This window comes from Microtus oregoni, unplaced genomic scaffold, assembly GCF_018167655.1.
Source record: "Microtus oregoni isolate MIOR12 unplaced genomic scaffold, Mior012 000010F_ref0000083, whole genome shotgun sequence".
NCBI lineage: Eukaryota > Metazoa > Chordata > Mammalia > Rodentia > Cricetidae > Microtus > Microtus oregoni.
In genome coordinates this window covers 20,070,935-20,143,023 of record NW_024543069.1, presented here as the reverse complement: position 1 = coordinate 20,143,023, position 72,089 = coordinate 20,070,935, and the positions used below count along the sequence as shown (strand labels likewise).

Here is a 72,089-nt window from a genome sequence, read left to right as displayed (position 1 = left end):
GGCTTCAATCAAGAGCTCTTCACGTAATTGATGCTGGTTATTACCCCATGGTGAGTGAAGAGTATTAAATGCACACTCCAGGCCCCAGAGTTCTTGCTTTTAAACACTCCTCATCAGCATTTGCTTTATATGTTCCATGTGTTCAATAAACGGCTTAAAGCAATCGCTGCCCTCTATGGGAATATTTTTCTAGCCTGGTTGTCACCCTCTTAATATGCGATTTCATAAATGTTACACTCAGCCGGAGGTGTGTGGCTTTGTTTCTCTAAGAATTTTTGGAGACTTATTATTATTATTATTATTATTATTATTATTACCATGATGTCAGGGGATGGATAAACTACCCTAGAAGGTGGAGGCCAAGGGTGCTGCTAAATGTCCCACAGGCACAGGGCATCCTCCACGGCTAAGAATTATCTGGCAAATTTCAAGAATGTCAGTACCCTACTTTGTACTAATTAATGTGTCCAGATTCTAATAAAAATCAATGCATTTAAGATCAGAGAGCCTTCTGGAACCCAGTTTGTGTGCCTGCTCCTGTTCAGTCTATAAACTTTCTTTCAGAAGACGCGCATCCACGGCGTTGCTCCTTCTTTCCGTGATAATGGGGGCAGAGAAAACACTCAAGCGCATGCGTGCTGGGGAGAAAGCTGATCCCCCCCCCCCCCCCCCCCCCCCCCCCGGTGAAGCCGTTGCCCAATGAAGCACCAACAAGATACTCTTTTTGTTTTCAGGGCAAAAAGATGATGTGAGACTTGCCTGTGTGTGACCATTGAATTTAATGACTTGACCTTTGCATTTCTGGCTTGAAGGAGGAATGTCCACTTTTGGGTGGGCCTCCAAAAGAACAAGCTTCACAGTGGAGACCAGGGAACGCACAATGAATGGAGCTAGCACAGAGTTGAGCACACTGTGGACTCCAACACAGGCCCACGTTAGCAGCTGGTCTGGAAGTAGCCTATCCCCTTGATTCTCCGAGGCAGTAAGAGGAGATGAGAGGCTTTCTCTGGGGAGCATTTTGAGAATGAATTTATTCTGCTGCTACAGGGGAGACAGAGAGACTTCCTGATCCATTTTCCTCTAAGAGATAATTAAAATTAATTCATAGACAGGGCCCACTGCTCGGAGGGAGCCTCTAGCTTTTCTTGACCTGTGGGTAGCAACCATAGGAAAACGCAGATTTCCAATGGTCTTAAGAACTAAGACACTGCTCAGTAGCAAAAAAAAAAAAAAAAAGAAAAAAGAAAAAAAAAGAAAAGAAAACATTATGTGTAGAAATAACCAGGCTAGTTAAGGATAAAACAATTATATTTTATTTATTATAAGGGGAAAACTCACCAAACAGGAAACGAGAAATCCAAGCACAGCAATGTCCCGCGGGAAAAGGAGCAGAGAGAGTGTGCACACAGAGGTGCACACGTTTTTCCCTATGTCCCCGCGACGCCACGCCTTAACTAAGACCCACCTCTTAAAGATGATTGGCTAACAAGGTTCCCCATCAATGGTGTTTGGGGTCTCCAAAGACTGCTGGAAATGTGTGTGTTCCGATGGTTGTGACCCACAGGTAGACAGCCGCTATTCTAGCTGGCAGTAGCTTTTATACTCTCTGCAAACACCCACAGGTTGCTGGGAGGGAGGGTTCCCAAAAGCAAGGCTGGGGTGCTTCCAGGACCAGGTACATACATCTGGCTCTTTGATAGGTCTTCAAGTGTGGGTGTGCCTTGGTAGTTTATTATGGAAATATACATGTTGGGGGACAATCTCTTTGTACACTGTGAAGATGTGTCTCTGCCAGGACAATTTCTGATTGGTTTAATGGAAATCTGAATGGCCAGTAGCTAAGAAGAAGAGACTAGGCAGGACTTCCAGAGAGAGGACTTCCAGGAAGACTCTGAGGCATGCAGGAGTAAGTCAGTGAGGCTCAGAATGAGTTGGACATACAGAATGGAGGAGAGGTAGAGAGCCACATGGTAGAAAATAGATTATTCGAAACATGTTATTTTAAATTATCAGAGCTAATGGGAACAAGCTTGATTGACCTAAGGCCAAGTATTCGTAACTAATAAGAAGTTTCCATGTCATTATTTGAGAACTGGAGATCCAAAGAAAGCCTGACTACATTTAAGTGCATCTGTATTTCTCTTTTTAGAAATTCCTTTCTTTTCCTTATTGTATACTTATGATAGTTTAATTAAGTATGTAAGTAGATTGCTTGTGAATTTTCTTTCAAAATGAAAAAGAGGGCATTAATTTTCTATTGGTTGGTGCATAAGAATTACCAAGAACCAAGAGATTTTAAAGCCATGCTGGTTACTTTCAGTTTCCTTGGGCAGGAGTCCAGCAGAGATTCATCAGGGTCCCCTGCTCAGGACCTCAGGAAAGTAGGATCAGGGTTGATTACGAAAAGGCCAACTTCCAATGATACTCAGGCTATTGGCCAGATTCGGTTCCCTACTCCTGTGGTGGCACAAAAGGCTGGGGATTTGCCATGTTGCTATTCCCATAGAACCTCTCACAGCCAAGCAACTTGCCTTGTCCCAGCCAGAAAAGTCTCCTAATGCATTATTATCTTCCAGAGGTCAAGTTCACACAGGATAGTCTCTTCTGCTGTGTCCTAGCTGAGTAGCCACCCAAATCACAGGACTGCTACATTACCACACTAACTTGGCTCCCTCACACTCCGCAGAGGGACTGTGAAGACTGGCCCTTGATAGTAGGGTGGCAAGAGTCTTAGGGGCAGCCAAACAACTATTGTAAAACAAGGAGCATTGAGTGTCAGGAGACTGGGGAGCATTGGATGCCATGTTGAATAAAGAGACTACCTTGGCCTTTTGATAGGGCATAAACTTACGTAGGAGGAAAAGACAGAACTGGATGCTGGGAAGAAGAGCAGATGCCATGAAGCTTCGCCCATGGTGGAGACAGACGTAGGTTAGAATCTTTCCCGATAAGCCACGACCTTGTGGTGCTACCCAGATTATTAGAGATGGGTTAGATCAAGATGTGAGAGTTAGCCAATAAGAGGCTAAAGCAAATGGGCCAGACAGTGTTTTAATTAATACAATTTTGGTGTGGTTATTTCAGGGATTAAGCTAGCTGGGTGGCGAGATGCAGCCTGCTCCTTCTCTTTCTACAATGAACAATTTCCAAACTTCAAAACAATCCTTAGCTGTAAATGTTTTTGTTGATTCTACCTTAGTGAATAACTGCTAACATCAGGAATGCACACATATACACACACATACACACACACACACACACACACACACACACACACCACTGGGAGGAGTCAGAAGAGAGTTGGGAGATATCTTAATTAGGTGATTTGATTGTTATACCAGTTTGGGAAGCTCTGAGTTGAGTCCCAAACACCCAGAGGACGGCTGCACTTGTAATCCCAGCTCTGTAAAGGTGGCATCAGACACCCTTGTGTCCAGATCCCTGGGGCTCCATAGCCAGTCAGTCTAGCCCAGCTAGCAAGCTAAAGGAGCAACAAAAGATTCTGTTCAAACTGTGAGGTAGACCGCATCTGAGGAGTGACACCACAGTTGACCTCTGGCCTCCACATGCACACAGCACGTGAACAGGCACACACACACAGAAAGGATAATGAAACCTATAAACCTCAATAAGTGCACCTGAAATTCACAAAATCTACCAATTTGGGGGCCAGAGAGCTGGCTCAGTGGTTTAGTGCTGTTGGGGAATATTATTTTCAGGTGTGTGACTTTTGTTTACGCTGCGTTTGCTTAACTCTGTGAAGCTGTGTTCCTGTGACTGTCTAAAACGCCTGATGGTCCTAGCAAAGAGATGAGCAGCCAATAGTGAGGCAGGAGCCAGGATAGGCGGGGTGTCATGATTTAGTGACAGCCCGGACCCTAAATTATTTCTCTGGACCAGCATGGAGGCACGGGAATAAAGACACAACTCACATGGCTTTATTGGGAGGGAAATCCTGAGTTCACATCCCGAAAAAAATTCCTCTCATTTATTCTCCAAACAGCCTTTATACCAACACATAAACTGAGGGGGGAAATACATTAGCATTCTGTTTCCTAGGTAACCAGGTGATTGGCTTTTAGTCACATCCACATCTACCTGTGCCTGCTCTGTCACGTCTTCCTGGTCTGTATGCTAGCTCTGTCACGAAGGCTGAATTAGCATCTCTATTTGGGCATCCTCCAAAGTACAAAGAAAGGAGCAAAACAACATCCTGATCTTTTGTTAGGGTAGCAATAGCCTGTCCGAAAGGGTACATGACCGCCTCAGGTACTAACTATGGCCTGAGAGCCTGGCTATCACACTATGTAGAAATACGGGCCCACAACAGGGCTGGCAGGCAGAGTATAAATATGAGGAGAAGTGAGAAGGAGAAAAAAAGCAACAACAGAACAAGGAGAGGAGGTCATCATGGACCAGCCACCCCGCTATACAGCAAACCATGGAGAAAGAAGTAAGGAAAGGTATAGAGAAAGAGAGAAAGAGAAAAGCCCAGAGTAAAAGGGCAGTCGGGATAATTTATGTTAAGGAAAGCTGGCAAGAAACAAGCCAAGCTAAGAATAAGCAAGCCTCTGTGTGTGATTTATGTGGGAGCTGGGAGGTGTGTACCCCAAAAAGTCCAAAGAGCTTAACATCATACAACAGGGTGTTCTTGCAGAGGACCCAAATTCAGTTCCCAGCACCCATATGGAAGCTAACAACCACCTGTAAGTCCAATTTGGAGGGGCCAGATCTGATGCTGTTTTCTGGCCTCTCCTAGCATTGCCCTCATGCAATACAATTATACATAAGCAAGACACTCATACACATAAAATTAAAATTAAAATAAAAAGGGTGGGAGAATAACGTCATTATAACAGCATGTGTGTGGTGTGTGTGTTGGTTAGCTCTTTGTCAACGTGACACCAGCCAGGATCACCCGGGAAGATGGAATTTTAATCTAGAAAATGTCTCCATCAGATTGGCTTGTAGGAAAGTCTGTAGAGCATTTTCTTGATTGGATGATTGATGTGGGAGGAGCCAGTTCACTGTGGGTGGTGCCATCTCTGGGCAGCTGGCCCTGGATCATACAAAGAAGCAGGCTGAGCAACCCTTGAGGAGTAAGCCAATAAGCAGCACCCGTCCAGGGCCTCTCCTTGACTTCTTGCCCTGACTTCCTTCCCTTAGTGATGGACCGTTGCCTGAAATTCTCAAATAAAATAAACCCTTCCCTCCCCAAGTTACTTTTGGTCACAGTGTTTCATCACAGCAATAGAAATGCTAAGGTAGTATGAAAATTGTTGTTTTAGTATTTCAGTGTTTTTCACTTGAATTTAAAAAGAAGCCCCTTTGTTGCTTACGTACTCTGAAGTGATTCCCCAGTGCCCCACCCTTCTTTTCATTAAAAAAGAAATGTTTTCTGAGCACTTACCATGTGCTCAGTAAAAGAAGGATCTACTTGGGAAGAACATCACACACAATAATTCAACCAATCATAACAAAATCCCAACAAGAGGAACAGCACTGTTTGCATTGGGTTGTTGAGAGCAAGGGACCCGAGTGCTCACCCAAAGTCAAACAGACAAGGTCAAACAGATGTTGGGCCCACCCAAGCAGCTCAGAGCCAGGACTCTTCAATACTTCACTGTACTGCCTCTTGAGCAAGAAAGACAGGACTGTGAACTTGTCTAAGGCATCAGGACTTGCCCACGGCTACCTTCTTAGGAAAGGCCCCACAGAGCTCAACTTCCCACTCCCTCTCTGCTGAGCCTGCACTCACAAAGTGGACCTTTGGAGTTAGCTCTTTGCCTTGGGGTGCTTCCCCAAAGGCCTACTAGAAATAATCCTGCAACAGGCAGAGGATCACCTGCCCAAGTTCCCGTTCTCTGTTTTCAAGAAGCATGGAACCAACAAGTCATGGAGTAATTTTCCTTAGCTCTGAAGAAATGCCAAAGTACTTCAGATTCCTCCCAACCACATTAAGGGCTTCTGATTCCCCTAATGCTCACTGATGCTTTTCTTGTTCTTTGTCTGGTTTTGTTATAATTGTTGAGGTCGATAGGAGATGGCATCTCATTGTAGTTTTTGTTGCTGTGGGAGTTTGAATAGGAATGGCCCCCATAGACTCCTGTGTTTGAATGCTTGTCTCATAGGGAGTGGCATTATAGGAGGTGTGGCCTTGTCGAAGGAAGTATGTCTCTGTGCAGGCTTTGAGGTCTCATATGCTCAAGCTACGCCCAGTGTGGTACACAGTCTTCTTCTGCTGCCTGCAGATCAAGATGTAATAACTCTCAGCTCTTTCTCCAGCATCATATCTGCCTGCACCCTGCCATTTCACACCATGAAGATAATGGACTAAACCTCTGAAAATTGTAAGGCAGTCCCAATAGTTTCCTTTATAAGAGTTGTGGTAGTTATGGTATCCCTTCACAACAATAGAAACCCTAACTAAGACAGTTGTATTTTCTTTTTTTTCTTTTTAAAGATTTATTTTTTCAACATAATATTTTATTAATTATTTGGGAATTTCACATAATGCACTCAGACCACACTCACTTTCCAGTCCTCCCAAGTCCACCCTGCCCCCCCGCTTATAACTTCCAGAAAAAAGAAGAAGAAAGAAAGGAAGAAAGAATAGAAGGAAGGAAGGAAGAAAGGAAGGAAGGAAGGAAGGAAGGAATAAAAGAAAACCAAATCCACTTTGTGTTGCCCATATACTCACTGGAGCATGGTAAAACTCCCAGTGGCCAACCTGTAGGCCCATATTTCTACATGGAATGGCAGCCAAGCTCTCAAACCATAGTTCTCTGCTGAGGTGCCCATGTAGCCTTCCAGACAGGCTGTCACTACCCTAACAAATGTTGTTCTGCTCCTTCTTTGTAATTTGGAGGATGCCTGAATAGAGGTGCTAATTCAGCCTACGTGACAGAGCTAGCATACACACCAGGAAGACGTGACAGAACAGGCACAGGTAGATGTGGACGTGACTAAAATCACCTGGTTACCTAGGAAACAGAATGCTAAGGTATTTCCCCCTCAGTTTATGTTTTTGGTATAAAGGCTGCTTGGAGAATAAACGAGGAGGAATTTTCAGGATGAGAACTCAGGATTTCATGAGGGATCACTGAGAATCTCCCTCCTGATAAAGCCATGTGAGTTGTGTCTTTATTCCCGTGCCTCCATGCCTGTCCAGAGAGATACTTTATGTTGAGGTGGGAGGCCAACACCAACCCCTTAAAGACAATTGAGTTCTTTCCTACCCATCACCCCACCAGAAGCCATCAACTGTGAAGAGATATGCTTCAGCAACCCTAGAACAATTTTTAAGAGTTCTCTTTGATGGCTTCCTGTCTAGACTGTTTTCTGTTTTTAGTCGGGGATGGGTTGAGGGCAGCTTGTCACAAAAGCCTTCTGGGTCTCTCATTCTCAACTGTGAGTCTGCCGCCACTGGAACCATGGCAGAAGAGGCTTTCTTGTCCTTTACAGTCACCAGTTGCATGGATCGTGGACTTCATCCACATGGCCTCTGAAGTCAGCACAGAACATGGAACTCAACTTGGTCTCCAGTGGCAGTACAGGCCATGAACATCAACATGGCCCCTGGCAGCAGCACCCCCAACAGACACCAACATGGTTTCAAGTGGCAGCAATAACCAAAGACATCCACATGGTCTTCAATGATAACATGGACCATAGACATCAAGATGGCCTCCTGCAAGGAGCATGGACGACAGACATCAACATGGCGCTGGGTCTCAGCATGGACCACACACACCATCATGGTCCTCATGGCAGCACAGTCAGGGCATCAACATGGCTTCCGGTGGTTGCATTTTCTTAATAACGAACAACATTTTCATGCACTTGTTGCCCATTTGAGTGCCTGTTTTGGAGAAATATCTATTAAGGTCCTCTCAATTTTTATTGTGTTCTTTGTCTTCTTGTAAGAGGTTGGTTATTTGGTTATTTATTTGAGATAGGGCCTCATTATTTAGTCCAGGCTGGCCTTAAACTAGGGATCTTCCTGTCTCAGCTTCCTGGAATTATGGGCATACACCACATACTAGTCAGGGTTCTCTAGTGTCGTAGACCTTATCGACTGGATCTATATTATATATAAATATAAGGGAATAAAAACATTTGATTGGGGCGGCTCACTTACAGTCACGGAGGTTTAGTGCAGTATCATCAAGGAGGAGAGCATGGCGGCATGTAGGCAGACATGGTGCCGGAGAAGTAGCTGAGCATCCTGCATCTTGCAGAGAACAGGAAGTCAACTGAGACACTGGGTGGTATCCTGAGACAGGACACCTCAAAGTTTGCCCCCACAATGGCACACTTCCTATAACAGGGCCATGCCCACTCCAACAAAGCTGCAGCTCCTAATAGTGCCACTCCCCACGAGATTATGGGGGCCAATTCCATTCAAACTACCTTAAGGAGATAGGCACAGATGTCACGGGATTATAGGAGAAATACCGGTGGAGGAAGGCCTTTGAATGTTGAGGGATGAAAGAAAGAGAAGAAAATCATGAAAAATCAAGGTGAGTATCGGAAAGAGGCAGACAGTGGGCCTACCAGGAGAAGAGAGTTCCTGCAGCCTACAGCCTACAATGCTGGAGACACCCTGAGGAACTCTGGAGAGAGCACCTGCCTTCACTCCAGGCTTCTCCTCAACCCCCCACCTCCCTCGCTGGTGATTAACAGTAGGCCTTCTGACTTCCTTAATTATTTCTTTATTGGCCACAGATAGGGGGCCAAAACGAGAATACAAACATTCATCGGAACCAGACGGAGTAAGCCAGGATGCCAGGGGACTCCAATTCTCATCACTGTTGTACACAGCCGCACAGCAGTGACAAGGGCAGGCCTGGGGTAGACACATCCCGGCAACGCCCGTTGTATGGAAAGGAAATGGCTGGAGAAGTGAGGCGCTGATCTAAGTTTAGTTGCTTGAAGGAATCCTGCTGAGAGTCAGCTGGGGTAGCTCAGAATCCTACTGGGACCTTACCTGTTAGTGGGAGGAGAATCCCAACTTCAGTGCGGTTGCTGGTGTATAATTTATCATACAGCGTTGGAGGCAGGCAGGCTGTGCTCTCGAGCTGGAAAAGGCAACCTTGTCCAAAGTGGCCTCCTGTGGCCCCTGTGGCCAACACATGCCACAGTAGCAGACAAAGGCTACAACCCTGTGGGCTGAAAGAGCTCGGGGTTGGGATCTGCGTTCCAAGTCCCACCGTCTCTCTTCCTCTTCTGAACAAGGAATCCAGTCAAACGCCAAGACAGTCCAGGCCCAGGGACCCAGTGTGACCACTGGGGAGTAGAAGGGCAGGAGGGCCTAGTGGGATTCCTAGCTCCTGTGGCTCCTTATTCTTTGTCTTCATTTTCCCGAGACACTCCCAGTTTATTGGAAGCTAGGTAAACTACATACTGACTTATGTATCATCAGAAGCCTACAGCCCTTTATTTTGATATGTCTGATCTCAGAGCATTTACCCTGGACTGAGAATCCACTCCTCCGTCCACAGGAAACGCCAGTGTGGTCTCTGTGGATGAACCAAAGGAAGAACAGCTGGCTTCTCTTTTATTATAATTTCAAAGGTTGCAAAGTTTTGAACGGTTGCAAAACTGGTCTTAAAAATTTTATTGTCTTCATATTCATAAAGTCAATGTCGGTAATGATAAAAACTTTAAATCTCTCATTACTATACTCCTGAGGAATCACTTTAAGGAGCTAGCTTATGTCCTGAATACAGTACAAAAGAATTATGGGCCTGCTGACAAACCTAATCTGCTTATTTAAAATGTCAAAAGATCTGGAAGTTTCATACAAGTCTAGAACTTACTAGACACATACAATAGATTTTTCATCAACCCCCATATAGATGTTTCCAAATCTCCCTCAGTTCTAATTTGTATCGTAGTTTTTCACACAGACATTGATCCTTTCTATGTACTTGTGGGGTATTCAAAAGCTTGGGCAGGGTTGAGACCACGCAAGCGGCATTTCCCGCAGGATGTAGATGCATTCAAAACAGCCTCATGAGAAGTACAGGGAGGAGCAGAGGCAGACCCAGGTTTCCCTCACAACTGCAGCTGACTGACAGCTAGATCGTCCTGCCCCTTCCCTCCTTAAACACGGAGCTCCACCCCTAGTTTGGGAGGGATGTTAGACAAATTTCCCGAAATGCTTTGTATTGCCCACGGCCAAATCCAACTGGGTAGAATACATTTTAACATGGCTAATAACATTTAGAGTCCCAAAGAGGCATGACATCAATTGACGTTGGTTTTGTATTTTTCTAAGTGGGCTCAGGCAATTTGTTAAACAAAATGCTTTGGGTATGCCTGCAATAATCACATTGGTTCCTGTGGTTTGCAGGGAAAGTGTCGATTAGATATGAAATTTAAGATGCTTAATTAAAATCATCCTCGTTGCTTTCTAGCTGCCTCGGAGACCTCTGAGAGGCAACGAAGATGGCCTTACTCTGTAATGAAGTTCTAACAATTAAATTTATAGCTCATTTAGGGGATTTATCTTCACGCAGGAGTAGACATGATATCTTAACGGCTTCAGTCAAGAATTATTGCAAAACACTGACAGTATCTGCTATTAATTAATTTCTCTGAAATTACAGGGTAGAGGTGGCGTGCTCAGCAAGGCAAGAGCCCAGCAGGTGTGCATGCAGATGTGCAGGCACCTGGACGGCACCTTCCTCAGGCAGAGACCAGGACCCACAATGGTCCAAGCCCAGAGTAGCTGCCATGCTCGCTCCTCATTGGCTCACTGCTGTCTGGTGTTCTCCATCTGCTTCCATGTACTGCATAGGCACTTCTTACACACAGTCTCCCTTGTCAGAGGAACTCAGAATCCAGCCATGACCTGACACATGACAACCGAACACTCAACCACTGAGCTGTACCACCAGCTCCCTTCTCTCTCTCTGTCTCTCTCTCTCTGTCTCTCTCTCTCTGTCTCTCTCTCTCTCTCTCTCTCTCTCTCTCTGTCTCTCTCTCTCTCTCTCTCTCTCTCTCTCTCTCTCCTTTCTTTTTTTCTTCATTATTTTTTAGAGACATCTCATATAACCCAGAATGGCCTCAAACCTCAACTATGCAGCAGAGAACGACCTTGAATTCCTGATCCTCCTGTCTTTACCATGAAAATGCTGGAGATACAGGTTTGTGCCACCATGCCTGACTCTGATTCATTCTTATGAAAATATTATATGCTTATCTTTAAAATTCATAATAGTATAATTTTTGGTATGGTTAAAATGTTATCACACCTTCGTTTTACTCACTTTTCTGATTTTCTTAGGCTTGGCCTGCCCAGCTCTCTGGAGACTTCCTCCCTCCTACCTTGAGCTCTTCTGCCATATTCCCTGTCTGGGTTCAGTTGAAGCTCTTGGTGGGGAGGGGGGGCGGGGGGGGGGAGGTCCTTGTCACCAACATGGCTCTTCGCATTACTGGCTCCCTCTTGTGGCTATAGAAGGTCATTGCATACCCACTATGGTGCGAGGCACAGTTTGTGGCCTCGGCTCACCCATGAGTGAAGGCTTCTGGGTAGAGCTGAGTTTCAAACCGAACCCAGCTGGTGGCTCACTGAAGCCGCAGGGGAATGGCTAGCTCCCGTCAAAACCGTGGTTCCTAAACACCGCTCAACTGTGCTTCCTGTTCCACGGGCACTGGCCCTCCACCATGTCTCTCCCAGAGACACCCCCCCCCACCCCCCGCCCAAACCTCCCCATTTAGGCTGAGAATGTGCCAGATCTGGTTTGTCTGGTGGTTGGGTTGATTTGATGTTTCTATCAGCAGGATGGTTGTCACTGTCTAAGGCTGTGACAGAGCCTGACAATGCCAAAGCTGTACCTCAGGGCCAGTGGCTTGTGAACGCCCTTTTCTCTGTGAGGCCTCTTAATGGGCAGCCATTGAGTGAAAGTCCCCAGACCAGCTGTGGTAGTTTCCTGTCTCCTCATCCACGCGGCGGGAACTCTGGGAATAGCCCACTACTGCCCACTTTCCCAGCATGATCACTCCCCAGTGTCCCTCAAGGCCTCCTGCTTGACGCCCGGCGCTCTTAGTGGGCTTTCTCCCATCTCTACCTTTGCTTCCCAGGATCCCTTCACAAGCAACCTGTTTGCCCTCAATTCCTGTGGAGGGGCCGGGCGCTGGTGGCGCGCGCCTTTAATCCCAGCACTCGGGAGGCAGAGGCAGGCGAATCTCTGTGAGTTCGAGACCAGCCTGGTCTACAGAGCTAGTTCCAGGACAGGCTCCAAAGCCGCAGAGAAACCCTGTCTCGAAAAACAAACAAACAAACAAACAAAAAATTCCTGTGGAGGACACCAATCCCAGAAGAGCCCAGCAGAAGATAGTTAGCACTAGAAGTGTTTCAAGGAGACAGACACAACGAGAGAGAAGATCCCAGAATTGAATTCCTTCCTCACTGGGCAGGAATGGAGCATGGACTGAGGCAGAATCCCCTAGAAGGAGATGTACTGGCTTACACAAGAGCTCTGGTACCCTGAGGTTGAAAACCAAGACCAGGTTCTCTGGCGCTAACTACAGCAGAAACTCCCAAACCGCAGAGACTAAGAGCATGATGTGAAATGCAGGTTTCTGTGACAGCGTTTAACCACTATCCTCTACAGTTGGAGGAGGGTTATGAAGAAGATTCAGTCCACATTCTGGTGCCCAGGGCCATAGAATAATTACGGAAGCTGAATTTACACCCTGATAGTCCTGCTAAGGGAAGGGGGGGGAGGGCTCTGATAAAGAGTGGAACCAGGTGCATAGAATAAGAACCTATGGTCATGCTCGAAGGTATGTTGTTTTATAGATTCCCGTGATCCTCTAGGGGCAGAAATGTCCCATCCTACCTGTTAGAGGGAAGCATTTTTTCTTTATTAGATTAGATTAGAAAGGGTGTCTCCGGAAACAAATACCTACATCCTAGGGAATGTTGGCTATGCAGGGAATTGGTCTCAGCCCGCCAGTAATTACAGCCAGGTCTCAGGATTATCTCACAACCTAGCATCTCAGTAGTGCTTGGGTACAGAAGCAGTACTGGGGAGGACAGAGATTTTCCAGGAAACCGAGCCCCAGTTGTGTTTTTAAGGCATTACTAAGGGCAGGGAATGGGACACTGGAATTTGGCTTGTTGTCAATGGACGGCGCTTTCCTGTATTCCGAAGACTAAGAGGTGGCTCTGTACCAGAGGCAAGCTGGGAGTGATTGCTTCAAAACAGAGCAAGGCAGGAAAGCAACCAACGCTTTTCACCTGCGGGTACCTCTGAATGAGCAACCATCGCCGAGAGGCCACACACGGGGTTTATGTGACTCCTGAAGCCGGGACCCAAGACTTCACTTGTGCTATGCGATGCCAACACCAAGGCCTATGTTCCTAACCCTCACTCCAGGAAGTTGTCCTGAGGAAAGGATAGTACCGACTTCTTGACAGCTGTGGGCTGTTGTCATTATCAGTTTCCAGCAGAATCAATTACATATTCACTTAGCATCTTTTACGACAAATAGCACCATCTTGAGCCAACAATGGCTTGTGCTTGCTGAGCCGGCTTTGGCAACTATCTTTGCAAGATAACCAGATTCGAGGAAGGTGGCGTGGTTTCACCCTGTAGCGACCACTGGACTTTCACTCACAGGTCTAAATTTCCGTCCTTGCAACCCCATCCCCCTGACTCCGTTCTCCGCCTTCCCATGGGTCCCCAACACAGCCGGACCTTTCCCTTCACCCCTGGCCACGGACCCCGAGGTCTCTGTGGTCGGAACAGCCAACCACAACAATGTTCCAACCGGCAGGAAACGGTCTTCACACTCTTGGGATTTCCTATTATGTGATGCGCAACCTTTTCCAGAAACAATCGAACCTAAATATAGAAACTGCCTGGATTCACCTTCATCTCAACACAAAGACTCCACGGCCGCTGCAGCTAGCCTTGAAGCAACGCCAGGCCCTTTGAAACCCAGAGACTCATCAGTGGAAACGAAGGAAGCGCTTCCAGGGCCTCCCAAGTGAGGGGAGGCAGCTGTTTACTTAGTCCCCATTCTTTGTTATTGCGTTGGCTTTTGCCAGGAAAACCTGGCTAGGAGGAAGGAAAGCAAAGTAACTGAGGGGTGCAGAGGGGTGCAGACGATTAGCAAGCAGAATTGGTGGCCCTGGGGTAGACTAGATGGCTCCGGAGGAATTCAGTGAATTTTTAAAGGAGGGGGTTGAAGTGGAGAAGAAAGGAGAGGAGAAGAGGAGAAACGGGATTTCCAGTGGTCCCCGAAGCTGGAATGTCTGGGATTTCACCGCTGGCACATGGCCTCATGAAATGGAGAAGGAAGGAGACTCGGTTTTAATGTCACTGCCAGGTCCAAGCAGTTACTTTTTTCTCTCACAGTCCCCTGAGAAGCTCTGGTTCTCTTTCCCTGTGGAGGGGAAGGAGGAGAGCAAGGAAGAGACCCACGAGTCTGCCCACCCCTCTGAGATGAAGAAAGCAAGCAGCGATTAAATGGCATCTGCTGTCCTCCCGAGAACTCTACCGGAGTGCATCGTCCTGGGAGAAAAACTGGGAATTTTCTTTCCTTCCCCCCCTTTTCTTTCCTTTCTTTTTATCTATTCAATGTGTCTTTCACATCAGGCATCTTAATCCCATTCATTTCCCCCTCTCTTTGTATCCACCCTCTGCCCCTGCACCTCCTCCCATCCAATAAAGCAAAATTTAAGGAAAAGAAACTGGAAAAATTAAAAATCTTGTCATGGAAACTACAATGTGATGCAGTGAGTCACACAGTAAATGCCTTTGTGTAGCTTTGCTTGCCAGCGTTCATGGCCAAGAGTCACTGGTCTAGTTTGGGGCCTCTGGCTTCTATTATACCATCGAAGCTGGGACTCTTCTTAGATATCCTGTTGTTTCCCTGTGTTGTGGAGATGCTGCAGCTTTGGGTCTGTGGGTCAGGACCCTTCACGTGCGGGAGCAGATCACAGATGGGGTGGATGTCGGGATGGACCAAGTCTTAACACTGCTTCTGGGCCTGGGCAGCTGTCCGGTGGGTCCACCCGCCAGTTCTCCCCTGTCCTCACCACCAGGGTGAGCTCGTCAGCATTACCCAGCTAATACACCCTTGCAGTGGGGCCAGAAACTGGGAGGTTTCCAACAGTGATGCTAAAAGGTGTAACCTGGAAATGGAAATCAAATAGAGAGACGAAGGCCCAGGAGAGTCAAGCTTGAGGCTACCCTAACCTATGTGTGGTCTTCCTAGGCCTGCGGGCTCCCAGAGTTAAACAGCCCAGTATTTCAACCCCAGTTCTGCCCATCCCCAACCAGGCGGCTTGCTTGTCTTCCCTGGGTTAGCAAGCATGTCTTGGGGTGCTTGGTTGGTGGGGTTACATGAGGCGGGAATGAAAAGGTCTATTTCCATCCTTCTGTTCAGGCTTTGTAGGGAGAGCCGGGACTCAGTCAGAAGGATGTAGTTAGTAGACAATAGCTTTCACACGAAACCAGGCCTGTGTGAAGAAGACAGGCTGGGTTGTTAGACGTGGAGATAAGGGCTGGGAAGAAAGTGTCTCATTTACCTAAAGGATGAAAAATGTGCTGGGATTCTAGGGAGCGAGGCCAGGTAAGAAGAGGAGAAACTGGCTGTGGGGAAGCCAGGTGCTTGTATACCTTGTGCCTTTGGTACTCAAGGAGATGGGAGAACTTTCTCCCTGTAGAAGCATCCAGCAAATATAGGAAGACAGACAGAGCCATCTTGCCCCATCTTGCCCCTTCAAAGAAACAATGAAGGTAAATGGTGACCATTGTGTTAGTTATTAATTATTGCCTCTCAACCCTAGCCTTTCTCCTTCACAATGAGTGCAATCTGAAGCTTCATCAGTAGGGGGCACTGAAGAGACACTGCAGGAAGCAGGGGACCTTTCCCTTGGTTTCTCTCCTGGTGCCTGGCCTCCAGCAGTGCCCATATAACCACATCAGCAGCTCTCTGTGCCCTCAAGATCCTCACAGTGTCAAGGCCACCTGCAACCCCAGAGCCCCTGACTGGCCTTGGGGACCCCTTGCCTTGACCCTCATGATGTGCAGGTTTCACTACCTCCTGACCACTTTCACCATCAGGGTGCTGACTCTCAGCCTTCTCAGCGTGGTCTTAAACCTCCTACTGTGCGCGGTAGGTAAGCAGCCTTAGCCTCAGCCTGCCTGCACCTGCTGGACTCTTCCCTTCTTGCATGGCTCCTATAAACACACTCCTGCCTGATAGCCCAGTATCCCCAACGACTCCTCAAACTTTCCTCAACAATGTCAAAACCCCAGCCTTGGGGGAGCCCCTATTCCAGGGTTGTTTTCCTTTGAAGTCCCCCTCAGATATAAGGTGCCCTGTGGAGGCATTATTACATTTTGACGGCTATTAGTTTAATAATTCTGAATACTAAATTTCTGCATGTCTTCTGTTTCCAAAAGTAGGTCCAGTGACACAGGTATGGGCAGCTGGGGAGACAGAAAAATCATATGGCCTTGCTGGAGATACACACAAGTATTCCTGACAAAAGGTCAAGCCTGTTTCTGGCCAGCCAAACATGCATGGAGGGTAACATGTTGAATGGATGTAGTCACAAGATCAAGGCCTGAGGGAATGCCATAGAAAACCCACCGGAATTCTCTAGTGAAAGAGGGAAAGAATCTATCTATCTATCTGTCTGTCTGTCTGTCTGTCTATCTGTCTATCTGACGATGGCTTGTTATCCAATTAGAATTGAGGACTTTATTTGAACACTGATACCAACAAATGTTAAAATATTTGAAACAAATGAAATTTGACTGTCTGGGTATTTGTTAATATTAATTACTTTTTAAAAATTTAAGAGCTGATAAGGGAAATACGAGTACTAGGTATTTGTTGACATTATGAAAATTCTCTTTATGTTTATGTGTGATAATAATAGTGGTCCATGGGAATTTTCTTCAAAATAACAATTGTACGAGGTAGAAGCACTTGGGAAATGTATCATCCTTGAAGCTAAGGGGTGAATACATGTGTTCATTAAGACAACTTTTCTTTTTATTTGAGGTAAAGTTTCACTTTATAACCCAGGCTGACTTGGAACTCATGTGGCCCAATCTACCTCAGCCTTCTGAATACAAGGAGCGTATAGGCATGTATCACCATTCTTAGCTTCATTTAAAAAAAATCTACAAACTGATAAGAAATCAGAAAACCTAACTGAAAAATAAACATAGAGGAAAAAGAAACAATTAGTGAGGAAAGTGTACATGCCACCAAAACACGAGAAGGCATCCAGTAAAAACCAGAATGTCCATGGAAACGTGGATGCTGGCACTGGTACTATCGCATTGATAATCTGGAAAAAATTTTCAAGATGTAGAGCAGGCATTACCATAAACCCAACTATTTGATTTCAGATATGTGTCTTGGGAAAATTATCAAATACATCAGCTAAAATATGTGTTTTTTTCAAGCAATTTTTATAAAAAGCAACACACTAGAAGCAAAGTGAACATCTTCCAATGGAGGAGGAGCAAAGAAAAAGAAGTAAAGGGCTGGAGAGATGGCTCAGAGGTTAAGAGCATTGCCTGCTCTTCCAAAGGTCCTGAGTTCAATTCCCAGCAACCACATGGTGGCTCACAACCATCTGTAATGAGGTCTGGTGCCCTCTTCTGGCCTGCAGGCATACAGGCAGGCAGAATACTGTATGCTTAATAAATATTTTTTTTTTTAAAAGACATTTAAAAAAAGAAAAAGAAAAGTAAACAAAACATGGTGGTCCATGCAGGCTCCTCTGCAACAGCTAAGAGGAAAGAGAGTGTGGGCCGATGTGGCAACGCCTCAGAATGCCTGCCACTCAGCAGAAAAGCATATCACAGAGTAGGTGTGTAGGTGTTGCGTTTGGTCTCAGTTTTGTTAAAAAAAAAATAGATAAATAAATATGACTCAAGAGAAGAAAGTTTATTTCGATTAATAGTTGAAGAGATTTCAACCCATTGCAACAGGGGAGGCACAGGCAGCTCTTCATGTGACTATTAACCAGGAAGCAGAACTCAGAGCTGGAGCCACGAGCAGGTACTAACTTCAAAGGTCTGCCCCTAGTGGCCCACTTAGGCCAGCATCTCCAAGGTCGGCCTCTAGTGGGCCCCTTTAGCCAGCCTCTCCTCAGGACTGTACAGCCTTCGAAAGGACTCCAAAAACTAGGGAATAAGAACTTAAACCGTGAGACTAGGAACGACATTGAGATTTGAACCAAAACAGGCAGAAGAGTAAGCCCAGGAAAACAAGGTCAGATCTCCTGCAAAGCTTCTGGGCAGCCAGGAACGAATGACTGGCAACCACAATCAGGATCAAGAATATGAATTACCCCAGGCTTTGGACTTTGTGGGACAACACATTTTTTTCCCGTTGGGCCTTTCTTGTTCTACATCAGGTAATCATCTCAACCATGGTCACAGTGCTGAAGGACCCTGCTAAATTTGGCCTTATTCCTGTCTTGGCAGGCTGCCACACACAGCCAGGGTGATGGAGGAGTGTTTTTTACAAGTGTCAAACCCTAGGAACATTGTCTTCATCCTGTCTGATAAAGCCCAGAGTCCGAGAAGCATCAGGGAAAAACACAGGTCTTAAGTTCCATCCCAGCTCTAGTGGTTGTGGGATTGGCCTCGTCACCAAAAGCTTTTGCAAATGCCAACTTAATAGTTGCAATTTCCCAGCTCTTATGTTGGGAGAAACCATTTGGGAGTAAAAGTAGTTTTCAGTTTGAATAGCTTTTTTTTTTTTTTTTCAGATTTTCCTCCCTCGGGCAGAGCCAGAAAGAAGAGCAAGGTTCAAGAGGCCAAAAGTCGGACACCAAGAAGGAGCTGGTGGCTATTCCATCAAGGAAAACAAGATTGACCGTGGGCTCCTGCTGGTGGTGGCATGGAGGGCTAAAGTTGAGATGGGGACAAGAGCATTCTGATCCCTGAATGACTCCTGCCACCCTAGGGAGGGAGGGAAAGAGAATGTGGCACACCAAGTTTTTCTTCCCTGGGCACCCAATTATTTTGCTTAGAGTCTTATGGCCATGACTCATGAATTAAATGCAAAATAGAAACATGCACTTGTTAAAATTGCTTTGGAAAAAAATTCAGGATACTGGCAAATTTGGGTTATTAACAAATAAGAGCAGGTAAAGCTTACAGAATTTCTAAACTATGAAGTGAACTAGATATTTTCCCTCTGCAATCAGTTTAAAGGCAGGAAAAAATTATTTTTTTTTAAAAAATCCAACTCTATTGCTGTCACTCAGATTCAACTTTTTGTCTTGTTTGTTTGTTTGTTTGTTTGTTGTTGAGTCAGGGTGTTGTTGTTGTGGTAGTTTGGATATGAATGGTCTTCCCAGATTCATAGATTGAATGCTTGAGCATCAGAGAATGACATCCTAGGCCACTATTATGGGTCTTATTAGAATAGGTGTAGCTTTGTTGGAGGAAGTGTGTCACTGGGGGTGGGCTTTGAGGTCTCACATGCTCAAGCCAGGCCCAGTGTCTCTCTCTTCCTGCTGCCTGCCAATCCAGATATAGAACTCCCAGCTCCTTCTCCAGCACTGTGTCTGCACGCACGAGCCATGCTTCCAGCCAGGCTAATAACCAAACTAAGCCATCCCCAAATAAGTGTTTTCCTTTATTGCAGCAGCTGTGGTCATGGGGCCGTTTCATAGCAACAGAACTCTGACTAGGATGGCTATATAACCCACACTGGCCTTGAACTCCCAGTGATGCTTCTCCCTCTGCCTCCTCAGTGCTGGGATTAGAAGGCGTGTGCCACTATATCTGGTTACAGCTTGAACATTCAGTGTTGTGTTTTTCTTCCTCAATATGAGGAGAACATGATATAAAATATTTTCTTTGATAAGTAATAGATTTTACTTTAACTCTTTCATTTTATTTTATTTTGCTTGCCCTCAGGAAAGCAAATTATAAAGTAGGGCAAATGGAAAACACTAAAAAATCCAAAAATAAAAAAAAAAGTATTTAAATGCAGTTAAGCAACAGCGGAGTAATTGATTGCTCCCTCTGTAATCATTACCTCTGGTTTCAGAAGAACCTGAGGCAAATAAGGTCCCTTTGAATATGGACCAGAAGGTACCGCATGAAAACACAGAACTCCTTTTCTGAGTTTGAATCAATGTGTGGGATTCAGGACTCAGCAAAATGCTGTGTGGAGAAGGAGGGCTGGACTTGGGGAGAAGTGACGGACGCCAGGGTGCCAGCCGCTGGACCGCAAGAGGAGGATCGTTAACCTGGCTCGGTAAGGAAACAGGAGAGGTGCCAGCCTTCCAGGAATCCCCTGCCAGCTGGGGTTCAGTTACGAGCACTGGTTCTCGTTAGTGATTCCCCAAGCCCAGACAGAAGACTCGGTACAGCACAGTTTCTAGAATTCTGTACCAGACTTGGATGTTTGTTTGTTTTTTTTTTTTCACTGAGCTGAGCGAGGACTCCAAGCCTCTCATCTGCCTCTGCCTTGCAGCACCGAGGCCCTGCTCCTTTGCCTTGAAACGGCACGACATTTTTGCTGCATTACCAAGGCCGCTTTAATTTATCACTTTGTTTTAAAGAACTGCACCATCCCCAAAATAGCACAAAATTACTCACTCCGTTGGAGGGTATTGCAGCCTTATATAAGACATGTAATCTTCCACTGAGTGGGCCAGGCTGAGCCCGGGCCTGGCCTTCTGAATTCTAGCAGCCGCCAATGGAAGCTGCTTGGTTTTTCCAAGCAAACTGTAAGTTTTGTTTTTGTTTCGAAATAGATAGTCCAGGCTGGCCTTGAACTCAATAAGTAGCTAAGAATGACCTACTTCTCATCCTTCTGCCTCTACCTCCCCAGTGCTGGAATTACAGGCCTTTGTGGGCACACCCAGTCCTTTGGTTTCTGTGGGTGTCTTTTGTTTTGTTTTAACCACCAGGGCCACTAAAGAATGTCTGACTGGCCAGAGAGAAGCCCTGTAGCTGAGTTCTGCTTCCCTCCCTTGTCTTTTTCACGCTGCCTGTAATAGTACAGAGAGAGCTGGCTTCTTAGCCTTCTTCCTCCCAGCTTTCCTCGATGTCGTGTTAAGAATCTATAAATTTTTTTTTTTTAAATATTGAGTTTTGTATTGAATTTCAGGTTTTAAGTATATAAAGAAGTTTGGGATTTCAATGAAAACCAGAAGACAATTTAAAAAGAGAGTTTAGGATTTTTGTTTTGTTTTATTGTTTTGTTGGTTTTTGTTTTGAGGAGTACAAATCAAGCCTGTTTTCAGAAAGCTGTGCTGGAATTCTCTGGGCTGTGTTTGTCATCTCCCTGCTGCCTTGGCCTTGTGTAGCATCTGCGAGCTTTAGACAGCCTCATGGTGGTCTGCTTAAAAATCATCATAATGGAATATACATGAGGATCAGGCAGGGAGATGCCCGGTCTTATTACATTTCAGTATTCCAGCTTGCTTCCGTGTTTCTCATTACCCCTCCAGCCTCTCTGTGAGAGGAAGAAGTTTTCAGGTCTCCTAAGAAATGCATCCCCTCCCCCAAGGTCAGAGGAACCTAGCCCGGGGTCCGTCATTACCGAAGCCTTCCATGTTTTCTGCTTCTGTTGACTTTTTTAAAAATTCTATTTTAGAGGAGACCTTTGGGAGATTCGTGCCGTGAAATTCTGCTACGGGGGAAGGTCCAGGAGTTAGTGGCTTTATTAAATGCCCCCAATTATACCACCGAATCTGCCATTCTTAGCCCTTGTCCCTTGGGAGCTCAGCGAGCTCTGGATGCTTTGCTTTATTAATTCTCACATTCCATTTGGTGGGGAGGGGAGCAGACAGCCTCAAATCGGGGCTTCTTAGACAGCTTTCATTCACAACCCTTTCCTACCTGGGAAAAATTTTAAGCGACCCTAAATAGACCAGGTATCTAAAATAGGTATGCAAATCAAACACACAATGATGATAAACAATAGCTTTATTTTAAAACAATTCATATATGTACACACACACACACACATATATATATAAAACTTTGCCATTTATTAGAGACGAAAGCAAATTTACATACTAATGAGATGAATGTGCTTGTTTATTTTTACACAAAGAATTTAATCTGAGCTGAACATGTATTTGGTACATCAGGACCCAGCACATCTCCAGCACTTTCCAGAACTGATTAATATTTTAATTTCTTTATCATTAATTCAAAGAATGCCACTACACATAAATATATAGTACAACTTTACAGAAGTGTGCTTTGGGCCATTTCTATTTCAGAAATTCTTGGAAATTCTCTCCTTATCCCAAGCCAAAATTCATTTAGCAATCTTTTAGATGAAATTCAAGTCAGCAACACAAACAACAATTTTAAAAACCAAGCATTCTAACAAAATATAATTCAAAGATGTACTAATTTGATATGCAATCCAAAGATGGACTAATTTGATATGCAATCCAAAGATGGACTAATTTGATATTTAAATGCTGAGAAAGGATGGCAGAAAACATTAGAAGCCTTTGTTTCCTGTAATTAAACCATTGTTTCCACAGGAGCAGACAACTTTGTATCTATAATAAAAAGACCGTAATTCATAGCACACAATGGCCTCAAATCCCAGCTGAGATATTCCAGGCAGGATTGGCTGGCGTTGCATGCTGTGACAGCATGTACGGGGCAATGTGTGAATGCCGTGTGTTCCCAGCCAGCCAAAGCAGCCGCAGTGAACCAAAGCTACAGGGAAGGCTCACAAACACCATGGGCGCTCAGTGTGGCGGAAACACTTGGTTTCGTTACGTGTTTGGTTCTCAATTTACTCTAGGTCCTTGGACATCCAGAAAAGAAAAAAAAAAAAGTTAATCATGTCTTGTGATTCCTATATTCAAATGTACAATGCCGTAGGGATCGCACCCATGGGAGCCAGAGTTTAAAGAGCTGGGTCTAAACGATGCTCCCGCATGGCTGCCGTGTTGCCACGTTGACCCCCAGGTTCTCATTCAGGGATCTTCAGATTAAATAGAAAGGTGGAGTTTTTGCAAGGCTAGAGGGAACCTATCAGGGTTTGGAGGCTCTGGTCGCTAGACAGTGGGCCAAGTAATCTACCGAGGGAAGGAGGAAGGGACGTGGGAACCAGCGAGAGATTTGGGAGCCCGCAGATGAGCATTTGGCCCAGTGCACACCTTGCTCTGAAGCGTGTTCCCTTACCTTCTGCTGACTAATCTCTCTGGCAGCCCTCGCTTTAAAGACCTAATCTGCCTATCACTCTTGGCTCTGCTCCCTGAAGCTGCCGAGAAGAATCTGGGTCAGTGGGAGTTTAGAGTTGCCGGGAGTGGTCAGACCAGGAAGTGAGCAATGGTGACTCCACTGCTTGGCTTGTGGCTACAGTGACCACGGATAGGCGAATACTCTTCACAGAAGTCGTAAAGGCAGAGCTGTCCACAGGCAAAGAACAAACAAGCCTGAACCATTTCTTTCTTCCCTTCTGACACCCATAATCCTTCTGAGAAGTGAGACACCTTCACACACACACACACACACCACACACACACACACACACACACACACACACACACACACACACACGGAGGCACATGCTAATTGGGGGAACTGCTCCCAGGCCCTAATGAGGCCCCCAACTCCTTTTATTCACTCTACTTCAGAAAAAAAAAAAATTTACTGAACCATTCAAGGCTTTTGCACATCTCCTAGGGGTATTGGTCCTGGAAAGCAGCAAAGACTAAACTACTGTTTTGCATGGGAAATTCAGAAGTCAGGTAGGGGAAACCTGCAGATCTCACTGAAGATCTCTCCTCTCCAGATAATGGCTGACTGCACTCAAAGGTTGGAGGAGTGAGAAGTCCTGGGTTTCTGGAGCTCTCACCAGAGACGGAGGTTGAAATACTTCCTCCATGGTTGCCCGCGTGTGTCACTGTAGGAGGAGGTGAGGACGAACCCTCTGGATCCGTCCCTCCTCCTCCTGCTTCCTCATGGCCGGAGCCACTGTCCAGACAGTAGCCTCAGAAGCCAGAGAGGGAATCTGTGGCCTATAACCTGTCCCTCCAAAGTCTCGCCAGGGTTGGGTTTGGGAGCAGCAGTGTGGCGGGTGGGTAACACTAGCAAGCACTCTTCTTTTGAGAAAAGGTAGCCACCTTCCCCCCAGGCCACCCTTCGCCAGCACCACCCAGCTGACCTCCAAGATCACCCAGCTCCTAGACTGCAAAAACCAGCCTCAACTAACTGCTGCTAATTCTCCAGATTCTTCCGTGATTGTTGCCTCTCTTCTGGCGGGACAGCAGCGTGAAGAAAAGTAGAGCCAAACTAGCTGGATCCGAGCCAGCTGGCTGAGGGGGCTCAGGTAAGGTTCAAGGGAAAACCCAGAAAACAACCAGGCTGCTACCAGGACCAGAGCAGTCCCCACAAATGTGACAACAAGGAGGGACTGGCCACTGACGGCGTCATGTGTTGCTGTAATCTTTCTGAAATGCTCTTAGTCTGTGACAGTTTGTCCTAGGCTCTGATGTTTTCCCGGAGCGTCATAATCTAAGGCTATTGGCTTTAACACAGACAGAGGGAATGAGATCGAAGACACACTAAGGGAACGCGGGAGGGCAATCCGTTCAGGCAGGCTTCAGGGTATGTCTCTAGACCCGATGCACGTAGACCATGATGGCAGGTACTGAGGATCCACAGTGAGTCAGTCCCTTCTGGTCCCTGCAAGGGCAGGTGTAGAGAGAGACAACCAACTCATTATTGGATGTAGAAGGTGCCATAGAACTGTGGAGGAGGAGTCCTTGACCTACCATAGTGATGGGATGGGGAACTTGGGGAGATAAAAAGTGAGGTCCCAGCAGAGAGGTAGAGGAAGATAGAGGAAGAGCATTCCCAACAGAGGGAGGTCGTGTGTGTGTGTGTGTGTGTGTGTGTGTGTTGAACAGGAAGATGAGAAGACAGTGGCATGAAGAAAAGAGATGCATCGGCTAACTAAGAGGGAGAGTATATTTAGGGATGGCTTTAACAGCTTAAAAATACAGAATATTGTCAGAGTACTGTTTCTAATAGCAACAACATAAACAGAAAACTCAGCCTCCAAACAACATGAATATCCATCTATAGGCAAATGGTTGAATACGGAGCATCTGTGTATATTAAGGGATAGTTTATAATCCTTAAAAAGGAAGGAAATACCAGTACTTAGAAGGCTGAGGCAGGAGGATGACCACGAGTTCCAGGCCAGCCTGAGCTTTAGAGGGAGACCGTATCTCAAAGGTCAAAATGAAACAGAAAAAAGAAAGCTGGCAAGTTATATGTGCCCCTACCTATATAAAGAAATTTGAACACTTTACTGAATACCAAGGAAAGGTCTTTTTTTTTTATTTTTTATTTTTTTTTTATTTAAGACAGTAACTTGTGTAGCCCAAGCTGATCTCAAACTCTCAGCCCTCTGACTCAGCCTCTCTGTTGGGTAAGTATGTGGCACCGTTTCTTGCCCACGGGGCCTTCTCACTAATTTCACTTCTGTACTGATTAAATCTTTACTCGAGCAAATGTTATTTGGTCAATTTTTTAAGAGCAAGGGGAAAGTAACTGGAAACAAAGTAAGCGTGTGTGTGTGTGTGTGTGTGTGTGTGTGTGTGTGTGTGGCTCGTGCCTATAATCTAGCACAAGTCAGAGGCAAGAGCTGCGTGTTCAAGTCTAACGGGCATATATGTCTAGTTCTAGTCCAGCCAGGGCTTCATAGTGAGAGCCCCGTCTCCAGCAAAAACCAAACAAGACGTCTCTGCTGTTGCTTTTCCGTCTGTCTCCCTCACTTGGGGTGAAGGTACAGGGTTATCGCTGTCTGTAATCTTGCCTTTGAAGTACCTCAGCCTCCTGGAAGAGCAGAAAGTCCCAGGACAGATGCCTCCCAGATGAGGGCAATTGTGCAAGGCAGGGAGACTGCACCCTGGGTGGAGATAAGCACTTCCTGGGCAGCCCGGTCCCCACTGTGTGACCTGCCGCTGTCCCTCCTTACAAAGCAGCATTTGCTTCTATTCTGAGAGCCAGTGGAAACCCAGAAAGACTCCGTCTCCTCTGTGAACATGAATACCTCTGCAGTCATCCTGGCAGGAGAAACATCTGATGAAGAGAAACACTTGTACCCTTCCCTCTCTCTGTCAAACTCTTGAAATAATGGCCCCCAAGGAACTGGAATTTCCGCAGAAATCTCATACTAGGAGAAAAGAAAAGCTGAAGCCTGAGCAGCCAGAGAAGCAGCTCCCTGGAGGATTATTTCACACAAACCTGACGATTAGATCATTTTGTAGAACAGAGACAATGCCGCAGCCGGGTCAGTGACGGCTGAGATGCAGCCATGAGCAGGATGGCTTGCTCGCGTACACTTCTTAACCCGTGAACATAAACCTCAGAACAGATGCCTAGAGATAGACTCGGGGGTGAGGTCATTAGAACTCCTCGTGGCTGCTTTAAATAAACCTCTCCCTGCTTTTCATTCTTTCTTGTCCCTTGATGCCGTGGGGATGGATGTGTGGTCAAGACCAGCTTAGCTTGCTGGGTCTGCCAGAACCCAGGCTCAGACCTAAAAGCTGTAGGGACACACCCACTCTTCCCACACCAACAGGACGAAACAAGCAGAAATAAGAAGCAGAAACAAAACAAACAAAGCAAACCTGTGGTTGCCGATGTTCAGTTATTAAACCAAAGCAGGAATACTTGGCAAATTACAGCCAATAAAGTAGCATGTGAATGTATGGTTATTCAATAAATTCTGACATTTGGGGAAGACACAAATGTGTCTGTTTCTGTCATAGTTCTAGTCACCCTCATGTCCAAATTTGCCTAAATTCGAGCTTTGCCATGGGATGTGCTTTAGAGGGCCCACAGCTGGTCGCATAGGGGTAGGGGCACCCGTCATTATTTTCACTAGCCACGGTGTGGCATTTAGCAGCTTTTTTCTTCTCAATACTGAATTTGCACCTATGCCCTCACGAATGGGAGGCAAGTGTTGTATTGCTGAGTTTGGTCCTCAGCCCTCTTCCAGTTTATTTTGAGATAAGTTCTCACTGTGTTGACCTGGGGGCCTTGAGTCTCCTGCCTGGGATTCCTGGCCCATCATCAAGCCTGGCTCAGCTAATTCCTGTTTCGGATGTGGCACAAAGAACAGGGTATTATCAGTGACTATGACTTACTCACCGGCAGAGTCATGCAAAGTTAGCCTAATATTGCAGTTGTCTCGGAGACCTTAAAATATCTGCTTCTGCCATTATTGTAGAATTATACAGCACAATTAATAAATGGGACCTCATGAAATCAAGAAACTTCTGTAAGGCAAAGACCACTATTATTAGGACAAAGCTTCAGCCTACAGCATGGGGAAGGATTTTTTACCAACAACATATCTGACAGAGGAATAATATCTAAAATATATAAAGAACTCAAAAACCTAGGTATCAAGAAAGCAAATAACTCAATTAAAAAATGGGGCACAGATATAAGCAGAGAATTATCAATACATGAAACTCAAATGGCTAAGAAACACCTAAAGAAATGTTCAACATCCTTAGTCAACAGGGAAATGCAAAGCTACCTTTAGATTTCACCTTACACCTTTCAGAATGGACAAGATAAACAGAACAAGTGACAGCTCGGACTGTGTTGTAATATGTGTGGTGAGCTGCGTCCTGCCATCCGGCCGCCCACATTGCTAGCTTATGCCCCGAAATAATTACACAGAAACTGTATTCTTTTAAACACTGCTTGGCCCATTAGTTTTAACTTCTTATTGGCTAGCTCTTACATATTAATCTAACCCATTTCTAATATTCTGTGTATAGCCCACAAGGTGGCTTACCAGGGAAGATCTTAACCTGCATCTGTGTTGGGTGGGAGAATCATGGCAACTGCTTGACTCGGCTTCTTTCTCCCAGCATTCTGTCTGTCTACTCCGCCTACCTAATTTTCTGTCCTATCAGGCCAAGCAGTTTTCTTTATTAGTTAACCAATGAAAGCAGCAGATAAGATACAAGACCCACCTCCATCAGGACTGACAAGTCTGTGGAGCAAGGGGAGCACTCACCCATTGCTGGCGGGAATGCAAACATACTATGGAAACCAGCGTGGCAGTTTCTAAGGAAGATGGTACTCTTTCTACCTCAAAATCCAGCTATACCATTCTTGGGCATATACCCAAAGTTTGTTCATCCTACCACAAAGACACTTGCTCACCCACGCTCACCCAAGCTCACTGCTGTTCTGTTCCTAATAGCCAGAAACTGGAAACAGACTAGCTGTCCCACAACAGACCAATGAGTAAAGAAAATGCGCCACATTTATGTAATAGAGTATTACTTGGCCAGTAAAGATAATGAACTCAAGAAATTCGCAGATAAATGGATGGAACTAGAAAAAAGCATCCTGAGTAAGATAACACGGATCCCAAAGACAAATATGGTATGTATTCGCTTCTATGTGGGCATTGGCTGTGAAGATCAATTCCTGGTGTAGCGTCCAGAAAGTTGATGAGGTGGAAGGCAGCTTTTTGCTGTGCGGGTGGCTTTGCCATACCCAATGGCACCCTTTGAGGTGGAAGGTCTTCTGTAACCATACATCTTCTTGGAAGAGCTATAGGATGCTGCAGGAGCTGGCATGTCTCTCGTTAGGAGCTCCTTTTGTTGAATGCCAAACTCTCAGATCTGCAAAGGCACTTGAGGATTGAGTACCATCACCAGTTACTTATATTAAACTAGATATATAAGTTAACTTTACACATGTATTTTACCCAGTTAGTTACAGCTTACCAATGGTAGCAAATGTAAGAAGGTTAAAAGGAATATTTGAGTAAGTCAAAGAATGCTAGCCCACGTGGGTCCTCTTACCCAAGATGGCGATGAGGTCAAAATGGGGCTTACCCACGTGTTCGTATTTTCCCAGAGCTGTTGTAATCTAGAGTGATAAGTTTTACAGATCTTAAAACATGCTCCCATACCCACAGAGACATGGCAAGCATACTGTGGAAACAAACACACATACACACATAGACATAAAACAAGCACACCGTGGCCACATTATTTTAACAGACAAACAAAATTATTTTGGAACCTGTGTCAGTTGGCCAACTTAAAAGTCCTAATGTAGATAGGCAGCAGAAGTCAGGGAGGCACACCGGTGGTCCCATTAAGGACCAGATTAGCAGGCGCTGTAAGAGGGAACAGAAACAAAGAACGGGAGAACTATACAGTTTTAGAGCGGAAGGACAGGGGCAAAATGGGTCCATCGTAGAGAACAAACAGGGAGAAATGAACAGTAAACAGCTAAAGAAGCAGGGAGGGGAGCTGGGAAGTGGGAGCACGAGCAACCATGGGCTTTGGGGCCTTGTTTGTTTTATGTTAGGTGTTAGACAGCCCCAATTTAAAAGGATTTCTGTAAAAGGCAGCCCAAGGGCGTTTGGAAAACTGGCTTTGAATGGGCAGATTTTAAAATGGGCAAGGCCCATTTTATAAGTCTATGCCAAATCTTGGGACTCAATGCCTATCATATTGTGTCCATCATGTCTCGAGTCAAAAACAGAGGTGCCTGAGAAATGCACGGGCAGACGTCTCTACCCACACAATTCCACCTCAGCGAAGACTGCCTTGCTGCTTGTGGGGTCCAGTGCCTGGCACAGATGGATGGTGACTTCCACAGACACCCCGACAAACAACAAACATAAAAGGGTCCTGGACCCTAGCGGCTTGTACTTGAAAAAGGGGAACTCACCCAGATGAAGCCGATCTTAGCCTGGTGGAGAACATGGGCAAGAAAGGCATTTTCCAACACGTAGCCCTGGGCCAGTGGGAAAAACAGCCTCCTCCCCCGTGGGACCTCCAAATGTTAAGTATTTTTTTCTTGGCCAACAAACATCTCCGCCTACGCAATAATCCAAATCAAACCAGATCAGACCAAATTAGAAAAGAGCCCAGGTTTAATGAATGGAAGCACTCCCTGGTGTCTCCCCTGGAAAAACATGGAGGGTGGGAAAGGAAAACCAAAAAGACCACAAAAAACTGGAAGACCATGTGTTCATTCTCTGGGGACAGTTTAAATAGCCTATGGGTGCAGTCTTGACCCTCCCTGAGGAGGGGTCACCTTTTGGCGGTCTTCTTGATCCTCCCTGGGGAGGGTTCGCCATTTGAGGGCTTTCTCGGAGGTGGAGTTTGAACTGAGGCAACTCCTGGCGGGGGACGGCTTTTAAATGGAATTTTCCACCCAACATTTTAAGATGGATGCCAGGGTGGTAGGGTGAAGTCCCCCAATTAAGCAGGAAGGAATACAGGGAAAGACCGCTAAAATTAAGGCCCATTTTAGGGCTATTATGGAAACCCAATACAAGAGAAGTTTCCTAATATATATATATATATATATATATATATATATATATATATATATATATGAAAGCAATCTAAATAAAATTGCCAAATAAATGGGGGAAACAGCCCCAACCAGACAGTTCTTGACACCAAATGAAGCTTCTGATACTAGTATTGGATGACTTCTAGTTGAGTTGTTAACTAAAGGGGTCCATGGCAACCTCAAATCAACACAGGCTGTTGCCAAGACTATAGGTTGCTCTCCACAAAATGACAGCAAGGTCCCATTGCTCAACACAACACCTTACACAACTCATTACACATGGAGGAGTTATAGCGCCTTCACCCCTTTGCTGTAGCATCTTAGGTACAGGAAGGTACTCTGCATGTTACCAAGGGAGAAACTAACCTAGTTACAAACCTTTTGATCGACAACGGTGTCCTGCCTACAAGATACGCTAGGGCAATGGTGGCACAAAGTTTGCGGGAGTAACCAACCACTATCTGATTTAACTGAAGGCCCACTCCGTGAGATGGAACCCTTACCTGATACTGCTTAGGTGACCAAGAACATGACACTAGATAGCCCAGGGACCTGGGCTAAAACCAAATAATAAACGTAGCAATAAAGTGACTCCTAATGATATTTTGCTATACTCACAGGTCACTGCCTGCTCCTCCATCATCAGGGACACTTCCTCCTGAAGCAGATGGGAACGGAAAAAGAGACACCTACAGCAAGGTGTGCAGAGAGCAAGACACCTTGGAACACTCAGCCCTAAGTAAAATGTCTCCATCAGATCCCTCCCCTCAGGACTCAAGGAACCCGGTAGAGGAGTAGCCAAAAAGATAATCTAAGAGTCAGAGGACACCAAAGGAGCAAGGCCCTCGAAATCAACAGGATAGATGCATACTCGAACTCACGGAGACCGTGGCTGCATGCACAGGACCTGCACAGCTCTGCAACAGATGGGGTCTTAGAGTCAAAAGGAAACGGGGAAGCATGCTCCCGTCCTTAACCCAGAAGCCATCTCCAATTGAGAACCACTTGCAAAGGAAAACTTAGTTTCCTCCAAGGGAGTCTCGCTGGATTATGTATACTGTTCTTGCCTGTATGTATGCTTGCAGGCCAGAAAAGGGCACCAGATCTCATTACAGATGGTTGTGAGCCACCATGTGGTGGCCGGGAATTGAACTCAGGACCTTGGGAAGAGTGTACAGTGCACCTAACCTTTGAGCTATCTCTCCAGCCCTATCTTATTTAATTTAATTTTATTATTATCCCATAGAAACCCTTTGTTTTCTTTGTTTCTTTCTTTTTTCTTTATTCCTTCCTTCCTCCCTCCCTCCCTCCCTCCTTCCTTCCTTTCTTTCTTTTTTTTTTTTTTTTTTTTTTGGTTTTCCAAGACAGGGTTTCTCTGTGTTACAGCCAGGTTGTCCTTGAACACAGTTTGTAAACTCACGAACACCCGCCTATCTCTGCCTCCTGAGCGCTCGGATGAAAAGCTACCACCACCTGGATGCTCATTTGTTTTCTAATGATAGGCAGAAAAGGAGTGGATCAGAATGGGAGGGGAGGTGAAGAGTGTTAGCTCTCAAACCTAGGACAGACTAACTGAAGTGCCTATTAACACAGCAAACCTGATGCTGGCCACAAGGTTCTTCCAGCACCCCTTAGTCCCGACCTGTTACAGGGTCTCCCTGCCTGCTGGCATACCCCACCCCTACCCTGAACTCTCCAGCCTTGGTTCTCTCTCTCTCTCTCTCTCTCTCTCTCTCTCTCTCTCTCTAAGACAAAGTTTCTCTGTAGTTTTGGATCCTTTCCTAGAACTCGCTCTTATAGACCAGGCTGGCCTTGAACTCACAGAGATCCACCTGCCTCTGCCTCCGAGTGCTGGAATGAAAGGCGTGCATCACCATCTCCTGGCAGCAGCTCCTGTCTTGCTCTGCCTCCCCTCTCTCCTCACACAGACTGCCTCCGTCTGGCCATGTCTACTCTGAACTCATCTAGATGCCCTTAGCTGTAGTCTCCCCAATCTACGATAAACCTCTTCCACCGTACCCAGGAGCAGTCAGTCATGTTCTTCTTTTGTTTTTTTGCTTGGTTTTTTAAATTTTTTTTTTCATGCTGGGTGGAGTAGAGGAAGGGAAAACTCTAATCAGGGTATTTTGTTAGGAAAAAGAATCTTATGTGCAATAAAAGAAAAATAAATAAATAGAACACATTCATATACAATTTAAAAAAAAATAGTTGCCAGGTGGTGATGGTGCATGCCTTTATACCAGCACTCAAGAGGCAGAGGCAGGTGAATCTCTGTGAGCTCAAGGCTGGCCTGGTCTATAAGAGCTGGTTCTAGGGCTAGAGAAATGGCTCAGTGGTTAAGAGCTTTGCCTGCTCTTCCAAAGGTCCTGAGTTCAATTCCCAGCAACCACATGGTGGCTCACAACCATCTGTAATGAGGTCTGGTGCCCTCTTCTGGCCTGCAGACATACAGACAGAATATTGTATACATAATAAATACATATATATATATATGTATTTATTAATAAGTAATAAATACATATATATATATATATATATATATATATATATACATGTATATATATGGTTCTAGGACAGGCTCAAAAAGCCACAGAGAAACCCTGTCTCAAAAAGCAAAACAAACAAACAAAAAAAAGAAATAGTCATTATCACATATATATTTCAGTAAATATACACTAATATACTCAGATTATAATCTGATGTATTCTTTTACTGTCTTATTTAGAGACCAGGTACATAAACTTCACCAGACTGTCACAGGGACCCATGCCTGACTGAGTACATTTAGATCTAAACTCGGGGTAGTGGTGCATGCATTAATCCCAGGGATCAGAGAGATTGCTGTAAGTTTGAGGTCAGCCTGGTCTACAATAGTGAGTTCTAGGCCAGTCATGCTTACACAGAGAGATGAAAGGAAAGAAGGGAGAGAGAGGGAGGGAGGGAGAGAGGGAAGGAGGGAAGGAGGAAGGGAGGAAGGAAGGAAGGAAGGAAGGAAGGAAGGAAGGAAGGCAAGTAAATCTGTAATCCTAGCTTGGGAAGGCTGAAGCAGTACAATTCCAAATTTGAGGCCATCTTGGGCTACTGAATAAGAACTCTGCCTGACAACAAACAAAAGATAAAAATGGGGTAAAGTGGGGTTTGCAAGAGTTCCTTGGGGCCTGTGGGTCACTGTCTCTTTACTTCCACATTCCTGAGCTCGGCCTCCAGCTCACTGAACAGTCCTAACCAAATAGGCTGAGGAACACACCACATCTGTGTAAACACCATCCCGCCCCCGTGTCAGGTTGCCCATCTGCACAGTTGCTTGAAGTTAATGGCATCAGAAAGGTCAGATACCCCGGTGTAGCCGAAGGAAGACAAGTGGGCGTCTTTGGAACGACAATCTGGCCTTTTCGACTTCGCTCTCTGGTTTTCTTTTTCAGTGAAGAGCAGCCAGCAAATGTTGTGAAAATAAAAGAGTAAGTTAGCGCCCTCTTAGCTGCTAGTTTCATGGTGGGTGTTAGGGTGTCATGTAACACCCTAGATAAGGCTCTAGGAAAGGTGAGGGCCTAGACAGAGTTTTCCCCTACATCTGATCCATTCACCAAGGGCTGGCAGGGGTGGGCTTCTGAGCTGTCTCCAGTCACAAGGAGGGAAAAGACACAGTGACTGCCTGCTGCTCCGTGCTAGCCAAGAGGGGACACGTCTATGAGCGTGCCCTATAATTATCCAGAGTCCAGCCCCAACTGGTGCCGACAGCTACCTTTGGTGGACCCAGATAAAAATATATTCCTGAACATTCCTTCCTCATGCCATGTGTTCAGAATAAGAAAAGGAATCTCAGTTCCTCTCATTAGGCTAATAAAGAAAAAAAATTAAATTAAGTGTTTTAAAAGCTGATAACAAAGAACACCAAGTGTTCTGTAGACTATCTGGAATGCCGAAAATACTACAGCACAGCTCGCAAAAATGAATTTATTCAAAATAACTAATTTACCCAAAGAACACAGGAGCCACAATGCTTGCTGGTTTGACCTCACGACTTCTGCTCAGAACCCCTTCTCGAGGTAGGGCCTACTGACGTAGCTCCTTTGAAGATGAAGAGGAGGGTGTGCTGGGGTGGGGGTGAGGGGATAAGCACACCCCGAGGGTGCTTACTGATCCTCAGGAGCCAGGGAAGACTAGCTTTGCATCTGTCCTGGTTTGCAGATCAGGTGGCTGAGAGTGTTATCAGTGCTTTGTTCTTTTGAGTACAATGTGCTGCTGGCCTGCATTCTGTGTGCCTATGTCCTAAGGAGAGTGTGCTTTATCAAAAGAACAAGAAAATAAGCCATTATTCATTGAAAACTAAAAGCCAGCCCCTTTACCTGTTCACGGCTTGCCAGGGCCTGGGAGAGAGGGGGCAGCTCGGCTTTCTTATCTTCTACGTGTTTCTGAAGAAATGAAAGAACCTACTTGGCCTCTTGCCCTTGGTCCTTCAGTCTGAACAATTTCACCTCATGTGCTCCTCAGCCAAAATTCTGTACTTGTTTGTGTGTTTTTAGATGTGGTCCAGGATGGCCCTATTCATGATCCTCCAACCTTAGCCAACCTTCTAAGCACACCTCACCAGACATCCTAGTTAGAATGTTCCTTTTCTTCTTGTCTTTTGAGAAACTATGAAGTAAGTGTCTTCTTACGTATTAAATATTGACTGATGGGGAAGGGTGGTTATTTGGGACAAGTTAAAACATACAAGGAAAGATGTGGGATAGGTTTGGGAGACTGCCTACAACTGAACAGTTCAGTTACACAAGCTCACACCTCCCAGTGGTCTTGCCACTCCAGTACCAGGAACCCTGGTCCACCTTTTCACTGGAGAGTAGTTCCACTCTCTGACCTCTTGCCAGCACTGTAGTCCTGGGCTCTGGCTCCAGAAGCAGAATTTAATCACTGTGTGTGATGCTGGCACAACACACCTGACAAAGGCTGCTTAAAAGAGGAAATTTTGAATGACTCAGAGTTCAGGATGCAGCCCGCATGAGAGGGCATGGTTAGGGTGTTTATAATCTATGCCATAAGAGCTCATTTGCACTCCATTCTGCGGGAAGGGGTCTATGTCTGCATACTGTTGACGGTTTGTTTGAGCTGAGTTAACTACCTCCAGGCTAGATCTGTTCAAAAAAATTGCAAACCCTGCACCAGCTCTGGAGAGGAGCCAATGAGGAGAAAAACATCAATTCCATAAATTTCAGTGACAAGCCGACCACCTGACCAGTTTCAGTGGGTTAATGTGCCTAGGTCTTCCCATTTCTCCTAGATTTCCAGTTCATTGTTGTACAGTTTTTCATAGTGACCCCGAGCAATTCCTTGTGTTTCTGGGATATGTGTTATAATATCGTTCTCATTTACCTACAGTGTCTCCGATATTTGTTTGTTTATTTATTTATTTATTCTTGTCTAAACCAGCTAGATACTTGTTGATTTTGTTTATATTTCCAAAAACCCAGTTCTTCATTTTGTTCATCTGTTTTGTGGGCTTATTTTCAGGCCCCATTTCATTTCTTTCTTCTCTAATATTTGTTATTTCTTTCCTTGTAACTCCTCTTGGATTTGGCAAGCTCTCCTTTTCTAATGTCTTGAGTTGCATCAGTGGATTGTTAATTCGGAATATTTTTTTTATGTAGGTGCTTTTCCCTTTTAACTTCCCTCTGGGTACTGATGTCTGGAGCTCATGAGTTGGGCTCTGTGTGTGCTATAGCTTTGACATTTTGTGCTTCCATTCCAGATTTAGTTGTTTAAAGAAAAGTTTGAATTTTTTTTTTAATTTTTTCATTGACCTATTGATGTTCCATTCCAGAGTGTATTGTTTACTCAATTTCTCAAGTTCTTCTAGTTTATTTCTCTTGTTATTTCACTGTGGTCAGAGAAGACAATAATATGATTCATTAAAAACATTTTTTGAGACATTTTCTTGTGGCCAATCATAGTTTATCCTAGAGAATGTTCCATGTGCTGATAAAAAGAATTTGTATTCTGCTGCTGAAGGGGTGGGTGGGGTGGTGGGATTTATTGCAACCATCTGTTAGGTCCATTCGGTCTGTAATATAGTTTAACATCAAAGTTAACTTTGGTGATATTTTTGGGAATGTGGGAATGATCTGTCCATTAATGGAAATGGATGTTGAAGTCTCTAAATATCATTGTATTGAAGTGTCTCTTCCTTTATTAAAACAATATTTGCTTTATAGAATTGTGTGACTTGGTATAAAGTACACATGTATTAATAATTATTTCCTCTTCTAAAGCTGATCCTTTACCATTTTATAGTCATTTTTCTTTGTGTTTTTATAATATATTTGATACATTTTGTTTGTTTGTTTGCTTGCTTGCTTGCTTTTTGAGACTGCTTTTCTACAGCTTTGGAGCTTGTCCTGGAACTAGCTCTTGTAGACCAGGCTGGCCTCGAACTCACAGAGTTCTGCCTGCCTCTGCCTCCTGAGTGCTGGGATTAAAGGTGTGCACCACCACCCCCCAGCTTGATACATCTATTTTATCTAAGTGTAGCTACCTCTGTTCACTTTTGTTTTATGTTTGTGTGAAATTATCTCTTCTTGTCTCTTTACCAATAAGACTTGTATGTAGGAAATGTATTTCTGATTCTCATTATTTTTATTTTAGGTGGCTTTCTTTTAATTTACCTTTCTTTCTTTCTTTCTTTCTTTCTTCCTTTTAGATTTACTTGCTTTGAGCTGTTCCACTTCCGTTTAACTGTGGAGCCTGAGCCTGGAGAAGCTCCATTGTTAATAAGAACAGTGAGTCTTCAGGAAGGTTCATTTTGGGACCTCATGTCCAAGTAGTAAATATATTGGGTTTCATTACAGGTACCAGTTCTGACGGTAGCGGCTAAGACGGGCGTTTTCAGTGCAAGGAAACAGAGAAGCAGAGCATTGTGACATCCTAGACCCAAGCTTCACCGAACGCTAACATGTCCTTTAAGGTTGCACAGGAACCACAGAAGCTCAAGAGAAGTCTGGTGGGCAACAGTTTTCTCTTCTGTTTTTGTGCCACCATCAGTGAAAATACCCTGAGACGCCTCATTCCTTGCACTGCCTTCCATGTGTGCCCTGTGGCTTCAGCCTCTCCTGCTGTAGTGATGTTTCCCCTTGCCTTGACAACAGTGTCTGCGTGACAAAGACTACAGATCTTCCTCACTGCCAGATCAAGTACAGAACTCCCACAATGAACGGTGATCAGTTCTGTGTGGATCTCTTACCCAGCATTGCCCTAACTACTGAAGTCAAGAGAGCATAACTTATTGAAACTTAGAGATCCTGCTTCAACCATGTGTCATGGGGTAGTCTCCAAGACAGTGACATTTGTTAGCAGCCTATAATGGTTTGGATGGAAAATGTTTCCCATAGACTCAGGTATTTAACCCTTTTGGGGGAGGAGGTGACTTGCTGGAGGAAGTACAACTTTGGGGGAGTGGGAGAAGGCTTTGGAGGTTCATAGTCTCATCCTATTTTCAGCTCTCTCTCTCTCTCTCTCTCTCTCTGCTTTACAGTTAGTGATTTGGTCTCTCAGCTTCATGCTCCTGCCCCCATGCCTGCCACTTGCTGTCATGGATTTCCCTCATGTTATGACGGGCTCTTACTCCTCCGAAACCATAAGCCAAAATAAACTCTTTCCTCCAGAAGTCATTTCTGCTCACGGTGTTTAACCACCACAGCAAAAAATTAACTAGCCTCCAACTGCTTTTCTAAGGAAAAAAGAGATTGGCAGTCATTTAGTGATAAACTTCCAGTTATATGTCATTGGTTGAAAGCAACAAAAGTCAAACCTAGGGTATACATATATATATATATATATATATATATATATATATATATATATATATATATATACTGGAAAAAGAAATGAAGGGGGAACCAGGGTGCTTGGACCTATAAGGAGTTTTTGATCTGTCAGTGAGGGTGCTCTGTAGTCTTTGTCATGCAGACAAAGCACAGGGAAACTTCACTACAGCAGAAGAGGCTGAAGCCACAGAGCACACAGAAAAGGCAGTGGAAGCAATGAGTCGTCTCAGGATGTGTTTATAAGGGCTGATAGGCTTTGTGGCCCGGATCGTCAGCAGGTCCCAAAGAGAAGCAATCCTTCAACAGTAACACAGAGATGATAAAGCACACAGAGCACAAAGGAATCATCCCAAAACTCAGAGTGATAACACTGAGGAGTGAAGGCAGACATGCTGCGTAACTTGTGGGCCTCGGAGAAAAGCAAACTGTGAATTTATTTGTTCAAAAACCTGTAGATTTCCAAGGGGAAAGATGAAGGGTGTTGCACCAAGTGTGGGGGAGGAGGGACATCTGAGCGCAGAGCCACTGAAGGCCTTGCACACCTGTGAAGCTATCCAGAGAAATGAAGGGGTTTCCACTGCTGAGAAGCACGCAGAGAGCCTTTGAAGGCAGATGATGCAGGAGATTCTGCTGCATGAGCTCTTGGATTAGTTATTTGTAAATCTTTCAAACCGTTCTATGGGCTCTTCTCTTAGTATGGGTGCATTAGGCAAGGTTCTCTGGAGGAACAGAATGGTCAGAATGTGTAAACATTATAAAAGGGGATTTATTAGATTGGCTTCCATGCTATGGGCTGGGTAGTCTGACAATGACAGCCCGCATGCTGGAAAGGTTGGAATTCTGGTAACTTCTACTTCACAAAGCCGGATGCTTCAACAGTCCCAGTTTGGTGCTGAAGGCCAGGACGAACCCTGGAGCATTCCTGATAGTCAACTCAGTTTGGACAGCTGAATCTGACGTCAGCTGAGGATAGCAGTAGTGACAAGAGACAGACTCACTCTGGAGGAGGTGAGGTCAGACTTGCAACATTCATTTTTTTCCCTCAGACTTCTTTATATCTAGGTCATCTATGGAAGTTATCATCCAACCTAAGGGCAGATCTTTCCCTTCAGTTAATCTTTTCTGGGAATACCTTCAAGGTCACATGCAGAGGTCTGTCTCCAGGAGATTCCAGATCCTATCAAGTTGATATCACAGTGTCGTAGCTCACAGTTTAAAGAAAAATATAACCTCTGTCCTTGTGCCAACTACATAATGTTCAACAAGCCAGAGAAGAGTCTGAGTGGTCACAATTAACTCAATGCCCTCGTCCTGGATGTCCATAGGACAATGACAGCATCTTGACTCAGATGCTCCTACTCTACGTTTTTCTCATCAGTGTGGGGCTGGAGTATAATTTCCATGTGTCCACCCAGGGCCACAGGTTGGAAGCAGAGCTAACAGCTGGTGTTGTCAGTGCGGTTCAAGGGTGGCATCAAAGGGAGGAACTGCGTTAAGTGAAATAAGCCAGGCTGAAGAAAATAAGAATGAAAACAAGAGGGAAGCAGGAGCAGACAGAAGAGCTGACACTCAGTGACACAGCAGGAGCAATGGTCCATGAAGGGGAACCCAGCTTCTTTTGAGCAAGAGGATGGCGTCTCTGGCCTGGGTGAAGATCTAACATTGTGCACTACCCAAAATATAAACAAACAAGCTAACCTAGTCAGGACCACCCCTGAGGAAGGGAAGGTAGGAGTACCCCTATGAAGTCTGAAGGCCATTTCACCTGAAGTGATGCTAAGGAATTAGGCAGAATAGTCATTCCTGTTAATGAGAAACCATACTTTGTCTTCCCAGAGTTGATGCTCAGCAGCACAGTCCCTAGAGCCCACCATTCCTTCTCTTCCACATTCCTCCTCCAGGCAGCTACTGAGATCTATAGCATGCCTGCCTTGGGATGTTCTTTTAAATGAAGATTTCTACATTTCTAATGAAATTGTCCTCTTTGGATAAACTTGGACTTGGCTTCACTCTCAAACCTTGCCTGTCTTTCAATTATTTAATCACTGGAGGAAACAAAGGTCTGTGATATATGTGACAATTCTACAAGACAGGACCTTTTTTATTAGTATATATTAAATGTTCAAGATAATGGGTTTATTATTACTTTTCATAATATATATAATACACTTTAATAACATTTCATCCCATCATCCTTTCTTGTATTCTTCCTCTTTTCATTTTCTCTCCCAGTCCTACCAACTAGTTTTCCTCCCAATTATGTGTTTTCATAAAAAAATCTAGATTCGGCACATGAAGGAAAACATACAGTGTTTGTACAGAAAGTGCTTTTCCTTTCCATTCCCAGAGTGGGAAATTGGTTAAATGATTAAACTATCAAGATCTCACATGATAAGGGGAATACAATTCTTTAAAAGGAAGCTGGATATGTTGAGATTCAAAGTGGATTGTGATAGACAAGACATAGTGTAGTTGGAGACTATTTGTTCATTTCCTGGGCACCCAGACCCAAAATAATCACAGAAACAGTATTAATTACAACACTACTTGGCCTATTAGCTTATCCATGTTTCTAGCTAACTCTTACATCTTAAATCAACCCATCTCTATTAACCTGTGCATCACCACGAGATCGTGGCCTACCTGCAAGTTTCCAGCAGACACCGGTGGGTATCTTTCTCCTTCTGTGACTACATGGCATCTCTCTTTCATTCTGCCTACTCTCTCTAGATATCTTTTCCAGCCTGACTATATTTTGCACTGCTATAGTCCCAAGCAGCTTCTTTATTCATTAACCAATAAAAGCAACACATATACAGAAGAGAATCCCACATCAACATAGCAAAGAAACACTCCACAGGTTAAATAAGGAAAGAGAGCCTTATAGCAATCTATCAAGCTGTTCTTATATTTCATAGTTATTAGTTGGCTTTCAAACTTTATTCCCTCAAATTTGGGACAAGTTAGAGAAAAGCTGAAAAGAGGAAATTTCAAGTACTAAATTGCTTAAGGAAAAGAGATAGAAGTGGGAATAATGTCTCAAAGAAAGTTCACACATTAAGAAATAATAGATGTTCTTATAACTAAAGGGGATTGATAAAGTCACCAGGAGCTTAGAATAAGGACAGCTTAGTCCCTTAAAATTGGACTCAGAAAGACCAAACCTATATAAGGTCTTCCTCCAGATTTAATACAATCATACCTCCTGTCAATTATTGCCAAACTGAAACAGCTGAGGCGAAGACGATACACAATTAGAACACAGATGCAAAGGGCTTCCATGTGGAGTTTTCTGAGGAGGGAGGAGTCTGGAAGGCATGTGTGTCCCAGATGTAGCCCTGTGTGCCCGTCTGGAGAGACACTGGCCTGAACCCTTGAGATCGTGATGGCTGCACCAGCAGACTGAAATGTGTTGCAATAGAGCACACAGAGAAAGGCAATTAGCAGCTATCTGTGTCCCTCAGAGGAAAGCAAACACCATAGAATGGGGTCCTTCTCCAAGAAATTCAAGTTCAAGTCTTTCGGGGATCTCTCCTTTGGAACTGATTTAGAGAACCAAATGCCTACACTAGAAACCGGCATCCGCCGCTTCAGCTTGGACAGGTTCACTTCCCTATGTCAGAGTTTGCTGTCTCCAAATGGAGGTGACTCCTTCACAGCTTTGCTGTGTAGACTAAATGGTATATCGCACACAAACACAAGCACACACACACACTTCAGAGTAGCATGGTTAACTACACCCTACATAAACTAAGGGATTTGAATAAAAGGCTCTCCGTGGACTTCTCGGTCTAATTATAGTAGCCCATTTTCTGCTACTATAACACAATACACGAAGTTGGGTAATTTGTAAAGAAGAGCTTTATTTAGCTCACAATTTAGAAGCCAAGATTTCTAACTCGGTCTCTCTGCTTTGGCCTTTATTTAGAAGAGGCTCCATAGCAAATGGTATGACAATGGCTGGATTGTGTGCAAGAGAAAGAAATCACATGATACAACAGATCATATATATAAACATGATATACAAATTGCATATATATATATGCAATTTAAAAATTTCTAATGATATTTATATACTGGCTTATGGGAAAGACAACTATTTTAGCCTCAGCCTTTTGAGGTTTATATGACTTGTTTATTTTTATTCAATTCTACCTCTCACAGAGAGTTCATTTAGGACAGAATAAATTAAGGCTGAAAGTGGCAGAAATAAACGTGAAAATGGCCAGTCCCGTGACAAGAGAAACCTAGATTTAGAAATCCAACCTGGAGATTAAGCTGCTGGAAATAGTCTTAATGTATATTTTAGTGGGAAATTGTTGACATTCTTTCCATACTTCCTGGCCTCAGCTATTCAGTCTTCTCTGCTGTGGTTAAGGGAAACATTCGGGACTAGATAACTTTGGAGAATTAGGGAGACAGTGCCATGCCAGTGGTTAGAAGAAAAAAAAGAGGAAAGAAAGAGAAAGGGGAGAAGGAGGGAAGAGAGGAGAGGAGAAAGAAAAACATAGAAAAAAGCAGAAGGCTTCAGTTGCCTGAGGAGAGCTGGTGAGAAGCGAAGGCTGGGAAGGCAGAGGAGGGCTCTGCAGAGGCTCCGTTTCTCCTTTGGCAGGGCCAACGGGACACACAGATGGGCAGTAAAGTAACCCAGGCAAAATAGTAGGAATGGGTGTGCTAAGACATTATTTACATAAACTGCCCAAAATAAAAGCAAACTGCAAGAGAGGGCGAGGCATTCCTGATTACACTGCCGTGTCTCCAAACTAGTTAAATCATCTTCAGATACATCCTCCAGAAGATGTGTTTGCTTATTGTAGCGTCACATTTGTGACCCAGAGGAGTTGCAGTCAACGAGCAACATTATAAAATGGAGATATACGGGCACTTAGATTGAGTTTCTCCTCTTATTTGGACCCCAGACTTGATAAGACCTATTTGCATGAGAATTTTGAGACTGGGAGCTTTGGGGACTGTGGACGTCCCATTTGCCGCAGTGACAGTCCTGCATGTCTCCTTTTGGTTTTTTTTGGGGGGGGGGGGGCAGAGTCACAAGGGTTAAATTCTTGATAGAATCTCTTCTGGCTTTCACTGTGGCCGTAATCAACTAAGAAGACTTTGCCTGGGCTATGACCTCTAATAAGATCATGAACGAATCATTTGAATGGAGCCCAGATAGAGAGACTGTGATTTAGGAACTAAAACCTTCAGATTCTCCACGAACAGTTTGGTAAACTCATCACGGAGCCCAGGTTTGTGAGGCTAGGGGCTAGGAGCCTGACTGCGTTAATCCTGCAGATGCCTGGCGTCCACCCCACCCTGTGGAATCTAGAAAGAGGACCTCTCTCAGAGCCAAGAACTGCCTTCAGGGCTGCCCACAGCCCTCTTCTGGGAAAGCCCTGTAGAAAACAATCATTTTAAATAGATCATATTCAATTTTATTAAAAAACCAAAACATCTGGGGCATTGATTTGCAAACTCTGTAACGCCATCGGTATGTCTGATCTGGCCAAGATATTAAAGAGACATTTAAGGAGAAGTCAGTGAGCGTCTCCAACCCAAGCTTTGGCAGATTCAAACAGTGTCGTGGTGCCTTGGGTAATTTGTCTTCCTTTATGTTTCTCTGTGCAAAGAAGAGGGGAGGGGACATTTGCAAAATAATTTACTGTGACACATCCATTATAGTGAATGCGTGTACCACTTGCCAGCACTCCCGGACAAAGCTGCTCCCTCCCAGATGCTCAGCCATATGTCCTAGGCGTGATGTGAAGACCTGGGCGTTACGTTGGTGGAGAAGGATTTCTGGGATCTGGACATTTTAATAGAAATCCCAGAAAGTTTGGGGGCTGCTGGCTTGGGTGAAGGAAGCAGCGGGGAAAGTCTGGTCAGCTGGGGGCTAGGTATTCCTAAGGATGCTTTCGAGCCCTGACCACAGGCTGGAGTGAGGTTGATGGTCTCCCTGGGGCCAAGAGTCATGCTGAGAAATGCTCGGGCTTGGTTTATAGAGCTTCCATGGCTTTTGGCTCAAGTTTCTTGACTTGCCAACTCCCACCCCACCCGCTGGCTCTCCAGCCTCTGTCTTCTTACAGCAGCGACCCCTTGATGATCAGAGCTCTGGCCTGCACGTTCTTAAGTGCACAGCTTACCAGAGCTACGAGAAAGCAGCTGCTGCTTGGCCATGCTCTCTTCTGGCCTCCTGCCTATTGCAAAGCTAGCTTCGCTGCTTCTGCTTTTGGAATGAAACCAACACTTACTGAACACCTACTGTATGGATGACATCTACGACGCCCAGTGATAAGCAAGACAAAATGTGGCATATAATGGGTCTTTGTCTTGAAGGACCCCACTGTCTGATTGGGATTTGGTAATCTCTTCTATGTCCTAGCAAACTTGAGCCACGTCTCCCTAGCACTTTATTCTTCAGTGTCTCCACTGGGATTGCTATAAAGTAATAAGGATAAAATGCTTAGAACAGTATATCATCACAGTAAGCACTAGTAAAATTTGGCTAGTTCTTTTGGCCCTTCACAGTAGGAAAGGAGCTAACAATATTATTTATCTGCCATTGTAGCGAGCTGCTTGAAATCACACCTGATGGAGATGTATAATCAACTCCTGAGATGGCTAAGGCCTGACCTATGCTATGATCACACAATGATTATCAGCTGCCTGCATATGCGTGAAATTATGGGCAGTGCCTACCTGGCAGTTCGGGGTTGGCAGCCCATGCCTACTTCAGGGCTGGGAGAGGTTTGCCCAGAGAGAGGAGAGAGGTCAAAGAGAGAGAGAGGGAGGAAAGAGAGAGGAGAAAAAGGAGAGAAAGAGAGAGAAGAGAGAGGGAGAGAGAGAGGAAAAAGAGAAGGAGAAGGAGATAGAAGTCCTGGAATAAACTGCAGTGAGAAGAGCTCCGGTGGTGGCATCATCCTTGCGGGTCGAGGGTGACCGCGACATGCCATATTTTACATTAAGAGTTTTGAACTCTCACTGTGCCATGTAAGGTGGACATGGCTGTTACTAATTCTTTTGTTTTGTTTTGTTTTGAACACAGGGAGGCTCTGCCACATTGCCTGAGCTTTCATTATTGACCGAGATTACAGTCAAAGTCAAAGCCACGTGGTGCCGAAGCTCGCGACTTTATAAAGACAAAAGAGATTTGAAATAATGCTTCTAAGATACTAGAGGGTATATGGTAAAATGATAGCCAGTGGATTTCCCAACAGTCCTTGGGGGACAACTCAGCAATAGAACTGCCCTTTAGTGTGGAACTGCCAGCGGCAACAGAGCACTCCGCTCTTCCTGGCACCAGGCCTGAGGGGGCAAGGAGGGCAGAGAAATTCCTGGAGCCTGAGAAGGAGGAATGTGTGAGGAAGGCCGTCTGGCGGAAGCTGCCTGTAGCTCTGGGCAAAGGGAGATCAGTCAACCTGCCCATGACAAGCCCAGGAAAATAAATAACCCGTCTTACCTTCTCCATCTCTCCTTGCCAGGGCCCTTGAGCAAATACTCTCTTTGCTACCGTCCTGGAGGCCATGCTTCTTGGCAGGAAAGGGTGGAGGAACACAAGATGGTCCAGAGGCGCTCGGTAAGGAGGCCAGGCAGCCTGGGTGCCTGGGCCAGCTCATGGTTGCCTCTGTTATTTTCCTGTGTTGGGTGACTTGTGTCCAGTCCAGCTCTTCTGGGCATACAATAAAGGAAGAACTTGACTGTTTTTATTGTTCTTGTTGTTGCTTTAAGACAAGGCCTTGCATGTAGCCTAGGCTGGCCTCAAACTCATGACGATCCGCCACTGTACCCAGATAATGGAAAGGTTTTCTAATCCGTGCGTTGGTGTAATTGTGACTCCCTGAGTAGTCAATTGAGGGCTTTTGCCCAAAGAAAAGAAAAAAAAAACTTACATTTTTGCTTTTTTTAAAAAGGAAGTTTTTAAAAAGAAGTCTTGGAAATCCTCCTTTTTAAAACACAACCTTTGTGGTTTGTCTCACTGGATGTTCTAACAGAGGAAAGGGCCTCTTTGTTTACATTGCTATGCAACAGGAGGCATTGAGTAAATGGTTTCCCAGTTTTTATTATTTTAAACTTCACCCAGGAGAAAATTGATCCAAGCTTAAGAAAGAGCAGAAACAGAATCTAGAGTTTTCAGAATTCTACGTATAATTTCAAGGAACAGACAATATTAACAAACAGGGGAGAGATTAAAAAACAAAGACAAAAAAACCCTCCTAGTTCTCATTTTCAAGATAAATTCCATATAAAGCTTTGTCTCTACTTAGAAAGATTATTGTATAGCCAACTTTGCATATTTCACACTAACAGACTCTGGAAGTTGGAAATATGCCACTTGTCACCAGATGTTACCAGAAGGTTAAACAGCTGTAGAATTCTTTCCATCTCTCTTTCTGACACCAACAACACATACCAAGTGCCCAGCAGAAGCAGTCTCAAGCAGGGACAGAAGAGGGCCAGATGTCACCTCATACCCTACGTAACTTCAAGCTCACCCCCCACTCTGTCTATAAAAACTTCAGATCCCCCGCTGCACCGTTTTCACGCAGCCAGGAGACCTTCGGTTTGACGTGCACGCCTGCGCCAGTTCTATCTGATGGGCAGCCTCGTGCGGTTGCTGGACTTTCTGCTCAAGCTGGAGGGGAAAATGCACACAAGTGCTCTAAACTTGGTTAAATCAGACATCTGGAAGCCAAGGGTGGGGAAAGGGAGCAAAGGTTAGGGAAAAATAGCACTCGGTAGCAACCGGCAAAACAAACTTGTCAAGAGAAACAAGGAGGCCATGCGAGCAGGCATCTGCCTGGGCATAGCTCATCTTTAGAAACAGTGTCCCTCTGTTGTCTAACTCCAGACACACGGGGGAGAAGAGAAGAAAAGGCAAAGAAAGTCTCTACCACAGACGACCACTGTTCATGTTTTCGTTCCTCTCTCCCATCTTCTGCCTATATTCATTGTTATGCATATGCATAAATGTAAGATCAAAGACAGAAGCAACAGGCGTTTTCAAAGTAAAACTCAGAGTTATTATAAGCATACTGTTTTATGCTCTTCATTCAAGCTGATCTTGTTTATATATTTTCCCTGCCACCACAAATTCTCAAAGCGGTTGTTTGTTTTAATTAAGTATATAACAGTTCATCCTGGAATACAGCATAATTTGTTGTAAACACTGTGTGTGTAGCATTAACATTCATGTGGTTTCTAGCTTTTCGATGTTTCAAATAATATTTTTGGAGAATGTCTTTCAAAATCATCTTTGTAACTCTGTCTATAGGATAGATTACTAGAAATGAATGGAATGGGCTGAAAAACATTTAAGCGAGGCATGGCGATACACATCTTTGATTCCAGCACTTAGGAGGCAGAGGCAGGTAGATCTCTATGAGTACAAAGTCAGCCTGGTATAGAGAGTTCCAGGACAGCCAAAGTGATGTAGTGAGACCCTTTCTCAAAAAGAAAGCAAGAGAGAATGAGAGAGAGAAACACTTAAAATCTAGAACTCAAATCACCATCTGGAGCAGTTGTTCCAGTTTTGGCCTTCTGAGTAGCTTATGCAAAGAGGTATTTCAGGACCAAGATGTCTCAGAAGGTAAAAGCGTTTGTTGTCCAAGCCTGACTGCATGAGTTCTAGCCCTGGCACCCACAAAAACATGGAAGGAAGGAGAGATTCTACAAAGTTGCCCTCTGACACCACACACACACACACCCCACAGTGTTTGCACACACAGATACATCATGTTCACACAATAATAATACATTTTTTTAAAAGAAAGGAAGGAAATACTCATTTCATTTACATCTGGCTGATGTTGATGGTTGTCATTTTTAAGATTCCAGGTCTATTTCTGAAGTAGAAAATGGTACCTTCAGATTTTAAAATGTCATTATCTGTTTAACAGTAACTCTGAATATTTATTTACCATGCAAACTTAGCTTCGAGGCAACTGATTTCCTTTTGCATAAACTCGTCCTTGAGTAGAGTCATCCTCAGGCCACCTTTCTAATATAAGTATTACAAACTCTCTGGAACCCTTAATGTGTAACAATAACGCCAAACAACTGATTCTCTCTGTTGCATTTTGCAACATATTCACACTGGCTCTCAAAAGTCTGTACATCCTAGAATTGTAAACACAGATTTTGGCAAGGAACACTGGCCACTATCCAACCCAGAGTGACAGAGAAACATTCCTGTCATTCTGAGCCCGCAAGGGATGGGACAGGGACACAGGACCTAGTGACATCAAAATTGTTTGACAACCTAACACTCACTCCCTTCTTAGATGTTTGACAGGTGGATCAAGTCTATAGATCTTTTCTTGTAATACCCTTGGCTGTTGTGTGGTTTGAATAAAAATGGTCCCCATGGGCTCATTGGTTTGAATTCTTAGTCACTAGGGAGTAGAACTGCTTGAAAGGATTAGAAGGATTAGGAGGTGTGGCCTTGTTGGAGGAAGTGTGTCACTGGAGGTGGGCTTTGAGGTTTCACAAGGCCATAACAGATCCAGGTCTCTTTCCCTCTTCCTCTCCCTCTCCCTGAGGATCAGGATATAGCCCTCAGCTGTAGTTCTAGCATCCTGCATGCCACCCTGTTTGTACCCCTCTAAAACTATAAGCAAGCTCCCCAATTAAATGCTGGTGAGAGTTGTCTTGGTCATGATGTCTTTAGAGCAATAGACTGTGGTTGAGACAGTTGTATTAAGTATAACAAAATTATAAAGGAATCCAGCTACATTAAAATATTGTTATGAACATTTATAAAAAATGTTGGCATAGTGACACACATGTTCATTTATTAACATTAAAAGCTAGAAATATATACATACATACAAACACACGCACAGAGAAGAAATACCATCACTTAAGAGTGGTAACGAAGGTAGAGATATTTCAACATATCTACATCAATGATGTAATATAGTTTCATTTCTGTCAGTGACAAAGTCCAGGTATTGAAAGCACTGTTACGGGCGATTGCTTCATTTCTGCCTTGTTTCAATGAATGCTAGTAAAAGAGAATTGTATTCTCACCGCCGAACACCTAAGTTCCCTTCGTGAATCAACCCCTGGTTAAGAACTCATTGGCCAGCCAGGCAGTAGAGCTATATGCCATTAATCCTAGGCAGGAGGATCTCCGAGTTCAAGGCTAGCCTGGTCTATAGAGCAATTTCCAGGACAGCCAGGGCTATACTAAGAAACCCTGTCTCAACAAAACAAAACAGAACAAAACACAATGGTCAGTCAAAATGCCCAGGAGGTAAGAACCTGTGAGGAGACATTATCTCTACCTCCTTCCCACTACTAGAAATCTGACATTTTCTCTAAACCCTCTTTTTTTCTTTCTTCTTTTTTTCTGTAATTGCCACATTCTGGGAAGCTGTTGGAACAGTGCAGTGGGATTAGCTACAGTGGAAGATCTTGGGCAAAGGGCTGAAGTCATCCTATTAAAAATACTGTGTTTAGCAAATCTTCAGGTTTTGCTCATGGGCTACACTGAGCCATGGGCTACCCTGAGCCATGGGCTACCCTGAGCAGCACTACCTACACTACACTGTGAGTCAATCCTCCATGCTTGGCACAGAAGCCCAGAGCTGCGGGCACAGAATTACCCTAACAGCTGTGCCACTGGAGAAGCCCCTGATATTTCTGAGCCTTAGATTTTCTTCATTCATAAAATAATTTGGCAGAGCATTGGTTCTGCTAAATTCATGGTTGTGTAAGATGTAACAATTGGAGGAAACTCACTGAAGGGCATAAAGAACTTTTACTATTTTTGTAACTCTTTTGTAAGCCTAAAATTATTTCAAAATAAAGAGTTACAAAAAATTTTTTAATCTCCCTTTTACCATTAAAAAATACTAGCAACTTGTAAAAGAGCCGATTCTCCTTCCAGCTCCCACAATATTTGACTTGAAAACATTTGAACTCCCAGGGTGCTATGGTGGTTACTGGGTCTCTCCAGGTGAGTGTTTTTGAGTGTTGAGAACAGAAAGCCTTTCTTGTTTTCTGAAGCTTCTAACTCCTGCATCTCCACAGTCTCCCGTTTCTGTTTTTCCTCATCCTTGTTCATTATATAAAATGAGTCTGTCCCCTTCCTGGAAGCTATAGAATGTGAACTCATGCTGACTCTAAAGTACAGCGAGAGCAGTCAGGACCTCATGCCTGGCACACTGTTCTCCCCTCTGGTGCCAGGGACAGGGTCATTTCAGCCCTGGTTGCCATGTGCTCTGCCTCCTGCCCTGAAGCTCCTCTCTCCCTCAGTAGGTCAATCTACTTCTTGTGCGTTTTGAGCCCTGAGATCTTAAGCAGGGATTTCTATGTGTTGTACTGTGAGTATTCTATCCTCTTACTCAAACAGAGATCACAGAGGAAATACTTTTATAGCTTTTCCTTCCCAATCGCCATACATTTGGCACTCTGAGGTATTCACACGATTGAACCCAGATCGAGGGGGTGCCCTGAGCTTCAGGTGTCAAAGAGAACAGGAGTGCCAGTTGAATGGGGTGGCCTGGCTGGGACAGCATGGGCCCCCAGGCCTGAAAAGTACTAATGAGGCTAAAGTGAGAGACTCAGAAAACACCCTGCTCTTGGCAAGCCCAGGCAGGGTTCTCTTTGATGTGACATCTTGCTTGATCTTGCTTTGTGTGTCCGCACTTGTCCTTGGCAGGCAGCAGACCGTTCCTCTCCAACAGTGAGGTGCCCTTGAATGTTACTGCCATCCATTAAAGCAGGGATGCATGCAAGTAGCTTCCAGGAGGTGGAGGAGGTAGGTGAAGTCAGGGTTGTTTCTGAAGGGTACGGGGCAGATACTTAAGGAGGGCCCAGAGCCATGGCTGTTAGTAAGGAAACCGTGACAGGCCTAGGACTCGGAACTGGGGTTCTTAGCACATTTGAATGATTTTTATTTGATGTGGGAATGATTTGAGGGGAATACAGAGACATGAGGAGCAAAATGATGAAAGTCGATTCATTTGATCAAAACTCAAAAAGATTTACAAATGCCCAACATTGTTGTGGAATATTACTGTAACTGTGTAAAGATGGGTTACATTTGTTTATGTTGCAGAATGTTACTTTAACTATGTAAAGCTGTGTTGCTGCTTAACCATGTCTGCCTAAGGCACCTGACTGGTCTCATGAAAAGCTGAACAGCCAATAGCTAGGCAGAGGAGGGGTAGGCCAAGCTGGTGGGCAGAGAGAATAAGTAGGAAGAGGAATCTAGGAGAGAACAAGGGAGAAAGAGGGGGGACACCTGGGGCCAGACAGACAGACAGACATGGAGGAAGCAGGAAAGTAGGGCATACAGAATGAAAGAAAGGCAAAACATAAATGAAGAGAAACAGTTAGATCAAGTTATAAGAGCTAGTGGGACAAGCATAAGATAAGGTCAAGCATTCATAACTAATAAGTCTCTGTGTCTTGATCTTTAGCTGGTTGGTGGCCCCAAAGAAAGACTGTTACATACTATAATTGTGTCAGTTAGACTCAGTCAGACACTGGCTTGTGAATATGGTGGTTTGGATAAGAAATGTTCCCAGTAGTCTTGAGGCATTTGAATACTTGGTCCCCAGTAGGAGGGAAGTTATTTGGGATGGTTTTGGAGGTGCAGTCTTGCTAGAGGAAGTATGTCACTGGGGAAGGGATTTAAGATTAAAGAACCTCATGTCTTAGTTGGGGTTTCTATTGGTGAGATGAACACCATGGACAAAAGAAAGCTAGGGAGGAAGGAGTGTATTTGGCTTACATTTCCACACAGGAAATCCGTCATTGAAAGAAGCCAGGACAGCAACTTAAACAGGACAGAAACCTGGAGGTCAGAAGCTGATGCAGAGGTCATGGAGGGATGCTGTTTACTAGCTTGCTCCTCATGGCCTGCCTCAGCCTGCTTTTCTAAAGAACCCCAAACCACCAGCCCAAGGATGGGGCACCACCCACAATGGGCTCAGTCTTCCCCCATTAATCACTAATTACGAAAATGCCCTCCAGGCTCGCCTACAGCCCCATCTTAGGAAAGTTTGTCCTAACTGATGGATCTAGCTTGTGTCGACTTGACATAACACGAGCCAGTGTGCCCCCTCAACACTCCAGCTGGCTCTCTGCTTTGAGCTTGTGAGTAAGGAGGTCAGCCCTCAGCTTCCAGCTTTAGCCACCACGCCTGCTCCACGTGGCCATGCTTCTCTGCCGTGATGGACTGATATCCCTCTGGAACCCTGCACCTCAATAAGTACTTTCTTCTACAGATTACCTTGCCTGTGGTGTCTTATCACAGCAACAAAAAAGTAACTAATACGACGAATGTTAGTCATAGAAACGGACTAGACTTCACTCGCTTCCTGGGTGGATGTCACTGCTGCTCTTGTCTATTTCCTGTTCTCCCTCTTTCTGCTTCCCGGGTCCCTTATGGCTGAACAAGAGCATGTTACTGTTAGTAGCCTCATTTCTGCCAGAGCCTGCCCCTGCCACGGTGGACTGAGTGGTCTCTGCTGTGTTTCACCTTCCGTATCTTCTGGGAGGGATCTCATTTCCTGGACTTCCTGTAAAATGCTGCTGGAAGGGAGCGTGGAAACGGTAGCTGTCAGTCTGGCAGCCCCTGTGATGCTGGCATAGGCAGGAGAGGTAGAAAGAACATCAAGCACTCACCTCTGCTTCTTCACTCTGCTTTCAGACACTCTCAACACTTTTCACTTTTTTTTTTTTTTTTTGCTGTAATTCCAGGAAAAAAGGTCTTACTGTGTTACCCCAACTGCCACAAATTCATTATGTAGCCCAGGTGTCCTTGAACTCATGGTGATCTTACTATCTTCCCTCCAAAATGATGCAACTGTGGTCCTGCTATGCACAGCTGTGCCGATGGCTTTCTTCAGCCAATTTAAAACTAGTGTGCATTTATTAGAAACTAGCACAATGTTAGGTAACTTGGAGTATGCAGTGATGGACTGTTTCAGGTCACTTTGATGCCTTCTTTTCAAAAATACATGGTAGCAACTAGCCACAGTTCTGCCTTCCATGGTTTCAGTTACACGTGGCTAACTAATGTTCTATAAATTAGATAGAAAATTTTAGAAATACATAATTCCTAATTCTTAACTAGTTTAGGTTATAATACATTTCATAGTTCTGTTTTTAGATTTTTATAATCATACTTGTTTGTTTAATTATTCATTTATTTATGTAGGGGGCACCATTGCATGGCATGTGTGTGCAGTTTATCAAAAAGCTTTTGGGAACTGGTTCTCTCTTCCACACCATGTGCTTCCCAGGCACCTTTACCCACTGAGCAATCTCACCAGCCCAGTATTTTTACTTATTGTTAATTGCTTATTATTATTTGTTTGTTATTAAACATAAATACTTATTATAATTATACTATTTTATAAATTAAACTTTATTATACTTGTAGATATAGGAAAGAGCATAGTAGACATTCAGTGCTCTCTGCAGCTTTGAGGACCCACGGATGATGTCATGGGTTGCATTTCCCTAGAAACCATTGTATGCTCGATGTCTTTAAGGTGCTCAGAAAACCATCTGTCACTCAATTATCTATCAAATCAGGTTCAAGGACCTGAATTCTACCCTGAAAGACTGTCCAGTCCCCAGCCTCAACTCACGCTCTCAGCAGCAGCAGCTTCCATTTCTGCACTTGAGTTCTCGTGGACCAGGAGACTGATTGGCTTCTATTTTTTTTTTTTTTTTTTTTTTTTTTTTGCACTTGGACCTCTCATTTCCGCCATCAGCGTTTCCTTGGTGACACTGTTTTTCCCCGCCCCTCCCCTTCTCCAGTGTTCTTCCCATCTCCACATGGCACGTGCTGCTGAGCCCTTAGTGGTCATTCTTCCTATAAAAAGCGGCTTCTGACTCCTGATAGCTAGCTAGGGACCACTGTCCTTCACTAAGAACACCAGAGGCCAGAGCAGGGGCTGTAGCTCAGTGTAGCCTGGGGTTCGATCCCAAGTTACAACTAAGACAAGAATACCAAGTGCTTGCTGTGTTTTGCTGTGGAGGGATTTGGAATAGTCTGTCTTCTGTTGCAAAGTTTTTGTTTTATTTTAAAAATAAACACCATTTCTCTTTCTAGTAGAGCAGAAACTTCCTTATTTGCCTTTTAATGTCCTTATTCCTTTTAGTGTCCATGGTTATTGAATGAGTAAAGGAACAACTGGAAAAAAAAGTTTTTACTCTAGAAGAACTTAAAATCTAATAGTGGGAATTAAAAAGGAAAAAGCATGGTCCCTGTTGCCTGGCATGGCATCTATAACTCTTGGCTTAGAATTTTGTTTTTCCTAGATAATTTGCAATCCCTGTCTTAATTCTTTAATTTCTTTGACAATAAACAAGCAATCTTGTTCTCTCTACCTACGTTATTCAACTTTAACTTTCCATTATTCTTGCAAGTAAGTTGAATCATAGTACTCCCGTTTGTTACTAAATCACAAGCAGGATGAAAATGTCTCCTCACGCTTATAGCCATAAAAATAGTAAATTGTTTCTAATAAAAAAAGTAACAGTTAGTGAAAAACATGGGGCTTAATTATAAGTTGTAGAGAACATAATCACAAGTACAGTTTCAAAGTCTGTGTGAGGGGGGAAAACCCTTCACTAGTCATTAACACTTCTAATTATAAAATGGGTCTTGGACTTTGCCCTGCCATCAAAGCCAAGGTCTTTAAAATAGAACCACACACAAAAGCATTATCGCCAAATGATAGCTTTTTCTACCAGAGAGAGGTTTTGCTGCTTTGGAATATAACAAAGCCGAACAGTGCTCCGATGTCCTTTCTCAGAGGTTTGATTTGTCTCTCCCTGAAACAAGTTCCTACATTCTTCAAGGAAAGGCACACCATTTCTTTTCCATCAGCCTTTATTCTCTAGAGTTCTGCCTGTTTTCTTACTACTCTGGTCTTTGAGCAGTTAAATTTTCAAACGTTTAATATCTTGTTTGTAAGAAATGACAACTGATCATACCATGATGTGCTATCATTAATATCACTGTGCAAAGCTACCCTGTAAATATCACCTACCGTTTCCTATTCCATGTTCAGTAAGAGATGTTTTTTTCTAAAGATTTGTAATAATACAACCTAGGTTTATTATGTAAAAGATAGCATGGATTCTTTGTTTATTTTGAAAATCAGTCTTCTGTCCAATGTGGAGTTGGTGAAGATATTTTCCCAGTCCGTAAGCTACCGTCTTGTTGAACATGTCCTTTGCTTTACAGAAGCTTTTCTGGTTCAGGAGGTCCCATTTATTGCTCTCAGTATCTTTGCTTCCGGGGTTATATTTAGGAAGTGATCTCCTGTGCCAATGCTTTCAAATGTACTTCCTGCTTTCTCTTCTATGAGGTTCAGTGTTGTTGGTTTTACGTTTATGTCTTTGATCCATTGGGACTTGAGTTTTGTGCATGGCAATAGAATTGGATCTATTTGCATTTTTCTACATGTTGGTATTCAGTTATGCCAGAATCATTGTTGAATATACTTTCTTTCTTTCCATTTTATATTTTTAGCTTCTTTGTCAAAAATCAGGTGTTCATAGGTGTGTAGGTTAATATCCGGGTCTTCAGTTTGATTCCATAGGTCCTCCTGTCTATTTTTATGCCAATCAGGCTGTTTTCATTGCTGTAGCTCTTCAAAAACAAAAAACAAAAACAAAACAAAAAACAAATAAGCCAATGAAAAATGGAGTACAGGTCTAAAAAGAGAACTCTCAACAGATGAATCTCAAAGGGCTGAAAGACACTTAAGGAAATGCTCAACATCCTTAGCCATCAGAGATGTGCAAATAAAACAACTCTGAGATTCCTTCTTACACCTGTCAGAATGACCAAGTTCAAATACACTGATGATGACTTATGCTGGAGAGGATGTGGGGTAAAGGGAACACTCCTGCATTGCTGGCGGGAGTGCAAACTTGTACAGTTGCTTTGGAAGTCATTATGGTGATTTCTCAGATAATTAGGAAACAATCTACCTCAAGAACCAGTAATACTGCTGTTGGGTATATACCCAAAGGATGCTCAATCATACCACAAGGACATGTGCTCAACCATGTTCACAGAAGAATTATTTGTAATAGCCAAAATCTGAAAACAACTTAGATGCCCCTCAACCAAGGAATAAATAAAGAAAATGTTGTATATTTACACAGTGGAGTACTACACAGTGGTAACAGGCAAATGGAAGGATCTAGAAAAAAATCATATGGAGTGAGTTAACCTAGACCCAGAAAGACAAACATAGTATGTATTTACTCATAAGTGGTTTTTAGATATAAAGCAAAGAAAAACCACCCTAAAATTCACAATCCCAAAGAAACTAGACAGCAAAGAGGACCCTAAGAGAGACATGTATAGATCTAATCTACATGGGAAGTAGAAAAAGACAAGATCTCCTGGGTAAATTGAGAGTGTGGGGGTCAGAAAGAAGATAGAAAGGGAGAGGGGAGAAAGGGAGGGGAAAAAGTGTATAGCTCAATAAAATAATGAAAAAGATAGCATGGTGGCTTTCTCTCTGATATTTGTATAGACAGTAGTTCCACAGTCAACTTTGGGTAGGGAAACTTCTTCTGGCAGTGGATGGCAGTTACTGCAGAGGTTCCTAACTAGTCAGGGTTAAAAGCTGAACACCAAATGTAACATCTCCATCACCCTTTTCAAGGCTCAGGAAATAATTCAGAAGAAGAGGTCTTCCATTTCTGTCTCGTTGCCTAACTTCAGTAATACCAACAATTCCCAAGGCTGTAACTATGGTCTAGCAAAAAAAAAAAATTGTGTGTACACACAGACAAAAGTGTGATTGGGGGTATAAATCAGAAGTTTTCATCAGGTTCACCCAGTCCACTATACCAAAGCCCATGGAAGAGTAGTAGACTCTCACATCTATCCTTAGAGCCCCTCTTCACCCTACATCCCCACTGGGGCTCACTGGGGGGGTTGCTTTTCTGTCAAGGTGCCGATACATGAGTGGTTTGGGAATGCACTCTCATAAACATTGGTTGGCTGGCATTTAAATGCTGGTTGACGTATTTAATTATTTATAATGCATTTGGTGTCTATTGGAATGCCGGTCTCCAGTTGCCCATTCTCAAAGCTCTGCATCCACTGCCTCTTCCCGGTGGGTTTAGGGAGCTACAGACACACAAATCAAAGCAGCGGGAAGGAGGAGGAACCCCACCCCCATCTAGCATTATGCATTTTTCATGAGAAGTGGGTCATTAACAGTCATCACAGTGCTGTGTTCCCGTCCTGATGGGTCTTCCTTCACTGCCTGTCAAGCTATTTGCCTTCCTTCCTCTTCCCCCGTGCGTCCTCTCTGCTTTACGAGCCTCTGTGATGGCATTACCAGTTCCTTTCCTCATTGACGGATTCTAATGGTTTCTGTATGCTATGTGCCTTTGAACTGTTTGTCTGTGCTTGAGTCTCTGGCCCCTTTCATCACCTGGCTGGCTCTCTTCCCCAGCTGCTGGATGGACTACCCTGTCACATTACAGCTGACACACATTTTCACAAATTTATCATTTTGGTTCCTAACTCATTAAAAAAGATAGGCTCGTATCCTGTTTTTACCACAATGTATTGATTTCCCCCAAAGATCTAAATGGACTGCTCGTTAGATTCTTTGCCATTTCTTTTCAAACCTGTGAATACAAACCCAGTAATTTACTTCTACCAATTCTCTTTCTGGTCTTGCAAATTCTCTGTCAGTTTCCTCCCAAATGATGACATGGAAAATGATTGATCAGCCCACCACATGCCTTGGCTCATCTTTCTCGCCTCTGGTTAAAATTAGGACGGGGCTAAAACACAGCAGAGATTTTTGACAATGTGTGCAGTCAAAGGGGAATGCACACAAAGATGTCAGCAGGGCTGTTCTATAAAAAAATTCCTGAATAACTTATATGTTTCACTACAATTTAATTTCATATGTAGAGTGGGCATCTGGAAATTATCCTGGTAATCATTGTGAGTTTTTATGGCCAATCAGAGGCCCATAGACTGCACAGGAGTTTAGAGAGAGCAGTGTGAAGGCCTGCGTGCCGTTCTTTGTTCGAAACATCTTTAAGAAATCTTTAGTATTCGAGGCAGCTGCGGAACAGGAAACCTTCCGCTGTATTTCTTAGCACGACTCTCTCCAGGGCCAGCAATGAGGCTGGAGGACGGAATCAGGTATTGGTTTTTGTTTGTTTTGTAAGAATTCATTTGTGGAAGTTAAAAAGCAGTAAGGATCCGATGTCAGGCAGGTAAATGGGGAAACAATAAAACTCAAAAACTACCCACGCATGAAATTCCTTGGACCACGGAATGCTTTGAACAATAGGTTCTCCGTGAGCGTGAGCTGTGGATGGTGACATCTCAAATGTGGGTTTTAAAGGACAGCTCATAATAGGAAACCAGATCCTATCAAATTAGCCAAACCTACCTCTTATTGTTCTAAAGGAACCACTTAAACCTCTACCCAGTAAGACCTAAATAGCAGCCTTGTGTCACCCCCATAATAACTTGGCTTGGGGCCAAGAATTAATACATACATGACACTCAGAACTGCATTCCGAGAGATGGGGGGGGTGGCATCTATTGTCTCCTGAGAGCTCTCACAGAACGCCAAGCCTCTAGGGTGAGGTCAGCACTTAACTGTACTCCAGGGTGAGAAGCCTGGAGTGACCACGCCCTTCTCTGGGAACCGAGTTCCCAGTTGCAGCCTCAGCAGCTGCTTCCCAACTGCTCCGTTGGGTCATCCTTTCAGAAAGGAACTAGGAGTCTTCACCCCGAGAACTGAGGACACAAAGCACCAGGCTGCTGGGACAGGAAAGTCAACACAAGGGAAACACAGTTGTTTTATTTGGGTGTTTTTTTTTTTTTTTGTCTTTTGTTTTTGTTCTTTCTTTCTAGTTCACGGCTAAATCAAATGAATAAAAATCAGAACGTGTTGGAGGTAGGAGACAATAATAACCCCCATAAAGGAGTGGGGAGAACTATATTCTGGTGTCTCTGGTAAAGGAAGGTACACTGCAGGATACCAAAAAGAGAAACATAAACACCGACCCAACCACAAAATCTCTGATCTGCAACCTGTCCAGCCTGCAAAAAATGTTAGGGCAATGGTGGCACAGAACTTATGGTGTTTGCAACCAATGTCTGGTTTTACATAAGGCCCACTCCACAAGATGGAACCTATACTGGACCCTACCTGGCTAACCAAGAACAAAGAACCAGAGACTAGACAGCCCAGAGACCTAGGGTAAAACCAAACACTACTGGTCTGAAAAAAAAATCAATAAAATGATTCCTAACGCTTTTCTGCTATACTCATAAATCAGTGCCTTGTCTTGTCCAGTCAGCATCAGAGAGGCTTCCTCCAGCAGCAGATGGGAGCAGATGCATAAACCCATGGCCAGACAATATGTACAGAGAAAGTCTAAATTGGAGGTCTCCATCAAATCCCTCCCTCTCAGAGCTCAGGGAATCCCATGAAAGAGGAGACGGAAAGATTGTAAGAGCCAGAGTGGATGGAGGACACCAGGAGAACACGGTTCTCTGAATCAACTCAACAGGGCTCACATGGACTCACAGAGACTGAAGCAGCAAGCACAGAGCCTACAACAGGTCCTCTGCATGTAGATGTAGCTTTCAGCCCAGTGTTTCTATGGGACTCCTGAGTGTGTGAATGGCGGCTCCCTGATTCTTGTGCCTGCTCTTGGGGCTCTTTTCCTTCTATTGGGTTGCCTTGTCCAGTCCTGATGTGATGGGGTTTTTTTTTTTTTGCTTTATCTTATTATATTTTATTTTGTCATGGTTGGTTATTATCTCTTTAAAAAATAGGGAGTGGGGAGGAGAAGAAGAAGAGATGGAAGATGGGGAAAACAATGAAAGAGAAATAACACAATTCCCAGTGGAAAAGCCCATAGCTCAGACTACTGTGGGCCTGAGAAACATTTGCCAGTGTGGTCTCCTCACCCACCCAATATGCTATTTCAAAATAATGCATCTTTAACATTAGATTTACTATTGCATTGGAATGACAGTAAGTGTATGAATTAAAATACTTTCAACTTGAAAGTTCATCTCTCGGCTTCCACCCTACCCCAGTGTCAAAAGAAATGAGACTGAGCATGGTTGGGTATGCCTATAGTTCAAGCACTCTGGTAGGCTGAGGTCGGATGATTCTGAACTACAAGGCAACCTGAGCTATATAGTGTCCAGTTCTTTCTCTCATGTGCCCTCCTGTTGTGAGGCCAAGGCACTGGACCCTGGCAAGCTGAGTGAGGGAAAGGAAGGGACACATAATGCAAGACCAGAAATAAGGAGCAGAGTTAGTCAGCCATAGAAAAATTCACGTTGGTGTATTTCCGTAATCCAATGTCAAAAATGCTGAATTTTTCATAATTGTGTCAGCCAAGCCTCACTTAATTGTTACTAAGTGCTGAGTGTGATAGATACTTCATCTCACACATCTACACAATAGTCATGAAATGAAGTAGAGGAAGATGTACCATGAAGCATTAGGGCTCCTGTTTCCTCTTCGAAGTTTCCATGCCCGTTTTTTTTTAAATATTTATATTTATTTATTATTTGTACAGTGTTCTGCCTGAATGTATGCCTGCACACCAGAAGAGGGCATCGGATCTCATTATAGATGGTTGTGAGCCATGACGTGGTTGCTCGGAATTGAACTCAGGACTTCTGAAAGATTAATAACCAAATGACTTGCAGAATAATTGTAGTTAGAAAACTAATTGTTGAAGGACAGACTTGGAGAGATTGAGTTTGAGTTAGAACAAATTTTGAGTCAAACTAGAATTCATGATTAGATGAAATCATGGGCATAAGGTTTCCAGAATTCTATCTCCATCCCATTGTCCCCGTGTACTCTCTTTAACGTCCCTTGCTCTAGCATCACCTTGACCGGTCATCTAGCGGCTCCAGCTGTTTCATCTAAGAGGTTTTCAACTGCCAATAATGAGGTCTTTACCCAAATGTTTCCGTTCATTTGCCCAGATTTTCCATTTCCAGAATTCCCTTGGTTTGTGTTTTTCTTACTGCCTCTATTTCAGTTTTCAAGTCTTGAACAGTTTGCTTTACCTGTTTGATTATTTTTTCTTGGTTTTCTTTAAGGGATTTATCAATTTCTTTCAATCTTTTTATTTGTCTTTTCCTCTATTTCTTTAAGGGATTTTTTCATTTCCTCTTTAAGAGTCTCTGTCATCCTCATAAAGTTATATTTAAAATTGTTTTCTTCTTCTTCTTCTGGGTTAGGATGATCAAGTCTTCCTGTTGTATGACCACTGGGTTCTGGTGTTACCATGTTGCTTTTTAGGTTGTTGAATGAATTCTTGCCTTGGCGCCTATCCATCTCTTCCTCCAGTTGGTGCTGGCAGTGTCTTTGCTTCTTGGTCCAACCCTTACAGTTGCTGTCTGTGTCTTAGGGAACTCTTCTTGGTCTACCCTGAGCAGTTGCTGTCTGTCTCGGGGAACCACCAAGGTCTCTCTTGGCCCACTCTCTTGGTCTGCTCTCTTGATCTACCCTGTGCAGTGATAGCCTTGGGTAATGGGTGGGTTGGGGGGCTAAGTGGGACTTGTAACTTACAGGGTCGGATTGATGAGGTGAGGGTGTTGGAGCAGCCCACCTGCAGGAAGCTTGCCTGCTGGCTGGCCAGTGAAGCTGAGGCAGGTGGGGGAGGGGCCAGGAGTTTTGCTCTGGTACTGAGGGCCTAGGGAGTGGGGTATCCAACTGTGTAGGTGTTCTGATCACTCACCTCTTGGTCCACTCTGCAGTCCCAGTCTGTGCTTCAGAGTTCCTCTACCCAAATGTTCCGAGCCGTACAGAAACACATAAAAGCCCTACTGGAGGTAGAATGAGCTCCCAAGATGGTGATGTCCACCATGAAGACGGGTTCTCTCTGTTATCTGAAGTCTAGACTTCATCACATCTCACCGTTAGGCATCACAGCAGCTGTAGGGAAGCCATGAGGACTGCCACTGATGTAGCCTTCTGGGTCCAAAACTATGAAAGAAGCTTCACAAAAGCATTTTTTTTCCTTCTCAGTGATGGAAATTAATTCAGGTGCCAATTCCTGAACGACCTGGAAGACCCAAACAGAGAACACTTAGTAAGCCTCTCATATAGTCATATCATAGACTCTGATAGTCCGCAGTACATCCACAGCTGAATTTAACCTGCCTCTAAATCCTGCCCCACCTCCCACATGCTTTATTTTAATCAATGTCACGAAAGCAGAACCCTGAAAACAGTCTCCACGTTCTCTCCTGTCCTCATCCTCCATCCTATTCCCATCATTCCTTCATGTGTGGCCTCCATAGCTCCAGTTCCCTTAGATCTATGTCCCCATTGTTACCAGAAGTAGGGTACTAGACTGCCTAAGTGGGAAGGAGAGATCACACCACTATATGTGTAGCTTCCTTTACCTCCTTAGCTGCGGATATAGCTCCTCCATGCCGTCATTCAGGAGGTACTTGTTGGCTGTCTCCAAGCTAGGTGACAGGATCAGTGGTTTGAATAAGATGGACAAAGTGAACTAAGATCCTGCCTTCATGAAAATTTACAGGCAAGGAGGTCACTGGGGTAGGGGAGTGGATAGAACACACCTGTCAGAAAGTCCAGAAGTGGTCAATGGTCTCTGATGAGTTTTAAAAGCAGTTAGTGCCTAATTGTGGATGAAGGAAGAACCTAACCAAAAAATTAGGAAAAAAGAAAGCAAAGAATGATGTCCCTAGTTCTCTTTATGCTCCCAGAATTCCATGGACCTTATTTAATTGCCCAGCACATTTATTTATACATTTTGGTATCCTTTCGTAGAAAGCCTCAACTCTGCCTCCTCCGCCTCCCCACAGTGCCAAAAGCTTATGCAAAACATGATTGTTGTTATTTATCTACATTTTTTATGTGCTGCCTTGGTCTCTAATCCCTCTTCTGAGGAAAAAGTGAGAGAGAGAGAAAGAGAGAGAGAGAGAGAGAGTGATTTGGAGCTGTCAAACTCATTTTTAAAAATAAAAAATATTGAATATCTTTACAAATGAGGATACTAATACCTCAAAAGTTTGAAACTGTTGCCTATTAGCTCTCTGTGGTGGCACATTCCTGTAATCCCAGTATTCGAGCAGGAAGAGCTCAAAGTCTAGGCCACGTGCTAAGTTTGAGGCCAGTTTGTGTTACCTGGTGCAGTGGTTTGGACAAAACAGACCCCCAAAGAAGGTGGCACTATTAGGAGGTGTGGCCTTACTGGAGGAAGTGTGTCACTGTGGGGGCGGGCTTTGAGGTCTCTTTCTCAAGTGTCCCACAGTGTGACAGTGGACTTTCTGTTGCCTCTGAGTCAAGATGTAGGGCTCTCGGCTCCAGCACCACATCTGCCTGCATGTCATCATGTTCCCCTCCATGATAACCTCTGAAACTGTAACCGAGTCATCCCAATGAAATGTTCTTGTCATGGCCATGATGTCTCTTCACAGCAATAGTAAACCCTAACTAAGACACATGGTGAGCAATTGTCTCAAACAATAGAACAGAAACAATGACAAAAAAAAAATCACTTTTGCTTAAGTTCAATGGAATTTCGTCTGAAAGCCATAAAAGACTAGAAGGGTTGTCAGGAAAGTCAGTTCTCATCCAAGGAGGGAGCTGAGGACAGTGTGGATGTTGCAGCTGAATACTGTCTGCATGTAGTAGGTTGTAGAGTTTCCTTAGATCTTTGTGTTCTTTTCCAAGCTGTGATTCAACAAAATACAGAACAGGTAGGTTCTTTATACAATACAGTATTTTCCACAAATTTGGTCTTTTAGATTTTAGAAAATGCCTTATATTCAAGATATTTTAGGAACTCCATGTCCATAAATACAAAACGATAGATATTTTTTGAAGCTTGATAGCTTTTTAAAGAACCATAGCCTAATTAGAACCAACATTATGTTTATCAGTATAAATTTGCTTTCCAGAGAGTGAATGTGGCCAGAGAGATAACTCAGTATTTAAGAATTCTTGCTTCAAACTCTTAAGTCCCAGAGTTCAAATCCCAGCGCATACAGAATACACTGGGCATCCTACAAGCTCCCATGTCCCCAGCTCCAAGAAGCAAGTGACAGGAAGATCACTATGGCTTGTCTGCTTTCAGCCTGGCTGAGATATGAGCTCTGAGTTCAGAGAAAGATCCCACCTCAGAGGAATAGATGGAGTCTGATAATGGAGTCAAGTCAACGCCCCCTTCTGCCGTCTATATGTGCATAGGTGTGCACACCAGCAGACACACACTTGTCTACCTGTGCATGGGTGTGCACACCAGCAGACACACACTTGTCTACCTGTGCATGGGTGTGCACACCAGCAGACACACACTTGTCTACCTGTGCATAGGTGTGCACACCAGCAGACACACACACTTGTCTACCTGTGCATAGGTGTGCATCCCAGCAGACACACACTTGTCTACCTGTGCATAGGTGTGCATCCCAGCAGACACACACTTGTCTACATGTGCATAGGTGTGCACACCAGCAGACACACACTTGTCTACATGTGCATGGGTGTGCAGACACACACTTGTCTACCTGTGCATAGGTGTGCACACCAGCAGACACACACTTGTCTACATGTGCATAGGTGTGCACACCAGCAGACACACACTTGTCTACATGTGCATAGGTGTGCATACCAGCAGACACACACTTGTCTACCTGTGCATAGGTGTGCAAACCAGCAGACACACACTTGTCTACATGTGCATAGGTGTGCACACCAGCAGAACACACACTTGTGCTTACTCTCTCTCTCTCTCTCATATGCACACACAAATAAAAAGAAATACTTTTTAAATAAAAGAGGAAATGAATGTGGTACAATAGAAACAGCACTTTCTGAACTTTGGCCAGAAAAGCAGCCTCACTGAGTTATTCTGAATACTCTGAAAGAATCACACATCTTCTCTAAACCTCGTGGGCTGAAGTCATTAATGCTACAAAAATGAGCTTGTAGCAAGCACGCTACAAGCACGAGAAATATCTCTCTTCAGCGCCAACAAGCATTTGTTAGGTTTAGCATATGGGATGATTCATAAGGATACAGAGGCATTGAGTGTCTAGAACTGAATGCTACTTCAGGGTGACCGTTGGATTCTTAAGACCGACTTTAAAAAAAATACTTCTTTATTGAATCTTTGGGGGATTCACATCATGCACCCCAATTTTGTTCACCTCCAAGTCTCCCCATATCCCTACCTCATCTCTGTTGCATTCCCCCGCAAAAGAAAACAAAGCAAAGTAAGCAAGCGAACAAAAGCAAGAAAAACCCAAAAACCAATAAATCAAAACAGAACAAAAACCACACCAGAATATCTCTGCTTTTTTTCTCCTGACTCTCCATCACTTCTTCATCCTTGCTGGTGGCATTGAAGGACTCGGTGTGTCATATAGTGTACCCCTTTGTCCCATCAGCTTGACTGGCAATTGTCCATTGCAGTGAGTCACCCTTCTGGTTCAAGGCCTCTGATTTTTGGTACATCATCCTCACTGGATATGCTCTGGAGTTCTTCTGGGGTATCCTGTTTCTTGGAGATCTTGGAGGTGTTGTTCCTCAGGACCTGTCCCTTTACAAGCTCCAACAGGACCTAGATGGGGTAGATGCTAGTGTGGGCCAACCCAAGGCCTTACCACTTACGGGTAAGGCCAACTTTTAAGCCCCTAGCCTTTTAATGAACAGCCAACTTCCCAAACACAATAAAAGTAATTATGAAAACATTATTATTTTTCTTTTGACTATGCAACCAAAATTTCTGAAATATATTACATAGAACAGAGTTAAATCCTAATGTCTTTAAAGCATAAACGTATGACATTTTAGTATAATTTATTTCCCCTGAAACCTTTTAAACCATTCTATTAGATGTCACACAGATTCTTGCCACCGTCAATTACTGTGATTAAAATGGTTGTTTGCTGCTTTTACACTGAACATTTTCCTCCCTTTCTAGAAATGCCAGCGTTATCTAATCTCCTAACAATTCCTGGGATAGGAGACAAGCTATCTTCTCTTTTCTTCTTTATGGATATGAGTTATGAAACTTGACAATTCAACTATTAACATACAAGGCCACTTTGTCTTAAAGCTATCCAGACAGAAGTCTTTCTGCAAATATCTTTGCAGATTGTGGGTAGGAGATAGTCCTAAATTTGTGATCAAGGTCCATCTTGCTAACAGTAAGGCTCACATGCTAAACTTATGGAAATAGTCCAAGAGGAAGCAGTAGGACAAACAGAAACTGTAAAGATGTCCATCACAGGGAACCAGCAGTTGGCATGTGCTCAGGTGAGTTGCCACATCACTGGGTCACAGTCAATGAGTACACTGTGGTTTCTCCATTACCTAGCACAATGTGGCCACATACATCACACTATGATCCTTGCCTGCCTTCAGGCGAGTCAACATCAACATGACGTCATCCACAGCCTATCAACTCACAGCCACAATGGCAGGGGAAGTGTTGAGAGATTGCTTTTGAGCCCAAGAGGCAGAGAGTGCCAGCAATATATTTAAGACGCTGCCACAGTATATCCCCGGGAGCTCTGAACTGTATTTATGAAACAGCATTCATTACTGCCTCAAACACTGTGACAGGTTCCCAGTGACATCGCATTACACCAAAGAAGCCCCAGTGGTTGATGGACAAAAGGTGGCCAGGGACAACCTTTGTTCGCCGTTCCATCACATGGCTCTATAATAAATATTAGTCACCCAGTGTACACATAGGATGTGGCAAAGCTTCCTGAAAGGACAAAACCCTCTGCCAGAGGTCAGAGTACAATCACTGTTCTAGGCAGATAGATCCCTAATCAGATTTATAGTCTTGACGAGAGAGAGTCACACTTTCCCTACTGAGTAGATGCCGTCTGGGAAGAGCAGTCTGAACCTTTATTACAGAGGCCTTCTTATTTCTCTTCAACAGCTGTGGTTCTCTTGTTTGGATTAAAATAACACTTTGTATTTTAAAGTTTTGGTCTTTATCTAAGCCATAAGTCAATACCAATATTCCAAACAATCTCCCTATGTAGTCCCATTGACCTGAGATACCACAAGGACTTCAATGACAGGATGGCACACAGCTTCCAACCTTGCCTGGTCTTTCTCTAGTCCAAGAAGAGACATAACGCCAGGCAACAGCCCTTTCTTGCTGTGGTCATTTCAAATCAGTCAGTGACTTTTACACTTCCTAATCATTTTAGGATTGTTTAAAGAGTGCTCTAAAATGTTCCTCAACATTGTCAGGAGAGATGTTTTAGAAAGACTTCAGAAAATATTCTTTTAAGACTAGGAAACGAAGCAGGGCACATGATGTTTTGGTTACAATTTCTTCCTCTGTGGTGAAGGTACCATAGAGACCGTGACTTTTTCCTAACTCTGTTTTGCTTGCCACTATGCGGAATTACCAAAGGCTGATCATCTTTCTTGTTAAGTGGCTTGGAAAGCACTCCCTAGAGACAATGACATTTCTGAAGCGGAAATTAAACTTCTCAGAGGGAAATTTCCCTGACAATGGTGGTGTGGGCTCTTCTGTGCCCTCAGATTAGAGCTTGATAAAACAGGCAGCAGCCTGGTGGGCTTCCGTGCCCCTGTACTCACTCTCTTCCTTTCCACACCCCTCAACTCCATGGCTACAGAACGCCTGGACCCAGGGTTTCTCAACTCTGTTAACATGTCTCCTAGGAAACCAATGTAAATAAAGAAACGGTCAAATTACAGAATACTGAAAGCGGTAAAGGTTATAATTCTGAAAGAAATTTGAAAAATCTTCTAATGGGTTATTTTCAGAACTATTCATTTTTAATATTCCAGCCACGGAAGAGCTCTTCAAAAGAAGCATTGACAAGCCAGACATGATGCCCAAACCCCCAAACTCAGGCAGGCAGGAGGATTGCTGGACCAGTCTTGGCTAGACAGCAAGATCCTGTTTAAAAAACAAAATACAAACAAGCAAAGAATCTAAATATCTAAATAAGTGAATCAGGAGGTTCTTGGTCACAGCCCTTGCCTTTCCCAGTCGAAAATCAGTTAAATTTCCAGAGATTTCAAAAGCCATCCTTCGTATCCAGTTCCTTCAGTTCACAGGTGACAAGCAGAGTCCTAAACAGAGTCAACTTATCTAACACAACCCAGGGACACAATGACAAAAGCTTAGAGCGATCTTGACTAACCCTAGACCTGCAGGTGGCCCTTGGAAGGTCTATAATAAATCTTAACTACCTAAACCCAGCACTTTATGCTACTGTGTTAGTGACCTACACCGTCTCTACGTTTATCCCTCTCAAGTGTGTTTACTTTCTTTCAAGCAGGATTTGATTCTGTCTGAGTTTGGTTTCTGTGACTTCCATAAAAATGGGCAGAAGCTGTCTTAGCTCAGGTTACTGTCTCTCTCTGCAGAAGAGTAACAGCAATAGAAGCTGGAGACAGCTGGTCACACCCGCAGTCAAGATGGAGGGGAACAAGCCAATGCATCCAGACTTGTGCTCACCCCATGTCTCCATTCTTACACAGCTCGGGACTCCTGCCTAGGGAATGGTCCTGCCCAAAGTGGGCAGGTCTTACTATCTCAGTTAGCAGTCAACAAAACACCCTACAGATATGCCCACAAGCCAACCTAATGGAGACAGTCTCTCACTAAATTCTCTTCCTGGATGATTGATTCTAGATCAATTCTTGATACATCAAATTGACACTTAAAACTAATCATCACAAGTTCCTTAAATAAAAGAAAGATATCAAAGGACAAATACATGGCATAGCTGCTAATAGACTTACTTGTTACAGCGATTTGAATGAAATAAGTCTCACATAGGCTTGGGCATTTGAACACTTGGTTCCCAGTCAATGGCACTGTTACGAGGGTTTAGATGTGAAGTTTGATGGAGGAAGTATGTCACTAGGGGTGGGCTCTGAGTTTACACAGCCTCACCCTACTTCCTCTCCACTCTCTCTGTTTTGTGCTTGTATTTGAAGACATGGTCTCTCAGCTTCATGTTCCTGCTACCATGTCTACTGTTTGCTTTACTTTCTCCTCAGAGTGATGGACTCTTTATCCCTCTGGAACTGAAGGACAAATAAACTCTTTCTTCTATAAGTTCCCTTGGTCTTGGTGTGATAGTAAAGCGATACAGGAGAAAATTGAGGGCAGGAGACTAAAACCTGCTGAGTTAGCCACTCTGTCCTTTGAAAGCCATTTATAATTTTATGATCTAATTATGGGTTGATCATGTACAGGGAAAGAGGAAGCTGAAACACTAGAGAGACTCAATAGCATTAGGTATCATTTCCTTCAGACAGAAGCCTGTCCTCCTGGAGGGACAAAGTGTCAGGTTCACAAGGTCCGTTCCAAGGCTGGGTAAGCAGAGGCAATCACATAGCCAAGCTATCTTCTCTTCCGATCAGCTTTTATGCCTGGCCATCACACTGGAAAGAGCTCATTGGTATGAAGCTGCCATTGAGTCAAGCACCCCTGATCCTCTAAGTGACCCAATAAAGTCACTAGTTTGCTAAACCACACTTGGGTGGGATCCTTCTTTGCTGTTTTCAGTGCCCCATCTGGGGTGGAGAGATGCCTTTTTATGTCTCCCAAGAAAAAGTCAGACATTAAAACAAACAACAACTAATATAAGAAAATCTGGAGCAAAGCCAAATTTGGTGGTTTGCCCCCATGACCCCAGCACTGGGGCGGGGGGAGGCAGGAGGAGCAGAAGCTCGGGGTCGTCGGCTCTTAGTGAGCTTGAGGCCAGCATTCAGGATGGTCCTTCAGGATAGAACCTGTTCATCAGCCGTGTGTAATATATGCTGTTCTGTGTTGCACCATGAACTGTTCGATGTTTGAAGATGAGCATAAGGACGTCAAAGTTTGCCAAACATTAGAACAAAAGCTGTCTCTTATTACCAAGTTCCAATGTGGCCTAGTAACATGTCAGCCCTGCTTTCAAAACACCATCTTTTCCTCCTTGCTCCGTGAAGACATGTGCGTTCTCATGTGGCCCTTACCTTGCTTCACGTCCAGGCTTGTTGAGAAATGTGGATGGCTTCATATAAGGATGGAAAAATCCAGTTTATCTGTATGTATAGTACATGCTCTCCCAGAGCTTGGGAGGCTGAGGCAGAACTGCCATAAGGAGAGGTTAAAAATACCCATTTACAAGATTTCAGACATATCCTATAAACACGTGTGGCTGACGCATAGTGATATCCACAACTGCAAACACCTGCACTCTGAGTTACTAGTTGTCCCTACTCCACTTTCTCTTGCTTTCCCCCCTTGAGACTATTCTGGCACAACTCATCATCAAACAGAGAACTGTGAGCTTCAGATTACATGAGGAGCTAGCTGGTCCTCCCCCATGCTCCTGCCATCATCAAGTTCTGTCCAAGCATTGGTTGAGGGACCGTGGGCCGAATCCAAAACCATGAGCAAAGTAAAAGTCTGCAGAACTAAGTTTCTAGGTGAGCAGATGATAAAGAGATGAAACCCACTGTTTGCTACTGCTGCCCGATTACATTGGTAGAATGTTATTCTCGGCTAATGATTTGTAGGCAGCCCCGTGTCGGCTTTTACATGTGGGGCTGCCTTGGACTTCTACATATGTTTCGTATGTTTGATACACGTGTTCTGTTGTTCAAGATAGGATCTTACTCTGTAGCTAAGAGCAGCCTTGCTTTTGCAGGGATCCCCCGGCTTCTGTCTCTTCAGAGTTGGGATTATAGGCATGAGCCGCCAAGCCCAGTTAATAAATGTGTTCTTAACACAAAGAGGAACATGGGATGTACTCACTCATATTTGGTTTCTAGCCATCAATAAAGGACATTGAGCTTATAATTCATGTTCCTAGAGAAGCTAAATAAGAAGGTGAATCCAAAGACAAACACATAGGCATCCTCATGAATATTAACCTTCATCAGGCGATGAAAGGAGACAGAGACAGAGACCCCCATGGGAGCACCGGACAGAAATCTCAAGGTCCAAATCAGGAGCAGAAGGAGACAGAGCACGAGCAAGGAACTCAGGACCACGAGGGGTGCACCCACACACTGAGACAGTGGGGATGTTCTATCGGGAACTCACCAAGGCCAGCTGGCCTAGGTCTAAAAAAGCATGGGATAAATCCGGACTAGCTGAACATAGCGGACAGTGAGGAATAATGAGAGCTCAAGAACAATCGCAGTGGGGTTCTTGATCCTACTGCACGTACTGGCTTTGTGGGAGCCTAGGCAGTTTGGATGCTCACCTTACGAGACCTGGATAGAGGTGGGCAGTCCTTGGGCTTCCCACAGGTCAGGGAACCCTGATTGCTCTTCGAGCAGATGAGGGAGGGGGACTTGATCGGGGGAGGGGGAGGGAAATGGGAAGCGGGTGCGGGGAGGAGACAGAAATCCTAAATAAATAAATAAATAAATAAAAACAAACAAAAAAAAAAAAACAACTGAAGAAAGAACAAAGAGGCCCTGCATGTATTGAGTAGAACATTGGATAGAGAGCGCTTAAGGTCTAAATTTTATAGTTCTTGGAAGAGCTTTCCATCAAATGCAAAGCTTTTCGGGGGTCAGGGTACAAAGCTACAGCAATGTTTTGTAGGTTTTTCAGAACATTTTCTGTGTCCAGATTGTTGCCAGGCCTTCCGACAGTTCTCCATTTAGAAGTTCCTTCTCTTCCTCAGCTTGATGATGCACATCTGGAACCCCCAGCCCTTGGGAGGAGGAGACAGGAGAATCAGGAATTCAAGGTTGTTAGATCACAGACGCCGTGGGTTGCTATTGGTCTCTTGTCTCAGTGTCCCTGACACAAAATGCAAGTGACTGCATTAGCAAAAGGTATTTTACTGAGAATCCACCTCAGTGCATCTCAACCAAGCTTGAAAGGACGTTCCATTATTTCAAACAAAGGCCATTGTCAGTTA

The 72,089-nt window shown here is 44.2% G+C and overlaps 1 long non-coding RNA gene across 1 annotated transcript; it reads left to right on the top strand.

The window, feature by feature from the left end:
* Positions 1 to 20,120: 20,120 nt before the first annotated feature.
* Positions 20,121 to 31,259, top strand: LOC121452708. The gene is made up of 3 exons (XR_005974907.1): positions 20,121 to 20,265; positions 24,222 to 24,321; positions 30,971 to 31,259. It is a non-coding gene; the product is annotated as an uncharacterized LOC121452708 (long non-coding RNA).
* Positions 31,260 to 72,089: the final 40,830 nt, after the last annotated feature.